Source organism: Trichogramma pretiosum, unplaced genomic scaffold (genome assembly GCF_000599845.2).
Source record: "Trichogramma pretiosum strain Unisexual culture from Peru unplaced genomic scaffold, Tpre_2.0 scaffold102, whole genome shotgun sequence".
Classification (NCBI taxonomy): Eukaryota; Metazoa; Arthropoda; class Insecta; order Hymenoptera; family Trichogrammatidae; genus Trichogramma; species Trichogramma pretiosum.
The window spans coordinates 141,325-205,215 of NW_019640799.1; the positions used below are offsets into that span (position 1 = coordinate 141,325).

Here is a 63,891-nt window from a genome sequence, read left to right on the forward strand (position 1 = left end):
GTGTATATGCGCCGAGGCGAGCGCCGCCGATATATTCGCAGCAGCAGCAGCGGCGAGCAACAGGCCAACTCGCGGAGTCAGTCAGTCAGGGCAGAGCACACGCCTCGATCGCGCATTACAACAATACACACGATACACTGCAGCGCAGGATACTGTACTGCGCTGGTGCTGCGTGCATAAATAATAATAAAAATACATACGTACACAAGAACTTGTGTCAAAGTGCACGTACGCGTGTGTGCACACAAAAGTTGTAGATAAAAAACACACAGTGACTCTCGGGGAGAGTCTCTTGTCGAGTGCAGCGACTCTCGAGATCGCGAGCTTTGCTGCAGAGAAAGAGAGAGAGAGACGTTTTCGTCGCTGCAGTCTCTCTCAGCCAGAGTCTCGAGTCAAGTCAGTCCGCGGGCGGCGATCGGCGAGATCGAGATCGGCAAACTTTTGCTGCGCGAGACTCGTGCAACTACGATTCCAATCGTAATCAAAATTCAAAATAATCATCATCGAGCCGATATAAAATCGGAGTGAGTGACCATTATAATTTGCACAGTGGGTGTCCCCCCCGCGCATCGCATCGGTGTGTGTGTGTGTGTGTGTCCGTGTGTGATCAGTGTATACGTGTGTAATCGTGTGTTGTTCGCGTCAGCTGTTGCGCCACAGCTCGCGGATATTCGTGCGACTATAATATACTCGAGCACGTTCGGTATTATTTTATTTATTTTTTGGCCGATAATGTGAGACGAGCTGACAGCCACGAGCTTGGAGCAGCCGATTCCCATAGACAGAGAGAGAGTCAGCGAGGCCATCGTACACTCTCGTGAGTACCAGCTCCAGTTTATACGGAGATACAATATCGTCATGGCTCCTTTTTCTTGACCCGCGTGTACTATACGTGTGGCGTGAATTTTGATTCACCTGTGCGTGTGGGCCACCGACCTTTCCCGTGTAATACAGTCTCCTATGGCGCCTCCTTTATAAAATAAAAATATACGAGATTCGTGACTCTCCGAGAGTTGGTAGCAGCAGCACCACCACTAAGACGATCGTCGTCGGCAGCGGCGGCGAAATACCGAACGCCGAGCGCGATCGCGAACCATCATCGTCGTGCGCGCACGTACACGGATTTTTCGCTAATACACACGATATATAGTCGCCGAGTTTTATTGTCGTGCATATGTACTGCAGCTCGCGCAGCTCACGCTCATATAATCGCGTAAACACACGTTGATACTTCGTATAATGCTGCGTATGTGTTTTACGTAAATAATACGAGTGCATATTACATACACATATACGCGACGTCGCGCAGTGCTGCTGCTGCTGCTGCGTCGAGCGCTGCATAGAGTGCATACCTTTGCAGCCCACACCACAACGTTCGCACGCACACACACACACTCGCGGCACACAGCAGCAGCCGAGCCGAGTATATGCTGCTGCAAGCCTGTACAAGTCATAAACACACTCGCGCGCGCACACACACATACACACACGCAGCATACATACGTATGCACGAAACGCGAATCTCTCGTTCTCTCTGCATGTCCGTGTGTTCGTCGGTGTGCGCGCATACTACTCTACCTTCGGCCGCTACTTCGATAAACGTCTACGCACACACACATACACGATATACATTTACGCTCGCACACATACGTATACGGGCGATATTCGCACTTGTATATTATACCTATGCAGCATCGGCCATAAGAAAGAGAGAGAGAGAGAAACATAATATTGCGTTCGCGAGGTTGCTCGCGCTCTTGGTGGAGTCGACGACTCCTCGATCTCCTCTCTCTTACTCTTTCTCTCGCGCTTTCTGCTGCTGCCCCCTTCTATATACTGCTCTCTCTCTCTTTCTCTCTCTCTCTCTCTCTCTCTCTCTCTCTCTCTCTCTCTCTCTCCATATACTAGCAATGCACACACATACACACACGCGCAAAGTCCATATACATCCTCGGATTTCTTCTTTTCTTCGCCGCTGCTGCTGCTTCTCCGTTTCTTGACGTCTCTTCGCAGAGCAGGCTTCAACTATTCTTTCGCAGATTTTTATACACGTTATTATGAGAGGACGTTTACTATTTGGCAAATGTGCTTTGATAGCCATGATAGCCACCCCCTGCAACCATTGATAGATCTAAACTTGAAGTTGATTCATTGAATCGATCCTTTTAAAAATGCCTTTAGCCTTGCCGATCTTTCTCTCGCAGACCTGCATCCTGATCCTTTTTCCGCACGCGCACTTGTCCCATAAGGAGCAAAGAATTTAAAAAAAAAACATCATTATCATAATAATAATAATTTATATAGCCGAAGCGAAACATAATGTAAAGTATAATTCTTGTTATTCTGTTTTGCACGCGTACGCCGTACGCATAGGTATTCAACGACAGCAGCAGCAGCAGTCAAAAGAAGTTGCTCTAGCTACAGCAGCAGAAGAAGCAGGCAAGCAAGGCAAGGCAAGGCACAAGGCAAGAGAGGAGAACGAAAAAGAAAAGAGAGGAGAGACGATTTCGCGGAAGCGACGAAAAGAAACAGCGCAGCGGCAGTGGCTGAGAACGGAGAACGAGCCCGAGCTGCCGAGCCGAGAGAGAGAGAGAGAAGATCGGCTGGAAGAGAGAACGAGAGAGAGAGAAGCGTGTTGCTGTACGGCGGTCCGCGGGAGGTGAGACGGAGAGCGCAGAAAGAAGACAGAGAGAGCGAGAGGAGAGAAAATAAAGAAGCAGGCGCAGGCAAGAAGAGAGAAGTAAAAAAGAATAAAAAAGAGGAACGGAGAGAAGCCAGAGAGGAGCGAGCGAGAGCTTCGAGAGGAGGAGGGAGAAAAACAGATAGAACGGATGTACTGTTTTCTGATGAATGAAACGAACTCCGCTGGCTGCTAGCTACGAGAGCTGTGTACTGTACTGTGCCGTAGCCCCTCCGATGATACCACCACCACCGCCACCGTCGTCGTCGTCGCCACAGCCACTACTACTACTACTACCACACCGCTGTAGCTCACACATGTATTAGCAGTAGCATATAGCAGCAGCGCCGATCGCCGCCGCCGCCGCAGCTTCGAGTGTGTGTAAGGTGCCAACAACGACGCGCATCTCCTCCTCTCTCTACTACTATAAGCCGGCGATACTATACTCCTCTATACCGCGCCAATGTTCACAGTCGCAGGTGCGTCCGGCTCCGAGTAACGTCGACCTGCTGTGGTGTGTTGTCGTCGCGCGTCGCCCACCCCCCCTTCGCTCAGAAACAACAACAACAACAACAACAACAACAACAACAGCACTTGGATATACGTCGAAACAACAACAACAACAACTACAAGTGCCAGATAATATAGATATATAAAATTGCAGCTGTTGTTGTCGTGCATACATAGTGTTGTTTTTTTTGTGAGAGTGGAGTGTGTTGTGTGCCGTGCTTAGATAATTCTCGTGTGTGTTTATAATATATATAAAGTGTCGCTCAGTGCTCAAACGTAAAGAAAAAATATGGCCCTGAACCAGGAGAGCGGCGGCGTCGGTGGCGTGGTCAAGGACGAGGGCTCGGGCAAGGCCCTCGTGCACGTCGACCGCAACAGCGAGTCCGATCTGCAGGCGCTGTTCGACACCGTCCTCAAGCCCAACTCGAACCAGCCGCTCACCGTCCCCCTGCGCATGCGCAAACTGCCCGACTCCTTCTTCAATCCGCCCTCGACGGGCAGCAAGTCGCCCTCGATATCGCACTCGCGCGAGAACTCGGCCGACTCGGCCTTCGGCGTGGTCAATGCCGCCGCAGCCGTGGCCGCCGCAGCCGCAGCCGCTGCGGCTCAACAGAATAACGGTGGAGGCGGTGGTCCGGGCTCCACGGGGCCCAACAGTCCCGCCAACGGACCGGCCCAGATACCGGCGGGCCTCGTCGTGGCCCATCCGCGGGCCCACAGCTCGCCGGCCTCGCTGCAGCAGACCTACGCCTCGGCTCAGCAGCAGGCCCAGCACGCGGCGCCCCAGCCCCAGTCGGTGCGACACGTGCACCACCAGAAGCAGCGCAGCTACGACGTGATCAGCACCGGCGTCGACGACTTGGGCCCGCTGCCCCACGGCTGGGAGCAGGCGAGGACGCCCGAGGGACAGATCTACTTTCTCAAGTGAGTATATTATATGATATTAGTCATCGTCCCGGACTTGTATTTTGCAACCTCGGCGCTTTTATTTTATCGTCTCTCGCAGCTATAGCTATCTATCTCTCGGTAGCGTCAATAACCGCATCGGCGCATTTTCCTCCGATACGAATGAAATACATATAAGCAATTAATTAATACAATATATACATATCTATCGATATTATTGCGAACGAGTAGAGGGACATTGGCTCATTATTAATTGTGTCATCACGCGCTCGTCACACGTTCGCGCTTCTTTGTATACACAGCAGCCTATCCACTCGTTAGTCGTCGCGTCTAATACTCGTGTGAAACGAATTGAAAAAAAAGCAATAACACACACACAGTTAAAATTTGGATCTCTCTCTCTCTCTCTCTTTACTTATTGGTCTTCAACGAGGCGAAACGCGCGTTCGATCGTTTTTTTTTTAAAGATGAACGACGATGATCACGACGATGATCGGAGCGATAGCCGTGATTCGCGAATATACACGAATCAATATCAATGAGAGCCGTGGCTATATCAAAAAAGGAAAAAAAAAATCAGCAGCAGCGCAGTCGCGTAATTTTATCGCGCGTATAATAATGATAATAACGGCAATGTGTGCACACGAGGCTGCTTTTTTTCCTTTTTGGCGGAGCAGCAGCAGTAGCAGAATCGAAGCGAAGTAGCGATGACAATCATGCACGTAATTGGGCACAATACGCGGACGCGAAATTAGGAACAATAACAAGTACTTGAGGTTGTTTTGGCAGTTGTGTATACATTGAGACGGAGTACGTAAGAATGATCAACAACAATGAGGTATCGATATGAAAAGATCGGTAAAGAAAAGAAAAAAAGGAGAGAAAGATATTAAACGCAGTAAATACGCTTTGATATTTAGTCGGATCGCTCGATCTTGACTCTTCGATGACAACTCTTGTTTATAATATAGCTGCCGAGACTGCGACGAGAGTCAAGTAGCCTTACAGCCCGTATATTCCGTTACAGGAACATCCCTCATTCTCGTCCTCGGTTATCCGACTCCTCCCTCTGTTACGTTTTTTTTTTCTTCTCCTCCCCCGGGTTTTCTCACCTTGGCTACGTACGGGGTGTCATATCGGAGCAGCTTCGCTCATACAATACAAATACTACACTCAAAACTCTGCGAGTGCACTTGTTGCATCGCTCAGGTGTGTGCGTGTTTATATCGTACAGTCATCAAAGTCACGTATTATACATCATCTACCTGTCGCGATCATCGTCGCCGTCGTGCGCATGCGTTCAACTGTACGTGTGGTCCTCCTCCTCCTCCCGGCGCGTCGAGCCACTCCAACTTTGTGTGTACAATATCAACCTGCCCGTACGAAGCTGTATCGTAATAGGTAAATATAACAGGCGCGAAAGTCGCCGTCGTTTCTCCGTCGTTGTATGGTAGCAGAGCGAGTTGGTAGCTGCGGGCTGGTAGCGCGTCGCTGCACCTGATTTCGCGCACGCGCATTACTATGCACTACAATATACACGGGTGTATAGGGAGAGAACGAGAGAACTGCGAAGAGCTCGTCAGGTGAGACGAAGATGGAGAGAGAGAGAGAACACCATTACCCGTTTAGTTTGCCTCTCGTATGTGTGTGTATTCGTGCGTATATACCTACATGCGTGAGAGTTAACTCATCGTCCGTGTGTGTGTCGGTATTCCCACGTGTCACCTGTCGTGGGAAACTCCCGCGCCGCCGTAGCAGCGCAGACCTGCCGCTACATAGTATATACCTATACCTATATATATGTTTATGCGAGGCAACCCCGGCCTCACAGGTCTCTCTCTTTCTCCTCTCTCGCCTTTGCTCGTGTTACCTGTTGCTTGCCTGCTTGGGGCCGTCGCTGCTGCTGTCGTGGCTTAACCTCTGCATTATTCGCACGATTATCTGATGCCTCCCTCGTCGTCGTCGTCGCGGCTCGTATACTCCCCCCGTGAATATACTACTACTACTGTATATACTTTCGCACGGCCATATAGACGCCGCCTATATACTATAGCCCTTCGTGCTTCTCTACACCTTTTCTTATTTTGCGCTATATATCCCTCCCACGCACTCGTGTGGATGTGCTCCCCAATGCGCTGCTCTCTTATGTATAGAGACTTCTTCTTTTTTTTTTATTTTCATTTTTTTTCTGTCTTTTTTTCAATCTCGTTCTCTGTATTACGTATATCGCGCGTGTACTCACTTTATACTCGCGGGACTCGCTTATTTAACAGAGGATCCTCCTCGTCCCATGTAACAGGTACACATGTGAACTTTTGCGCTATGGACTCTCGCGACCTTTTCCAGCTTCGTAGCATACGGCGCACGAGTGTTATATTATAATGTAAGTGGCTGATATAATTTCGCTGTTTTCTTTACTATACGACAAAAGAATCGGTATACGAGTTATAAGCCAGCAGCGGTACTCACTCATCTCTGCCTCGTACCTGTATACAAATTGCTATCTAAAGACACACACACATGCCTGTGTCGTTCGACTGCGCATAGCGCCTAGATGCAAAAGTCTCCGACTCTCCTAAAAAGGTTGAGAAATAAATCACGTTATACATATAATAGAGGCGCGAGTGCAAAAGCTGCAGTGTGTGTGTATGCGCGGGGCTCGTTACACACGAGGCTGTACTTTACGTACATGTAAATGTACACACACACACACACACACACACACACACACACACACACAAACATAATCACATGTGCAGAGGGTCGACTCTCGTTCTTGTAATATACGTATATACTTACTGTCTCTCTCTTACACGGAGAGAAGAAATATAGTAATAATTTCTTTAAATTTTGGAAAAATTACTATAGGTCTTAATAAAAGTGTGACATCTTTGACGTTCGGGTGAAAAGTTGCTATAAAATGTATAAAAATTATAAGAAATAAAATAAAAATTGAGAGAAATATAGTAAAAATTACAAAGGATTTTAGTAAAATTTTCCCTAACCTCAAAGATGTCACACTTTTATTAAGACCTATAGCAATTTTTACTATAAATTTTTCTCCGTGTACTCCTTCGAATCATCGCGGTGGTAATCGCTTTAATTTCGAAATAGGCTTCTTCTTCTTCTTCGTCTACGTCGATCGACTGCTGCCACCATGCAGTGTAGTATACAGCGTCGAGTTGCATGCCATTATATATCCACATTTATATAGCAGCAATTGCGCATAATGGTTTGCATGTGTGTGTATGTGTGTGTTGTCTAGGTATTGCTATATAAGTCGGTGTTCCAGCCTCTCTCGCTCTCGGGTCGTGTCTCATTGTCTCCGCAGAGATAGACGCGAGAGGTGCGAGCAACAACAGCGCACAGATCGCGAGAGAAAGAGAGAGAGAGAGACATGGTAGACAATGTCACAGACATCGACTTTTATCATTTGTATCCCTCGGCGCTCTTTGTCAGCCGTAACAAAATTTAAATAAAATACTTTTAGTTTTATTCCCTGTTTCGCATTCGATGTCACGAGGATGCGCACTCTACCGTCGAGATATATCGGTAAAGGGCTGCCAAAATCGGCAATAATTAGACCCAAAAAAACTCAGGTACACGATAAAAGCGTAAACACAAAAGACTATTCGACCAGTGAAACATATAGCTCTCGATTTTCATTTAAAACGTGTGGTGGACCCCCTGCGTACCTATACATACTTACACCTACGCGCGTTGACGCTCGAAAAAACTGCAGTGCACCACGCGCGAGTATCGTTTACAATTCCTTATCCAAGTTACGTGTCTGTGTGTACATGCGTGCAGTTGCGTGCATTCGATATAGTTCTATACAGCTCGGCTATATCTATCTAACCCCACCCCTCTTTTAAACGCATATCAAGCGAAAACTGCACCCATGCGTGTATTATAATATATATACGTAGCAGCAGCAGCGAGTCCGCGTAACAGTGAAATTTTCCTTATATATCGAGCGAGAGGAAGAAATTTGATACGAGAGCTCGAGCGACACGGACAATTGCCGATCATATAATACAAATGAGACACACGCATGGCTTGCGCTAAAGTCGACGATCGTAGAAAGAGACAGCGCGGCTTTATATTATAATCGTCGCGCGATCGGTTGCGCGAAAGCGAACGCATTTATATATAGCGTTCGTGTTATCGCGAGATATTAGCGCCCACGCACGCACGTTCACCACCGCCACCACCACCACCATCTTTTATAGCTGCAGCTGGATGGAGGCCGCGACCCGGCAGCCTCTCTATTATATTATACCTAAACTGCACGAATGGTGATGTTGGTGGTGGTGGCGGCGAGGCCAATCTGCATAATAAGCCGCATAGTTTCTCTCTCTCTTTCACTCTCGCATGCGGTACCTACAATGTACCTACAATACACGATCGCCTCGAGTCGTACACGTACATACGCGTGATTCTAAAATCCGCTCGAGTACGTTATTATTTCTAGCTGCTTTTGGCTGAAGTACCAGCGTTAGGCAAAAAGGGTACTACTATGCTACTGTATAAGAAGCGATCGCGGGCGTCGTGTGACTGCACTAGCTGCTGCTGCAGTCTTCGGTCGTCTAAGAAATTATAATGAGCTAGCTGCTAGCTGCTAGCTGCTTAGTGCGCGACGTGTATGTACAGCAAAAATCTAAACACACACACGTATAGAGAGGCCTATAGGCGCAAGAAGGGAATTACGTAAGGTTTTAGTTGCCTCTCTCTCTCTGTTATAGTGTCGACGCTCTCCGATATATATATAATGGCTTATATACACAGAGAGTTCAGCGGCGCGAGTCGAGCTCTTTGCTGCTGTGGTGGTGTTTTGTGCACTATAATAAGTACATACATACAAGAATACGTCGCGCTCGAGCTGCAGCAGAGCGACGGCCTTCTATAATGTGTCGTGTAACGTACACACGCAAACGTATATATATACAAAAATTACGACTCGATCGCATCCCCGCAGCTCCGAGCGCACGACGAGTACTTAGTTGCTCCTTTCCAATGTGCAGCTAGCGTATTTGTTTGTTTATATCGTCGTAGTATTTCGTAAATTGTAGGAATAGTACTAATCCGCGAGAGAGATGTGTTCGAACCTCTTCGCGAGTCGTTGCGTTTCGTTGGCGCGGCCTTCGTGCGATTTGTTGTTATTGTTGTTGTTACTGTAGGTCTCGATTGAGCTCCGAAAATTATAACTTTGAAAAATAATAAAATAATAAATGATTTTGTTGACCAATTTTTTCAACAATTACGTACATATGAAAATAATGCAACTCCGATATCTGATTGACGGCTATATCGGAGCGACCAATCATTATGAAAGTCACATCATCTCCAAAATACAGCACGCAGAAATTAGCACGCGCAAGACAGTTTCAAAAAAGACATGAATCGAATCACCGGTCCCACGAATGACACATGATTTCGTCGATATATAGAGCATGTTTGGCGCGCAGTACCGTAAAACGTATAGGTATACAACACTCGATGTGAGTCGTCTCTATGAGAACGTGAATGGGCCAATTTTCCCGCGCAATGCAGTCTTTTTGACACACACACACGTGCACAAAAGGCAATGAAATTCTCGACGAGGGCCTGTGATGGGCCAGTATGGTATGCTCTGCGCAACTTCATTGATGCCGTGATGCAAGAAGTCGAAACATCGACGCTTCCCATTCTTGCATCCAATAATTTGCTTCAGTGTCACTTATCGAATGTTCTGATTCAAAAGATAAATTGAAAGAAGTCTCTCGAGCGAGAGAAGTTTCAATCGAAGTTCGGCATTAATGAAGCTCCTTTTCTTTTTTAGTTAATCCGAAGTAAATTTCAATTGATTAATCAGAGCTTAAAAACTCTCTCTCTCTCTCTCTCACTCATTTAGCTGGCGCTTTATTCGTCATACAAATTGCATTCATCATCTTTTTAGAGGGAAAAAACTGAAAACGATGATTTGGACCATAATCCCTGAATGTATAGAGCGTATGACTCACGCGTCAAGATCCGAGAATCCCGACATCGAGATAAAAAAAAACTTCAAAAAGAAAGAAAAAAATAAGGAAGCAAAGAAAGGGCCCCCTTGTGCGGCGCTTCCCACATACAGCCCCCACGTTACGATACACACTGTGTATATGGTATATAGCTGTGAAAAATCTGCGCGCAATGAATGAAAGAGCAAGAGAGACCCCGAAAAAAAGGCCATCCGCGAACTTCTATGGAAATCCGGTCTCTACCGGGGCCTCGTGACACAGACACACATACACACCCCGTGTTAAACTAGTGTCTCATGTAATCTCGCAAAAAAGAAACTTTGCCACACGAACTTTATTTTGTTTTCTAACGCCGTGATGTGTTTACCTTCTTCTCTCCTTTTTTTCGCTCCATTCAACGACATCCCTCTCTGGAGCTGCTGCTGCCACGTATATTATATGTACTAGTCAAACTTCTCTCTCGAATAATACTTTTCAAGGTCTTTAGGAATATAGTATGTATGTGTCTGTGTACAGTCTCTGCGTAAATTGCCTTTGAATCTCGCACACATCCCATACAGAAGTTCGTCTACTTTTCTTTACACGGATTTTTCTGTCTTATGCCTGCGACTTGGCGCCTCGCGCGAGAGATCACTCATCTTTTTCATATACACCGCCAAATCATGAGAACCGACCATTAGTACATCGAACCTGCCTACGAATTAATTACTTTTTACCGAACGATCATTTCGGGTACGTATCAATTGCGATCGCGGGACTGATTTATAGTTATTTCACACCCGTCGTTAATATAACTTCTCTCGGTGCGACTGGACTCGCTTAAAATTGGAGCCAGTTCGATCGTAATAAGTAACCAAATAAGTATATATCTCCGGAACTCACGGATTAAATAGCGGATTAATAAAGAGATGAGCTATACGAAAAGTAATGATACGTGACAAATGAAATACAAGGCGAGTGAAGCAGGTATATGTAAATACTTTTTACTCATTACGTCCACGCGCTTCGCTAGCTTCGTTTTTATTTTTTTATTTTTATTTTTATCTATATAGCTTATTTACTGCATCGTCACGTATACTCAGGACGCGTCAGAGTCGTCGAGTTTTGCTACATATATCTATAATATATTTATCATTATCGGTGCGAGCGCACGCGAAACATCCTTGAGTGTCTCGAGAGAGAAACGAAAAGTAGAATGTATCATATTTATGTAATACGTGTATAAGAACCGAGTAAAAGAAGAAAAAAAATCAACTCGAGTGATACAATTTTCGTGTATAGTATACGAGGATACACAGCGACGTGCACCTGCGTGCGTGCGTCGATAAAAAAAAATAAATAAATAATAACGAAAAAAAAGAAGGTTTTTCCGACCGCGTCGTCGTGCGCAATTTCGCGTCGTAATTATGCGCGCAGGTTGCAGGTAGCAGCGGTGTGCCTAATCGACGATTTCGTGTTGCGTCGATCCCGCGCTTATATTATATAGCTGCGGATTATTATATCTATAGTGCTGGTGCTGCTGCCGGTCCATATTGCGATTGATTATTATATTATTATGCATGTAAAAAAGGCAGCGATTCGAGCCTGCAGCACTATACTGCAGCGATTTATAATAATAACGGATGTGCCGGTCAATGAATATAGAAAAGCAGCTTTATACACTGGGCAATGGAAATTGTCCGAGTTAATAGAAGCGTGTTGTTGTTGTTCTTTTTTCTCTTTTATGTATGAATATCGTAACGTAACGTCGGCGATTCACTATATAGCATACATTCGCGCTATACACAAGTACCACCGCGCGCACACCTGTATATAAATTCTGTTTGTTCGCTCGATTCAGGAAAACAATATTCTTTTTTCCGCAGATAAGGACTCGCGCACGTGTGCGTGTATGATCGTTAGCTCGATTCAACACCTATAACGATATAATACGTAACGCGAGGAGGAGATGCTCGCTCGTATATACACAATCGAAAGTTTATTTTCCAACAATAGCATTTATGGAAGAGAACGAACGAAGTGTGGCGCGGCTTTTTCGTGGCAAATGCAGCAGCAGTAATTCCAATGATAAATATTTGCAAAAAGGAAGACGGTGCGAATGGAAAATTTCTTACGATTACGCTGCAATTTAATTCGATGTATACGTCGACATCATATCGAGCAATGTATAACATAAGAAGGTGGCACGTCGAGATCGGCGAATCGGCCGATCCGCGCAGTAAGCAAACAATTTGACATCTAATACACACGCGGCGTCGTCGTCGTGTATATTTACTTATATCCGCCGCTTGCGCGTGAACTCGATATATGTACTTGAGTTTTTATCAATGGGAAATATCAATGTACGTACACGACATCGAGCAAAAGTATGTTTGAAGGTGCAAATTTATAAATGCTTGGCTCCAGCTGTATGATATGCATCGAAACGAAAAAATATTCACGATTTCGCCGTATTTATACGATGTTATGACTTATCTAATAAGCCACATCATCGAGGGCGTATTATATCTCTCGCGAAATCGGCGGCACATAATATAGTAGCAGTCAGGCAGGCAGCAGTGACGAACTTCCGCGCCTCGTCACAAGCAGTCACAAGCTGCAGTTATATACATGTATATAATGCGTTGGCGCACATGAACACATTCAACACTGCGCATCGCTAATAAATAAAGTGCAGCAGTTCTCTCTCTCTCACTCGCGTACATACAGTACTTATATATACCGATCTACTTTGCGAGTCGCTTGGGCGCGCGCGCACACGAGCCGTACACATAAAGCGGAAGCGGGAAGGAAGTCGATTGCCGCTGCTGGCTACTACTACTAGCTCGTCATCGGCCTGCCCGACTGCCTGCAAATGCCCCGCGGGGGCAACACAACGCACGAGCAGCAGCGAGAAAGGCTCTTACGTATAGGACGTATGTATACGCACGAGCTGCAGTTTCGCGTGATTATAGCGATTAGTGCGCGCGACTGTCGCTCACTCTCGAGGCTCGGGTATGTGTATGCTGCAAAACTGTATATATATAAGCTACTATACGAGAAGTGCAGTGACGCGATCTGTACCGAGTCGATTTTTTTTTATCGGCTTGCGGAATTCGATCGCGCACGGCAGCAGCAGCAGCAGCAGCAGCAGCAACGGGAGCGATTGTCTCCACAGTTCGAGCTCTTGTTTCTTCTTCTTCATCGTTCTCTGCTCTGACGCACAAGAAGCCTCCTTGCGCATCGCCAAAGGCTACGTATACGTGACTGCCGACTTGTCAAAGAAAACTTTGAAACGAGGCAGCACAATCAAGAATTTTAATCGTCCCCGGTGCACAGAGTGTACGTCACTGACTGTCTCTCTCTGTTGCCGTGCAGCATATGTGCGCTGCTTGCATCATCACACAGTATGTGACAGCGAATAGCGCAGTCAATTTGCTGCAAAAGCTCGGTGCAAAAGAATAACAAAAAAAAAGCGAGACAACAACGACAACAGCAGAGACAATCGGCAGCATATCATCTGCACACACACATAGAACTCAGGGGACAGCATGAGCTAAACCGATCGCTCGCCTGATAATACGGGAGGTCTCTTTTTTTCTCATTCTCTCTGTCTCTGGAAATAATATTACATAGGTCGCACCGCTGCGCAAAAGCACACGCACCAGCATTATATAGTTTCTTATCTTTCGGCTCGCGTACATGTGAATAGGTGTATATTATGTATGTATGCATAGGCGCGTTATTAGTGCTAACGCTAATACGCGATAAATTACGTTTCGCGCGTGAGAAGTAGAGGGGAGTCGAGCTTACAAACGCACAACTGTACACATCGATGTATACGGTGTACCTATATTATTGGCAAAACAATGCGTGTGTGCACAATATATGTATGCGAGCCCACGGCGGGTCTGCTGCTGCCGCGTGTGGATCAAACGCTACGTGCGTGCAGGTCAGTCTCTCGATCTGCACTCGGGGCAGCGCGTATATAATTTCGCAACGCACTCAGTAACTCGTGTGTGTAGCGTACGGGCTGCGCTTTTTTGAAAATTCTGCACCCGATAAACCGTACTGTAAATCACTGATAAAAAAAAATAAGCTGCGCTATAGACCGCTAGGCCACGCAGATTGCCCAAGATCCTGTCTCGGCAACTAAATTAACAAACGTGCAATTCCATAATAATATATATAAATACATTATCTCGTTGAATACTACTACTACTATATACGTATTATATGGGTCTTGCCTTAACAGCAACAACTACACACCATACGTACAAGTTGTAGATTGTGTTACTTATATGTATGCCGAATGTTTAATTGCTGCAATTGTATACACACATACGCGCGATACAACGCTATACACACGAGGCTCGAAAAAAAACCGGATCGAATCGGCTCTTTCTCTCTACTCGCGGCCCAAAGTTATAATTTTTTGATAATCGCGTTCACACGACCGACGAGAGAGAGACGAATAGGTTGGGTATACAAGAGAGGAGAGGAGAGGGGAGATCACACAGAGCTGTATAGGCAACTCGAGACTGGTTATTGCGTATATATTGGCGCGCGGATCACCGTTACTATATACCGCGATGAGTCGCGACGACGACGACGACGAGGATGACGAGGAGAGATGTCGATGCTAAACCCGCAGCAGCATCCATTCCCTCTTGGTAATATATAAGCAATCGACTGCGCGTGGAACGCGTAAAGAAAATAAGAGAGAGAGCCCACTCGAGCTCCGGCTTTTGTATGTGTACTCTACACGGTATATATAATACATAATGTAAGTACGCATGAAAAATCGAGCTTCGCGCGCGCGCACACATACACACGGAGGCAATCGGGCATTTTACACATATAATATATAGTATAACGCAAGTGAGGCACGCAACACACACTCAACAGCCAGTATCAAGCCTTTGCTTTTGCGCCTCGCGAGACTCGCTGCTCGATGTGCAGCAGCAGCACTACACGCGGCGCTGGTGGTGCAGCTCGCGGTGAAAGTTGCATCGCAGCAGCAGCTCTTATATTACACGACACAACACACACACACACACACTCACACACCGACGGCGATACTTGGCATATATAACGCGCCGAACCGAACGAACGAACTATTATCCGCGAGACTTTATGTTACGTCTCTACTCTGTGTGTGTGGGTAACGCGTCTATCCCTTTTTATACTCTGGAACGCACACAGACACAGACAGACCTGTACGCACTGTTGTGCTCCTGTGGGGGGACTTGCACGTACGCGTAATTTCGCTCCGTTCTCGAAATGTAAAGCTCGTGCGTCCGATCGATTCGGCTGCAATCGGCAGCGGAGTTTGCACCATGACTCGGCGAAAAATTAAGTACAGTGTATATGCAAAATACGGAGCCTACAAGAGTTGTGTCGCGATGGCGTAATCGAATCGCGGTGCCGATAGTGCGAGATACACTACGATCTGAACTCCAGATCTTTAAGGACGTCTGCGTTTGTAATGCACCGAATACACACACACATACTCGAGCTGTATAAGCCAGAATGTGTCGCGTATACGTTGCATCGATTGTCTTTATAACATAAACACATAACTGAGAGATCCTTGCGCAGCAGCAGCGTCTGAACTAGGCTAACGAGGCTCTCGCTTATTTGCTCCGGCCTTTTTGCCGATCGAGAGCCGAGAGCTCCGGTAACCTCTTACTTCATCGCTCGTAAATGTATGGTATTAGGTACCTGTGTACATGTGGGAATCATCAATTTATAGTTTTTGCGTGTATACGTACCAAGATGTTTTTAACTCGCTCGCTCAGGGGATCGATCGTACCGCGCTGTTGTCACAAGAACCTTTCGCGAGAGCAGCAGCGTTACATACGCACTATACGTACTACACGACGAGTATACGCAAAACTATATTCTTGAATAAAGAGAGAGAGAGAGAGAGAGACGTGGCACGTGATTCAAGCCGAGATCGCTCCGTTCGTTCGCGTTGCGGTCGCGCGGACTGCTGCCTTTCGCGGAACTTTCGCTATAAGTACCCTCAGGGTCGACCGGTCAACAAGCTACTGCTGCTGCTGCTGCTGCACCGACACCGGACGGCTATATAATATTAAGCGCGATTAGCCCGTGGACACTACTACTACTGCTGCTGCTACTTGCGAAACGTCCTCGACCGACCGCAGAGCAATTCGGCCACGGCGTCGATTGCACCTCGCAGTCGTCGTCGTAAGTACCGCGATATAATCACGGTCAAGCGATTCTCTTTCTTGGAGAATATTTTATATGGTCTCGAGACGATCGTCGAGAACAAAAGCGATCGTTCTCGCGGGCCCGAGTGTGGTCCGAATTTGGGGACAAAAGTGACTGATTAAACACAAACATATAGTATTCCAAAATTTGTCTCGTCCCGTAACAATCAGATTTATCGTAATCAATAGGGGCCGTGGAGCTTTTTGATCCCATCAACAGATGGAGCATTGTAAATCCGCAAGTAGCAAAACAATTTCCGTATATATATTTTTCAAATATTTCGTTTCACATTCACTGTTCAGACCACTTCTTTTCCTCTCTGTATAGCTATTTCGCTATTTTTCGCGCTGATGTCCACGTGCCCCAATCTCTGTTATATATCCCGACATCGCACGCCGCCGCGCACAATTGCTAATTACTGTTGCGAGCCACATGCGCTGACACGACCTGTATTCAATCGAATCTTTAATGTTATGAGTTTTCGATCGCGACCTCGATGTTCGAGAAGATAGCCATATCCAACAGAAGCAGCCAAAATGTAATCCGTTGCGTCAGAGACGAGCCGTCACCCATTTCGATTTACTTTCGCAGAACGCGTGAATAATCGAAGCCACCCCCCGTGGCCGACGACGAAGCGAAAAAAGCCAAAAAACATTTTCTCGGAGAAGAGTCACGCTCGATTTCGTTCAGGTGCGCGAATTTTGCAGGATTCGTGCCTCTCCACGACGATGACACGCCGATAAGCTTATTATGAATCGTGTATAGAATATAGACCATTGTCACATTGACCGAATTCGATAAATCTATCTAGCAACTGCGTCCCAATAAAATGTAAGTCGATGATGCGGCTTTGGGCCGCGCTTATCACTCGCGGATCTACGGTAGCCGTAGCGCCTAGCCGCGAATCGAATCGCCTTATTTTTTTTTTTTTTTGTGTATATTATAATCGGCGAGTCGATGGCTCAATTTAGAATCCAAACGCGGCCTCGATCCGGTGGAAAAAGATCTTCACGCCTCATTGGTTCATGACTCGCGCGCGCGCGAGCTAGACAATTTATTATATAGACTTCGGCGATCGCGATAGGCTCGATCTATTTAGTGCAAAAGATTGTGTGTTATTTCGAGTACGGCAATGAGGAAAAAAAAAGTTCTCTCCGATCCGCTGCTAGAGCGGATCTGACACATGATATTAATGATATTTGTTGTGGACAATACGTTGCAAGCAACGAAAAGCGCAAGGGGCATCTGTTATTGTTTTCAATATGGGAAAAGCAGGAACGACGACGTCGTCGAGGTGGCGGTCAGCTGTGTGCGTTACGTGCCCGCAGAAGCAAAATACATAATATAATCACACAAACAGTAAAAAAAAAAGAGAAGAAGAAGAAGATGAGATAGCCTTTAAAAGCATATGTACGAGTTTCTGTATATAAACGTATAATAATATTATTTACCCGCTCGAGCAGAGGAGCTCTTATATTATCTTTCGCGCAACGAAAACACCAACAACAGCAGTGTACATATACTGCATCGTGGCGCGTCGCGCAAAAATACTACAATAACGTACATCGTCGTGTCATATGTACTTGCAGAGTACTCGTACGTAACCGAAAGTCAAGGAGACATCCTCTCTGATTTTTTTCGACGATAATGAGAAACAACACAACAAAAAGGCGAATCGTCGGATGTCACATTTGAGAAGCTTTCTTTGTTGAGTTCTGTAATGATACACGATGTACTGGGATTATAACGAGGCGTATTAATCGAGTCAGGAAATCATCAGGTGCCGTCGAGTTAAAAAAGTCTCATGTGACAATCTAAAAGCTCGAGTATAAAAGCTCGCTCTACAGTCCCCCTATACAGCGAGTCACGCTCCGCTATTGGGAAAACTCGATCACTGGGTAAAACTATTGGGCCATGTTAGTAAAATATACACACACACATGATGTAGGCGAGCGCAATTTTAATTTAATCCAAAAGTTCTAGGTCAAGTTGCGCCAACGCACAACGAACGACTATACGAAGACGTTTTCGCGGGAGATGACTCGCTTTACCGATCGCGCGTTATTTTTAGAGCTATACGCCGCCGCTCTCGTGTGCGTGTGTGTGTGTGCGTGATAGCCTCGGATTTTATGTGAAAAAGTTTTATATATAGAATTCGCGATGTTTTCCGCGTTGTGTACTGCTGCTGCTGCTGCTCTTCCTCCTCTTTCCAAATCTGGTCATCTTGCATACATACAACTATACATTTACTCCATCGTTCTGTGTACAATGTTCACGCGCGCACTCGGTGGAGCTGCGATCGATCCACCGATCGCTCGAGAAATCAATTTAATAAAGTTCCAAGACGAAAAAATTGCGCATTAAATAATCGTTTTCTCATTGACGATAATTGATGGCGACGCGGTTCAACGCGCCGCGACCGACCGATCGATCGATTCGAGTCATCGATTCCGCCGCCGATCGTTTGGGCGTGTTTTCTGCAGCTCCTTGCGAGCGCTCGAGTGCAGCAGTAATAACGTCCCCTTGGCCTGTTTGCGCCCGGCTCCGAATCGAGTGCACATGCACATAAACACAACACACGAAACTTGGCTTATTATTAAACGAGGATTTTATTGAAAAAAGTGGTGTGTGTGCTACATGTTTACTTGCATCGGATCTAATCGCGTGCCGCCGCTGTATTATACTGTACACGAGAAGGAAACGTATATACGTACACTGCAAGCGGTCGGTGCTAGAATATACGTGTGTGTATAAGCAGGCTCGAGATATTGCGAAAAGCTCATTACGTGCTTCACGCTAATTACTTCTTCTCTGGTTCTTTTATTTTCTGCCTCTTTCTCGCGACATTTCGCCATATTTTTTTTTCTTTCTCTCTCGGCTCGCTTCTCTTTCTTACTTAATAACCGTGACTGCGGGATTCGATACGCGACGGGCAGCACGGCGCAGCGCAAATGTACATGTATATACGCGATTATCTATACGTACTCCGCAGCAGCTCGTACGTGTATTGTGTGACCTATAGTTGTACGTATATAATGCGAGCACAGGCTAGCAGCGCGCGATATCGCGCCGACCGACCGACCGACCGAGCGACAGTCGAGCAACGACGACGACACACGTGCAAAAATGCTCCGTTTGCTCTTCTTTCCATTATTATTACGATGATACATCGTGCGCCGTGTTGCGTCTTTTCTCTCTCTCTCTCTCTGTCTCTCTTTATTCCTCGCGCTGATGATTTTCGACCGGTCATTATCTTTCTTATGCAATTTACAAAAAATAACGACAAAACGCAATGACGATTTTCGGAGTTTGACACCGAGCGGTAGATGTGTCTCGCTGATCGTACAATAATACCAATATATACTTAACGAGATGTCGCGTTTGAGATATAAAATGATAAAAGGAACCTTGGATATGGATTCATACATTTTACTGCATCTCGTGTATACCTACTTAAAGTCAGCCCGACATTGACGATCCAGCTCCTTTGCCCTACGTCATGTCGAAATGCGAACAGACCTAATCGTTAAATGTCCATTTCCTTCGAGAAGTATATACGCGACGATATCTCTCTGTACCGCACGAATTCGTGCTGCGCTCGTGTCCCTATAAGCCGCGGGCGGGCGCATATGAGGCATTTCATGCGAAGTGTCCTAGCGCTTCGCCGCGCGGCCCAATTAAGCGAAATCACTCAGTTTCTAACTCACGTAAAAAGTATCAAAATATACTCAGAAAAAATAACTAACTAATGATTTCGATAGGAAATTTCCTCAGCTTTCCGATGGTGTGGTCAGATTTTCCGAAATTTTCCATTTTCCCCGGAAAAATTTGACATAAAGTTTAAAACGCAAATATCTCAAAAAGCCCATTTTTAAGATTTTTTTAAATAGTCCCAATCGAAAGCTGAGGAAATTTCCTAACTGTATGCAAGTTTTCAGAGTGTGCAATTGATTATTACTTAGTGAAACACAGCTGTGAACATCGGGCGCTCGGCCGCGCGGCGGTATGACGCCAGCCGCCGCGCCGTCAGCCATCGCGCGGCACCCACTGCCCTATTCTTGTGTATGACACGACTCTAATTTCTCTTTAAAAATTAAACAAATACATGATTTCGATGTATTTTTTTCTCAGCATTTCAATGGTGCGGTCAAATTTTCCAAAAATTTTCATTTTCTCCGGAAAAACTTGACATAAACTTTCTAACTCAAAATATTCAGTCGTTTTTGAGATAGTCAGTTTTATAGAGTTCTCGACGATTTTCCCGGTGAAAATGGAAAATTTCGGGAAATTTGACCTCGCCATTGGAAAGCTGAGACAATTTTCCATCGGAATAGAGTGATAGTTATTTTTCAAGGGGCACTTAGGTACTTTTCCAGCGAGTTGAAAATTAAACGATTTTTGGAATTAACGAAAATTTTTGGAAAATTTGACCGCAGCATTGAAATGCTGAGAAAAAAATACATCGAAATCATGTATTTGTTTAATTTTTAAAGAGAAATTAGAGTCGTGTCATACACAAGAATAGGGCAGTGGGTGCCGCGCGATGGCTGACGGCGCGGCGGCTGGCGTCATACCGCCGCGCGGCCGAGCGCCCGATGTTCACAGCTGTGTTTCACTAAGTAATAATCAATTGCACACTCTGAAAACTTGCATACAGTTAGGAAATTTCCTCAGCTTTCGATTGGGACTATTTAAAAAAATCTTAAAAATGGGCTTTTTGAGATATTTGCGTTTTAAACTTTATGTCAAATTTTTCCGGGGAAAATGGAAAATTTCGGAAAATCTGACCACACCATCGGAAAGCTGAGGAAATTTCCTATCGAAATCATTAGTTAGTTATTTTTTCTGAGTATATTTTGATACTTTTTACGTGAGTTAGAAACTGAGTGATTTCGCTTAATTGGGCCGCGCGGCGAAGCGCTAGGACACTTCGCATGAAATGCCTCATATACGCGATAAGGCATGCAACGTCGCGTATCGTGTAAGAAACTTACTTAAAAAGACGAACCCACGAACCGTGGAGTATACATAAGTTAATATTCATTATACAATTGTCTCTCTCTTATACTCTCGCTTCTATACGTTCATAATTCGCTCGTTTGTGATAATATACGCTCTCTCTCTCGGGCGTGAGTCACGCATAATAATCACGCACCCTCTTGCTGCCGCTGTTTAGCTGCTGCAGCGTGAGAACTCGAGCCGCTGCGCATATATATCTATCTATTATACGCGAGCGCCGTAACGAGCGAATCTTGCCGGCTTTGGCTTGCTCAGCGCTTCGTATCGTATCCTCTCTTCGTGCGCTTATAATTCGATAAAAAGCTTCTTGTGCTTTGCGAGATCTTTGAAGTTCAAGAAAACTTGTACGAGTCTATTATCGAAAAAACACCCTGTGCTTTGGTTGAATTGGATCATAGTACTATGTGGACACTCTCGGTGCACATAGACAAGCCAGGCCAGACCCTGTGTGTGCTTTATAGTGTACAGTATACAGCAGCCGCAGAGAGAGCCGCCGCATAATATGCGCGCGGCGTGTCTATTTACGAGCGTTGTCCGGCGCCGCGATGTCCGGTGTAAAAATACACACGATCGTCAGGCAGCAGCAGCACTGCTTGCTGCGAGACGAGTTAAATCGCGAATACACTGCGTCGAGCATCGAGCTTCGAACTGCTCGAGGGGCGCCACGGGCTTACATACTCGCTCGGCGAACTCGATATAGGCTCTCTTTGCTGCAATCGCGACGTCGCCCCGTTGTAGTAAGCGCGACGATGATTTTTGGACTCGCGCCAACTGAACGGCACTCGATGCTCACGCAGCAGCAGCTGCGCAGGGCTCGATCGCTCCATTCCGATCGTCGCGGCGCGTGTAGCACGTATCGCTCGCACGACGAGCTTTTTCTTCAGCTGTGGCGCGTGTACAGCTTTTACTAGTGCGGTTTCTTCTTCTTTTTTTTCTCTCGAAGTCGCAGTTCGTTTCGAGATGTGCAACCAGCCCGAGAGCGAGCTATACACGGACTTTTTTTCATGAATGAAAGTCGAGAGCGACTACTACATATACATGCGGCTCTATATGTATATATAACGATCTTGTATATCGTGCGCGCCGCCGCCGATTTCGAGCTGACTAATCAGCGCGCGTGTACGTGTATGAGTGTATACACTCGGTGATTCCGCGAAAGCTGCGAGGCTTTTACATCGCGACTGTACGGCGTATACACACACAATATTATATGAAATGCGCGTTATATTTGCGCACGCGAGTCTATACTGAATTTTTTTTATCGCGCAGCACCTCGTTATAAATAAAAATATATATTGCTCGTAATATATATAATATGTATTAAGCTAGCGTAAATATGTATTAAGCTCGCTTCGACACTTCTATACAACGATTTTTCCTCGCCGGCAACAGCTATGATGATGATCGTCGTTGCGCAGAAAACTTTTAAATCCACGAGCGCAGCTCGCGAATTATAGATTACAAGATACTTACAGAATATGACCCGAAAATAAACGATGCGCGCCGCCACCCCGATGGCAGCAACAAAAAGTGTCTTTTTCTTCGGGAAAATGTCGCATCGTTTCTGTGCATCGACTTGGTCGCCGATCGATCTCCTTAACCACTTTCAACTTGCAGCATCGTCTATATAATGGCAAATCTCGCTATTTTCGTTCGGCTTCGACATTCGCTCTTTTTTTCATATTTTTCCTTTTCTTTACTTCTCGTCGTCGTCGTCGTCTACGCGTAGAACTATTGTCGTTGTCTCTCGCGCCTGTCTTGTATACTCTCAGTCGCAGCCTCCGCGCCTGAAACAAAAACGAATAAAAAAACGAATTAAAAACCTTGGGTTACGTTTCCGACGATACGACGACGACGACGCTGCTATTGGAGGGGAACAATGAGAGTTACATGCGAGTTGTATTATATATATAACCCACAACATGCATAAGAAAGGAAGAGGGAGTCAATTTCTGCATTCCAGTTGCGGCGGCGACCGACTCTATATATATATATATACCGCACGCTCGACTTTCATTCATATTAATTGTTCGCCTCGCTTTTATGACTCTCTGCCGCTCGCGCGGTGGCGTGCACACACATACATGTACGAAAGCCAGCTCTCTTGTAATAATAACATATACGCGAGTCGAACAAATATAAAATTTTTCGCTCGCTGCACATTTTACAATATTATATTACGTATAAAAAACTCGAATGAGCTCGAAGATTCAATCGGTGTATACGGACGCCGATCGCTGCCGATTTTCTATAATAGACGAACAAACGATCGCGTTCGACAATTGCTTATTTTTTTTTAAGTCGGTCGACTTCTGCGTCAAAAACGACCGCCAAATTCGCGATGTACGCGAGATATCGATCTCCACGCTCTTTTTCGAGAGATCCTCATTGATGGAATTTATGTGATTCACTGAATTTAGATCGATGTGTGTACCTACCGTTTGAGCGCTCGCGCGTGCAAGTGTACACATAGCAACGAATCGTGTGTGATTCATTCATAAAATTGTTATTCACGATCGCGAGAATTTTTGAGCAAATATACACACACATGTGTATTATATATTTGTGCAAATTGGATCGAAGTCAATCGCATGTGTGGTAAATCGAAACGGTAATATAAAGCCGCTCGTGCTGTGCCGCTTACTTATATAGATTATCAAATATTCAATAACGCACGATGATAAAATAAAAATTATATTTCGAGTCGATTATATCGTACGAACGAAAGGAAAAGAGTTTTTTTATCGTTTCGTAATAACATACAGCTGGTGTTGCGCCTCCGCCTTCGCATGCGTGTATTTGTCTTCGAGATGCACATCGGATCGACGAAATTAAAAAAGAAGTCCATGTTTGGAATTATCGCGGCGAAATTTTTTTTTTTATTACCCGAGAAAGAGAAAGAGATAAAGTTAGATCGTTATATTGTATGCGTGCAAACGGTGTATTATAAGATGCCGATTAAAACTCCGAAGCCGAATGATCACGATCGGTATGTGCATTTCTTATCCACCGCGAGAAAAATTTGCACACAATTCCCTCTGTACAGTGAAGTGTATAATATACAACGAAAGCAACAAAAAAAGTAAAGTAGAAGAGGCCAGCTTTAATTTTACAAATTCGTTTAACGATGCGCGTTCTATATATAAACTATATATATGCTCGAGGCTAATCGCGCGCACAATTGTATAACGCGAATATTCATTATCTCTCGGTTCGATTCGATTTCGAGTATAGTCCTCCTCGCATCGATTATCGAAATAATAAATCTGACATATACCTCTAGACCGGCGCTCGCGGATCGTATTTTATATACACGTTTCGATCATCATCGTGATCATCGTCGTCGTCGGGCGCGTGCGCGAGGAAAGTTTCCGGATCTAAATTTAGATTTGCGGAATATCAAGTTGATATACGGCATATATATAAACAGCGCAAGCACAAATCGGCGTTACAGCGCGCGCGCACAGCGTGTGTATACGTATAATGCTATTTATGACCATGTATAGCCAGCAGCACAGCGAGCAACGATCCGTGCATCCATACACCGCTGAAGAAGATTATCGCGAAAAACGTTTCGTTAAACTTATCAATTGATTTATGCATAAGCGAAACCGTTCCGTAATTTTGAATTAACATTCGTCGAAAGAAAAAAATGGCGTACGGCGGTTTAACGATCATCGCCGACAACAGGTGGACCGTGCGTGTGTGTTAGTCGTCGATTCACACCGTCGTCGTCGGCGCGGTTGCCTTTCATGATCGGTATAGGCGTAATAACAAAAAAAAAAAAAAAAAAAGACACGAAAGATGAAGCGATATCGGCTATTACGATTTTGGACAGGAAAAACTGTAAAAGGCACACAGCATAATATGGCACACACTGACTTCGCGCTTGACGTCATTTCTTCGCAGCGTCGTCGTCGACTTGTCCCACCTTGCGATTGGCGGCACGTGAACGCATATAATACAACGGCAGCGACTTCCTCGCCTCGTGAAACACGATTGCTAAAATAGGCTCGATCGGTCGCGACGCAGCCGCCACCGCCTCGCGTGTGCTATATAACAATATACATATTACATACGAGACGATGTTTCGAGTTGGGTGAGAGAACCGATTTTTGAGACATAGATACTATACTTTCGAAGGAATTAGTTATAAAGTCGGTAACGCGAGATAAGGGCGTATGCAAGTTTCTTGCCACGCGTGCACAGTGTGCGAATTCCCAGGCGCGGTCGGCGGCACCATAGCAGCAGCAGCGCATACACATACGTGCCCCGATAGCTATTTATAATCACAATCAAATGCGTGCACGTATATACGCATAATACAAACGCACGTATTATATATAGACACGGATATTACTTACGCGGGTTGGCTCGTGCGCGACACGATTGTGTCTTGAATTGTGTCTTTCTCTCTCTGTATGTATGTAGCCCTTTATATCAATGCCATGACGAATCACTTGCGAGCGATCGTCGAGACACGCGAGACGAGCCTCTATGTGTTATAATCGTTGCTATTTTCTTTAGTATATAAAAAATGTGTGACTGGATATTTTGGAATACGATTTGTATATCGTAAAGAGATTTACTGTATAATGAGAGGTGGCGCGTTCGATCGCGAGCTTTTTAACTTGATCGACAGATGGAGCATTGTAAACTTGCAAGAGGCAAAAAAACTTTTGATTAGTATATAACGAACAATGGTCACCTCACAATATAACGTTGATGTATAAATTGCATGCTCGCTTATGAGCCTTTCGATTCCATCGGCAGATGGAGTATTGTAAACTCGCAAGTGGTCAACAAATTTCCGATCACTATATATATTTCCCTTAAATCCTAATATCATTGAGTATGTATCCTCTGCCCGTTCGTTTCATAATATAATGATGGACCTGAAAATGAAGACATTTTATACGGCCTCTGATTGGTCGACTGACTTTTGACTCGAATCGGAATCGAATAAAATGACATCCGCAGTCAAAATATCAACTATTTCAAAGGGCGACTGAAATTCTGAAGCTCGTTCGAAATTTCTAAATAAGACGTTCTATGAATATAAAATTTTCTCCCACACCAATAACCGTGTTGCGTCTCTCTTCTTTTGCAGTCACGTGACGAGAACCACGACCTGGGAGGATCCGCGCAAGACCGCCGCGGCGGCCAACGTGGCGGCTGTCGCTGCGGCGGCCGTCGAGTCGGCCGGCAAGGCCGCCAATCAAGCAGCGGCTGCAGCAGCAGCGGCAGCGGCAGCAGCGGCCGTCTCGAACAACGCCCTCGGACCCCTGCCCCACGGCTGGGAGCAGGCCAGGACGCCCGAGGGCGAGATCTACTTCATCAATCATCAGGAGCGCACCACCTCGTGGTTCGACCCGAGGATACGTAAGTTCATCATCTTCATTTATTATGTAAGGTCACTGTCCTTATTTTCGTTCAATAATTAGTATTAATGATAACGACTTCATACAGAAAAAAATTATCATATCAAGTTTTGATCTTATGTAAAATATTAATTCAAAATTCATTGAAAATAAGGACAGTGACCTGAGTCATTATTTGTTAAATTTTTCAAAGATTAATTTGGTGATTTTTTCTCTTCCTCGCAGCGTCGCACCTTCAGCGCGCGCCGACCTCTGGCGCCATGTTGCCGCAGACCTGGCAGATCCAGCAGCAGCAGCAGCAGCAGGTGCCCAGCGCCGCCAGCGTCCAGAACAACCAGACGGTGCAGGCCTGCCAGCAGAAGATGCGCCTGCACTCGCTGCAGATGGAGCGCGAGCGACTCAAGCAGAGACAGCAGGAAATCATGCGACAGGTGAGTTCGGTAAATTGATCATATCTCGTATACGATTGACAATTGGCGTATTTATTTTTGCTCGTGATTTTTGTAAAATTGCAGCAAGAGCGAATGCTGCTGCAGAGCACGACGGACGCCGCGATGGATCCGTTCCTGTCGGGCATCAACGAGCAGCACGCCCGACAGGAGAGCGCCGACAGCGGTCTGGGTCTGGGATCGGCTTACTCCCTGCCCCACACGCCCGAAGACTTTTTGGCCAACATCGATGATAACATGGACGTCACGAGCGGTTAGTTTCCTATATCTTTGTCGGATTAAAGATCGCTTGAACTCCAGATCATTTATTTGCTCCAAAAAATTAATGAGTACTCATGAAGCTTCACGAGTCCAATCTGTTCCAATTGCTTGAGGATGCTTCGTTATTACGTATCAATTATCAGTAGACCTTACAAATTTTTGGAGCAAATCTACGACTTTGAGCTCAGGTGGTCTTCTCGAAGGAATTATATCACTATATCTAATCGTTTGACTTTCTCGTCTCGCAGAAGGAACCCCCATGGAGACGCCCGACGGCATGTCGCTAGGTGACAACATCGACAACACCGACGATCTCGTGCCGTCCCTCCAGGTACGTAACCCGATCGATGCGTGATCCGTCCCTCGCGCTCGTCGATCACGCCGCCGCATCGCCAAAAGTTACACCCATTCTATAGCCCGAATAACAGTTCTTTTCCTTTTGATTTTCCGCATCGACTTTAGCTCGGCGAGGATTTCAGCAGCGACATCCTCGAGGACGTGCAGTCTCTGATAAATCCAGTCGGCAACACCACCAAACCAGAGAACATACTTACGTGGCTCTAGTGCGTCGTCTCGTCCTCCACATCGGCGCGTCGACGTTCGACGAGATGCCACTAGCTGCTGCTGGTGTACGGCCTTACGTTTATTTATTTATATCAAAATTGACGACTCTATGATCGGGGAAGTCAATGAAAACAGAAGAAAAAAAACTCCCTACGGGACAAAGAAGTGCATAGGATTTCGACGAATTTTTAAACCCCGCAAAGTCCGTCAAATTGTGTTTGATACTTTCGACGTATGTTGTGTGCGTAAATGGATCATGTGTGTAAATATATCTCTCTTTCTTTCTCTATCTCCTTCGATTGCCGTTTGCCAGAGATAGATGGATATCGCGGGCGGCAGCACTTTTACGCGGAGAACGAAAAAAAATTTTTTTTGATTATCAGCAATCAATCATTGTTGTCTAGGACTTGTGTAGATTTAATTTTAAAAGGATAATAGGTCAAAGTAGTTAAGAATTGAAATGAATATATATATTATGAGTGACGTTCCTGTCCATCCACGGTGTTAACATTCATCTTGCGTTGAATTTATAATATCTCTTAACATTTCTGGTGCCATGATCTATTGAATTGATCGTAAGAATTTTATCGTAACGTTTAACGAATCAATCCTTATTATTTTTTTTTTCATTTTATAATTATTTGAAATCATTTCAAATATGTAACGCACAACAAATTAATTTTTATTTTTTATCCACTGATTACGAAGACGATGAAATTCGTCGGTCTTTTTTTATTAAATTTAAATGGTTTTTATTTTTGACAAAAGGACAGAAGCGTTGAGACACAAAGCATTTTTAGCAATAAAACGATGTTTAATTATAAACATTTTAATTAAGCAAATTTTGTACAGAATTTAATATTTACGAGAAAAAAAACAATTGCGATAACGAAGGTGCTAAGGAAATTTTGAATTATATTTGTTAATAAACAGTGCCTTGCAATCGATTTTACAATCCCCAGCGATAGGGTTATATCGCTTTTTTAAGGTAAAGAATACCGTCCATATCAATTTGTTAATATGATCAATCATCAATTGTTGAAAAAGCATATAATCATGTTTTAGACGAACTTTTTTTAATATTTGAATTGTCAGTATGAACGCAATAAAAAAAGGTGTATAAATATATATGTAGGCATGTATGCATATATTTTTTATCCGAGAAAAAAGTCTATAATTGTTATGGATTTTCAGTCTTTGAAATTTAATACATATATTGAAAAATGAAAGAGGAAACATTGTCAACATTTTTTAGCATATAAGATTTTCTTAAGTCTTACCTAATGTAATGCATTAATCGCATGAAAATACGACAAAAAAATTATTCAAAAGCAATTATCGAAAGTTTTAAATATCATCTTACTTTTTAGAGTTAAGAATTTTTTTTCTTTCAATTTAATTCATACGAAGAAAAACTGTATTAATTTGGCGTATGGACTGTTCGTTTTCCTTCATGTATTATTGTCGATAAATTTAATATTACACCTATACATGTAATTAAGTTTATGTGGCAGCTTAGTACGTATTTTATACGATCTCGAGAGAAATCTGAGCTAGTAACAAGGTTGCTTTTCTAAATATGTTTTGTACATTACGAAAAACTTGTTACGATTATGATATTTTACCAGTTTTATCGAAAATTCATTAATTATCCAGTCATTTCTCTCAGATCTTGAACATATATTTATAAATATACGAGTGTTGGAATTAACTACAGTCTAAGGTATTGTAACGAAATATACATAAATACATATATATCAAGCAGTCGTTTGTTAAGGGTATAAAAAGTTATATTTTTTGAGCGAGTGAGCGATCTCTCGACTTTTCCATCGTCTTTGGAAAAGCCGCAGAGTCGGCCGATTGATGGTATCGTCAAAACAACTCACAGTTTTTACTGCAGTCAAGCTTTTTTCAAGCATTTGTACGTCGAATGACTTGTTTAAAGAAGCGTAAAAAAAATAATGTTGTCATTTAATGGGGCAGTTGCTTTTTGTATTGTGCATAAGTGTTAAAAAGAGACTTGATATTTAAAATCGTTATCTTATGATTTCTTTGCAATAAGTAACGAAGCGAATGTGGGTTGATGCCCTACGTTCGTCTTCTGTAAATTATCGATCGATGCGAATGATCGTGCAAAAGTTATTGATATGACTCAATTTTGCGTTCATTAAATCTCTTTTATAGCAAGTCGAAAAAATTATGTTATGTACATAAAAAATCTCAGCGTTGCTAAGTAACTTAAATATTGTTTTATAAATATGTGCCAGAATTAATGAAAGTGAAGTATCGAACATCCTTGTGCTATTTTTGATTGGTGATTTATGTATGAATACATATGAAATAGTAGCGATTCTTTTCATTCACGCAAATCGATATTTTCAGGGGTTCATATTTTTTACGATTTCAGAATACGTATGATTTCTACATTTTTCTCTTTTAGTCTTTAATGATATTTCTTAGTTGTAATATCTATTTTGCTTGAAACTGAAATGAACATTCAGGTTTTGCCGAGGAGAGTTTGTATTTTCTTTTTTTTTTTCGTCTGTTCAGCTGCAAATTGATCAGTTTGTGTAATGAATTCGTCATGATTTTATGTTGTCGTGAATTCTTACCAAACGTTTTTAGTTCTTTTTTTCTCCAATGAATGCAAACACAGCGTTAAATGAACTTTTTTAAAAGCTTTCGTGATCGCGTGCAACAGAGAGGTGCCTTTACGAAAAATTCGAATGCCTTAATTGTTTATCGCCACATGAGTGTACCGATGCGATATTTTTTTTTATTTTTTTACATCAGTATTTAAATATTATTCTCATTGGCGATGTTTGACGTTTACACATTTTTATATAGGTAACAAGTGCCTTAGAATTAAAATAAATATAACAGTAAATATAATGTTTACTTACTCAGTGAAATTGTGTAATTTTGTGCTACCTTTTTTAATAACTACATCCTTGTAATTAACCTTACCACAAAAATTTCCCTAAAGTCTGCTCGAAATCTTGAAATACATTCAGATTCAGAGTGAAAATAACATGTTTGTTTTTATGAATTATATTTGAAAATATTTTTTATGATATTACAAATCACTTTGTGAATACTGCTCTGTTATAAGGGTAAGGGTTTGAGTAATTTTTTATTAAAGTCAAGATGGAAATGGGCATTTTCAAAAGATATTACTGTACAAAGTCGAATCACTATTTTTTAAAGATAATCTCATAAGACATTAGCTAAAAATTCAATAAAAATCTAAGCTTTTATTTTGCATTTAAACTTCTAAATAATTTCGTATTTTCACATATTTTTGAATCAGGCGCCGTTGCGTCACAAGTCCAAATTATATCATCCACGCTTACGCCGTTACCGTTAACTTACCATTTCTTACCATACTCTACTTTACCATTGCTACCATCTGATGTCTAATGTGTTACTCTTTTATCGGTAATATTTAAACTAATTATAAATAAACAACGATACTGTATAACGATACCAGATGAGACAAGCTATTCAAACATAAAAATTATTGATAAAAATTTTTACAAAAAAACCGACATGAAAGGCATTTTGCTGAAAAAGTGTCCCCGATCACAAATCCGTTAATCCCCAGTAAACAAACCTAGCCGGGAATTCTCATTTGACGACACTTGTCTACTGCACCCACATATTATATAAAAATAAAATCACAAACATTAATATAAATAATTAAAATCAAAACTTGCAGATCGACATGGGCATTCGCAATGTTTTATTTGGATAGTTTATCTTATGTCAATTAGGTACGGATCTTCAATAATAATTTATGATAAACAAATTGAGCAAATTATTTTTGTATGCCTTAGCGTAACCTTTGTAATCATTCGCGCGTCGCAATCGATAATGGTGTTACATTGTCACGGGTTGCGTTTTTAAATAAATCCTATGAAAACGAGATGCATTTGTTTTTTTGGATAGTATAGGAAGTCAAAAATTTTAATTACAAACGTGTAGAATAACTACATTGACCGACCATGATCCATAGTAGAAGTGTGCGATAACTCGAAAAAACTCGACGAGTTTCCTTTTAAATACTCGATTAAAAAAAAGAAAAAACTCATTGGAGGATCTATGCCCGAGTTATGTATAAAAGCAGTCTAGTTGTAGTGCCTCTGTATTATTTCTACTTTCTCTTATGTTTTTCCTACCGACCGCCTGAATCAAAATTCATGGAATTCGATAAAAATTGAAATCGTCAGTCTAGCGAAGTAGGGGACAACATTCTATATGCTTAGCCATCTGCTACTGACATTACGGCCGAAATCTAGCGTAGTCAACGGCCTTCGCTACGCTAGATTTACGCTTTCTAAATTCTAATCGTTACCGAATTCAACGACTCTGACTGTACATAGCTACTTTTATCTCTTGTAGCTTCACCTACGAGTTTTTAATTCTCTATACAGATCGTAGTGCGTGTAAAAGATCAGTACACGTTACGACACCGCAGCGTAAACATCTAATAGATATATAGCAAGTGATTCTCGTGTAAAAAAAATTTTTAAAAATACATTAGTAATTGTGAATTGTGTTTAAGTGAGTTGAACGATGGATACTATTATAATCGAAGACTGCACTAGCAGAGAAGAATCCACTGCGAGTTTCGATGGACAAGAAGCTGCAGTTAAGACAGAAAGACTTTTGAAGAGTTTACAAGAAAATACCAAGTGGGAGATCGTGGACGAGCGACGCAAATATATCCGTCAAGTTGATCAATTATTCAAACAATTTTACAGTCGACGACTCTTACTTCCAAGTTTCCAAGACGTTTTAAGTTTCGAAAACTTCGAGCGTCTTGCCATGGATTACATCAACTTTTTTGAAGACAAAGAGTACATCAAAAAACTCGAAGTGTTCATTGACTTCTTGTGCATCACCGAATATAAAGACGAGCCCAAGCTCGATGCAGACGGGAAGCCATCGTCGCGTCGCACCACACCGGTGCATCATGCGGCTAAACAAGATTGTCACACTAATACGATGTATCAACTATTTGAGATATACAACCGTAACGACGTCAATTACACCGACGAATCTGGACTGTCACATTTCCATGTCGCCTGCATGTATGGCGATTGGTACGCCATTGAGAAATTCCTCGAGCTCGGCCAAGATCCTAATTGCCTCTGGCCAGAAACAGGAGATTCGCCACTACACTTGTATCTGATTGGTAAGAACAAATTCGTGCAAAACACGGAAATGGCCGAAGTACTGATGAGAAGTAGTTCTGATCTTAATTTGGCTAACAAGGATGGATTGACACCTCTGCACTTGATAAGCAAGAAATACATTTCCGATGTGTCAAGGAATCCACCAATTCCTGACGTAGCGAAGTTGTTATTCGAGATCGCCGAGGAAAAACAACAGCCAATACATATCGATGCCCGTGACAAGTTCGGTAATACGCCATTGCATTTGGCAGTGCTCCACTACAACGATTATGTTGTTAAAATGCTATTGACAAGAGGCGCCGATCCGAACGCGGCCAACGACGAGGGATCGACACCTCTGCACCTATTTTACAAGAGAGACAATTTCAAGTTTAATGTCAAGGAGGCACTGGAGCTATTTTTCGATGTCTGCGACGAATTAAATCATTTGATACAGGTCGATGCAAAGGACAAATTGGGCCGGACACCACTGCAGCTGGCTGTGGCGAATCTCTGGCCAGATTGCATTGATATTCTTTTCGAACATGGCGCTGATCTGTCTAGTTTCGTTTTTCCAAATGATTACTTCGCCGAAAGATATAAATCGATTAAATCGGATATTTCGTCCAATGACAGATTGAAACTGGCGTCCGGCGCGTTGGCCGCCGTCGAAAGAATTGTGAAAAGAGGATATCAAGTGAAGCGAAGTGACGCCATGACGATCATGAAATGTTTCGCCGAGTACGAATTGTTTGAGAAGTCGTCAGATCTTGAAAAATGTTGGTACGACGACGAGAAGTTCATAACAAGAGCAAAAAAGATGTGGATTTATCCAGGACTGCCAGCATTCATGACAAACCTTTTTGCTGAAATGGATGAGGATGAAATGGATGAGGAAGATAAGGATGATAAGGTTGATAAGGATGACAGAAGTTCGATGCTGCGTCTCGACGAAGTTATTCGACTGCGACCCGAAGATGCGGCAAAACGACTTACATATAAGGACTACTGGAATTTGGCTAGCTCGATTGATATGATAGACTCTTCGTACAGGTTCGAAAAAGAACATGAGTTACTCAGTGCATTGCATCTGTGCGAAAAACTGTCGAGAGGATTTTTCCGGAGCTGGGCCCTGGATCCTTTCATGAAGCTGATACACGACCGACTGCCGATTCTCTGCTGTGAGATGATCACCAAGGGATTAAAGAACGAGGATTTATATAATATTTGCTTGGCTGCTGCATGAAAAAGCTCGTAATGTCGATATAAGCTTTTTTGCAGTATTTTTTTATATTGGTTGTAATTAAATGTTGCTTTGTTTACATGTAATGCAAATAAATAAATTGAAAAGAATGAGTTTCGATTTTTTTATTGACAAGCACACGATCTTTGAAGTATGACATATAATATATGGGTAAGATTCAGAATTTCTTCAGTACTTATACGACAACTCTAAAGGCTGTAGAGGCGTAACTTTTCTTTCATCGCGGACTCAACGTCACAGCATTGACTAACTCGAATAAATATTAAATTTATGAAAAACGTGTTAATTTGATTGAATAATTTTGAAGTCGGTACGTTTTTACGTAAAACACATTCATCTGAAGGTATATTTAAAATACTTGATGCAAGGTACATATTATGTTTTTATACGGTTGAAATGTTCACTATTACAACTGCAAGCGGTAAGAAGTATCATTTCTTCTTTATCGACGCATGGCTTATACGTACTTACCACGCGCAAGCGATATCTTCGGAGTCTAATGCTTTTATTTTACTTTACTAGAGAGCGCTTTAACATCCTCTCCGCGTTTGAAATTTGTTTTAATTGTTCATGCCACTTTTTTCAATTCAATCATTACAAAACGAAAAAAACTAATAGATCTTGTGGACTTTAGTAATACAAATTGACCAGACATTTTGAATCGAAAAATGTTTTAATAATTAATATTCATGTGTTATTTAATAATAAAATTGTTATTTTAGTGTTTCCTAAACTCGAAGACTCAATCATTTTTGTTTATATTGGTTGGATTGAAAAAATATCAAGTTAAATCGAAATGGACTAAATATCATATTTTACTATGATGTAAAGTTTTTCATTTTTCATGATCAGAATTGAGGGTTGCGTTGATCATTAATACGGTCAATTCATCGAGCGTTGTTAACGTAAATTAAGTGGAGCTATCGTATATCTCGCACTCATGCAAGATATACCAGACAGAATCGAAGTCAACCCAGTGTACAATTTTGTTATAGCGAGCATTTAGTTATAGGGAGCATGCCTCTGCGTGAGAAAAAAATATAGTATATTCTTCCCCGATAGCAGGGAAGGAAAACGAGAAGAAGTAAACGAAATACGTGCAGTACGACAATTGATTTCCACTTATTCCTAGAACTTTACATTTTCTCTTGTAATTTTCAGAGTTCGGGAAACGCCATCTAGTAGCATCTTAGATACCATTTGATGCTTTGCTAAAAAAAATTACTGACGTCTTGGGGCAGATTTATAAAACGAGTATTTAGCATCTATCTATGGCTTGAATTTATATTTATCAAAAATTTTTTAAGTTTTTCGATCGGATTATTCGAAAAAAGTGTTAGATTGAAAGTGAAATATCTCTATAATTCGAAAAATTTCGAAAAAACATTGGTCAATGCTTATTCTTATACTAAAAAAAATGTTACTGGCATCAAATCCAGCGCCTAAATGGTTATAATCACTTTTCGTGATAGAACGAAATCAATTGGTGTTATGTTCATAATTACTGTTTATCCTTCCAATTATTTAATTATTCGAGAAAAGAATAGATGCTCTTTGAACTATTCATTCGTTCGCGATTCCTCACTGTTAGTGAAGAAAAACAGACACGATGAGATATGCTTAAGAAATATTTGTGATTTTCATGATGGTGCTATATGTTTTTATTTTAAACGAATATTTATCAAATCATTTTTTATGCATTTCACAGGATATATTGGATAAATAGAAGAAGTTAAAATAAGAACAAGGGAAAAAGTGTCGATGCTAAGACAAGGAAGCGTTCGCTTCGAGTTCGGCCAATCGTGGAAATTAGCTCATCGAAACCCGGGCGAGCAGCAAAAAAAAAGTTTCATCGGACGAGAAATTCATTATCGATCCGAGGGCTGGTATACGTTGAAATATACGTTGAAGCACACACACACACACATACGCACGTATGATGTTTATAAGGGCAAAATACAGCGTATGTGCCGCGCGTATGGGGCGTTGGTCCGGGGAATAAAGAAGCTTATACACTTTCCGTCGTCGATCGGACATCCCTCTGCGCGCGCGCCGCCGCGTTCGAGAACTGGAAAAAAAAGAGAAAGAAAGAAAGAATGAAAGAAAGAAAGAATCGAGCGAGCGAGAGAGAGAGAGATGCCAATGCGGCATCAAGACTGATTTGTGTGATTTGGCGGCGGCAGGCGCGAAGGGGTGCTGCTGCTGCTGCTGCGCCCTGCCCCCACGCGCATTTTCTTCCAAAAACGAGTTCTGCGTGTATATATGTAACGCACGCGAGACAGAAAAAGAAAATGCGAGGGTGCGTAACGCAGCTCACACGATCTGGCCTGTCTCTATGTCTATGTGTAAGTGTGTGTGTAGGAGGCTAGAGCTCGGTTGGCTCAATGTATTTGCGCCCCCTTTTTTTCTCGATATGTATAAAATATGCGTGTGCCGTGACTGTATCTACTTTTTTTATACATATAATAATGCTTGAGTATAAGAAATCGACGACGAATCCCGTGACTGGAATTGGCCATTCGGATCTGGGAAGGATTACGTATATGAGGAAGCAAAGTCGAGAGGTAACTTTTGAATTAATCATTCATCGCGTTTAAGTGAATTTAAATTTTGTGCGAGAGAAGTGCGCGTCTGCGAAGTGGAAATGTTTGCGATTACCTACTCGTGAAAAACCCAAAAAAGCTTTATCTAAATCGTAGAAACCATTAAGAATTAAATAAAAGTCGCATGTATTTGCAAAAATAATTGCTACCATAGCGATTCGAATCAGGAGCCACAAACTGGCTTGATAACGACTAAAACCAAATTATTGGTTCAAATACAATTTTGTTACTACAAATAAATAATTAATGTGACTTTGTCACTTGCAGATTTCCAAATAAAGGAACTCGCCACCTAGTTGCGGAGGCTTGAAGGTATTATCGTATTTCACGTGGTTGAAGAAATTGTTATAGATCGAAAAAAAATTAGACACATCTTACTCGCAGAAATAGAGTTCTAAAAATTAAAAAAAAAGATACTGCTGTCAGTGTAATTTATCGCCATGTACAAGTCTTGAAAAATAAACGTTCATGCTTACAAAGACTAAGTGATATGACATTTATTACCGATGACTATTCAGACGTTTCGTTTTACTGTGCGATGGAGTTGTCAAAAAAACATAATCATCGAAAAAAAGACTGAATGCGAAAAGCTCACTAAAAAATAGAGTATTTATAATCGAATTAATAAATCATCGCGTAATCAAAGCCTCGAAATTTTCGGTCACTCGTATACACTTGCCGCTTCTCTTCAATTGCCGACTCTATAATATATGCCGAAAAGAGAGCTCGTATACAGTCGCGTGCCTCTCTCGTTTGCGCACATAAGAGAAAAATCTCGGAGTGGATAGGTACTTAATATTCGCCGGATAGGGAAATAACTTCGGCGGGTATACTTATATATCGAGGCACGAGAACGGCACGCGAGTTACGTACGCGCACTTGTTCGCCTTATACGTATAACGCGACGACCCCTCGAGATCTGCATACGCCGCGCGGGGCCCCTCATTTTTCACGAGAAAAAAAACACGATGACCATTATTATACACATGTATAAAAAGCCGGAAGCTTATTGCTCACTTTACATATCGTCGCTTAAAAAAGTGGTCGCGTGCCGTTCTCCCGTCTTGAGCAATTTGATGGTACGTACGTACCTTATTTTTTGTCGCGTGCACGGCCCCCGGCACACCTCCCCGTGTATTCGTGTACGCACACATAATATACATCACTTATGCAGGGAAATATTTCGATTAAAAAACTCGTCGACGCAAAAAAAAAACGCGTTCGTCCCTAATATATCGCATCTCCGGTGTTTATACGTAAAAAAGTAGCGTAGCGCTCCCCTCGCGCACTTGCACAAGGGGTTGTTCTCTCCTTCTCTCATCCGGGCCCGGATCATAAGTATCACGGTAAAAAAAGGAAGCTAAAAAACGAGATCGGCAGCACTCCCCTTTGCGGTCGATTATACATTATATATTATATTATTATGCGGCGCTTCGAGCGACAGGTTTTTTAGTCCACAAGCAACAGGTTGAGTCGCGTGCGTGGCTTATGATCGAAGGCGTAAACTCCACCACTGCCATTGTGAGTTTTTTTTGCTTCAGCTTCGTCGATAGCGCGGTATATATATAGTAAGCAAATAACGCAGGCGAGCATCGACGAGGCGGAAAGGGGCGGCGCCCACCGCGCACAGTTGCTTTTTTAGCGATGGCGCTTCGGCTCTTATTCGCATGCTGTGTGTGTTTTAAAAAAAGGGGTATACCACCGCGCACGAGGCATGATGACGCGCGAAAGGCGTACGCAGAGATCGCGTTTTGAGGCATCCGTCAAGACTAATTGATTTTCGTGTGGCCACGAGCGCTAAGTGATCTTCGCGTTTGTTTATCTTTGCGCGTTTCCAACGCGACTCTTTGACTTTGATACAATGAGACGGGCGCGTGTCTGCGTGTGTGTTTTGAATATTTTTCTGGCAAAAAACTCGCCAAGACCCGCTTTTTTCTTCCAAAAAGCTCGCGTTTCTCGATAGAAAGAAAAGAAAAAGTTCTTTCTTTCCGCGCATGTGTTGCTTACTTAATGAACGCCCGAGCTTTTTTAAGCCAAAGCAAAACAGCTGCCGATATTGCTTTATTTTTAGACGCGGAATCGCTTATCGTTGTACTGCGTGTGGCTAAAGTGAATAATCGCTCGCACAGCGCCAAGAGATGTGGAAATCTTCCTGGTCAACATCAATAATGGGTCACTGCATAATAAACGATTATTTAAAATTTTATAAATTATTTAATTGTTGCAAACCATTCGAATCAGTTTTTAACCAATTTACATACGATGATACAACTTCAAGTCGGCACCATTAGATGGCGAGTACTTTAGTTCTGTAAAATTGCAAGTGGCAAAGACTAACTAATTGTATAAGTCAAAACGCGATTTCGTGCCATCCAGCATGAAAATTTTCATTTCAAATAGACTTCTAAAAGAGCTTGATGAGTATTTAACAAACCTCACGGCAGTCATTCTCCACCGCTTCATAGTAAGAGAAATGAACATGTGTGTAGAGAAAAAAAATCACGAATTATAATGGGACAAAGACATTGTTCGCCGTAAAACACGCGTCAACCACAAAATATAATATAGTAGTACAGGAGACAAAACGATCCTCTAGCGAATAGATATTACGCAGTTCTTTGCGAAGCGAGTAATGAAATTATCATATAAAGTCTCGGGGCTTAAAAAAAAAGTCCAAACTCACTCGAGAGTCCATCATCGTACATCGAAGCGTGTATTGCAGTACATATCGCGCGGGGACAATGAACGATGAGAGTCGACAAAAAAAGAAGAAGATTAATTTTTTTTCGTGTCGCGATGCGTTATTTCCTTCGGATTTCAAACGTATTAGTACATGATATTGCGTGTCGTTTTGTATTATTCCTTTTTGACGAATACACACATTTCTGTCCAATGTAGTACGACACAAAAATGATCTCCGTGTGTTAATATCGGCGCGCGTGTACGAGTGTTGTCGAAAACGGAAAAGGCGACTCGTCATCGCAATCAATACGTCTTAATGGCCCTCGTAAAAGGTGGCTGGTTCTTTAAAACTCTCGGTTGCCGCCGCTGCGGTCGGGTATATTATACACAGACACTCGTGTTTCGTTTCGCACCCTCGCCCCCCCTGTCAAAAGAGCTTCGAGAGGATAAAACGAAAAACTATATGATGTAGCGCAGGTACGGATGATTCGATGAAAATCTAACTTACTTTTTTTTTGGTGTTCGCAGATCGATACATCATCATCGCCGTCGTCGCGACGACGTTATACACGGGTGACACGAAAATTCGAGCATTATCATCGATTACATGTAGGCCCCGACAAAAAAATTCGCCTCGCGTGCGCGCGCGAGGATGACGCAGCCGAGGATCGATCCGCTGTATCTCGAGTAGTTTCTTCTCGAGAGCCTCCCCACGCGCCGTCTATACGTATTATTTTTTTTTTTGCGCCTTATTGCTCTCCCCTCGAGTGCATAATATTAGCTTTCTCTCTCTCCGTTGCTTTTCTCTCCTCTCGCACTCGGGGTCTCATTAGGCGCACGAGCGCTGAAAATTTATATACGTATGTGTGTGCGTGGAAGGGACGGCGCGGCGCGTGCTGTGCTCGGCTCGGAGGGATGGTGCGCAGCGGCTATCCATTGTCGCGTTACGACACATTAAAATATTATTGGGCGCACACGTTTATACATACATACATGCTGCTCGCAGGGCGCATAGGGTGCAACATCGGTGGTAGCTGTAGCACATTTTGCGCTCCTTCCTTCGTCCCTCATATATACATTTTCGTTTTCTTACTTACCGTTATTTCAGCGGCTACTGCTGCTGCTGCTGCGTATTGTCAATACACCACCCGTCCGATATATCGTTGTAAAAGAGAGAGAGAGAGAAAATAATAAAATAAAATAAATCGCCGTGTTCGTTATTAATCCAGCAGCAGCAGCTACACTATGACCCATGTGGTCAGTGCAGCGCCTATAACAGTTAGGCAAAAAGCAGCTCTTCGACGCTATGATGGCTTTTAACACGCGGATAAAATGAAATTTATATTTTTTTTTCTTTCCTCTTATATACGCGAACTTTGGATATATATTTACCCATGCCGTGTGTATAACGACCCTGTGTACACGGACATGGACGATCGGAGAGAGCGTGTACAGATAGTAATGAAAAAAATTGACGTCGTCGTCGCGATCGATCGATGCAATTTCATGGATACATATAGGAGCGCACGTAGCTATAGTACATAATATATTATCGCATCCGATGGACGCGACCAAATTTTGTGCTGGTCGAGCGCAACGAAAATCCAAAAATATTCAAAAAGAAGCTGCTGCTGTTGCTGAACTCGAGCTGGCCATTATTATATACAAAGTGGAGATCCCGCGGGCTGGCTGTAATGTTTTTCTGGCGCATTTAATCGAGAGAGTTCGCCTCCCCCCCCTCCGTTCGGCGATGCTCTCGAAAAAAAAGATCATTAACATTCAGTCGAGCTCACCGAAAAACCATCAATCCCCAAGAGTATATAAGCGCACGCAATAAAAGAGGAGATCGAGGTTCCGTGCGTTATATGCGAAACGCGTGCGCGCCTGGGTGTATGCTCGAATTTTATGCATCTAATAACGCACGAGCTGGCGCACATCTGCCCTCGGTGACACGCGCGCGCGCAATGGCCCCGTCGTCTACGTGTGTATATAAGTGTGTGCGCTTTTTATGTATCACTGTTAAAAATGTTAAGATAAAAATTAATGCAATGGCGAAGGATGCTTTTTTTTATTTCACGCGGATGAATTCGAATTCTCGTAAAAGCATTTAAATTATTGATATTTGAATTAAAATTTAGAAAAATTTCTAATTAACGTAAATTTTTTTAAATCGCTCCTTGACTTATACATTTATTTTCATTTTAGCACTTGCAGATTTACAGATAGGCGATTCGACATCTAGTGGTGAAGGTTGGTATTAAATATCATTGAATTTTCATACATTTTTTTGTACAATCAACGCTAAAATAAAGTCGGCATTATTTTAAGAATTAAAACTAAGTTTTTCATCAAAGTGTTTAAATATTCGTATTTTTGTGAAATTCGTGTAAATAAAATAAATCTTTACTTAATTTTCAACGAAGCTTCAGTGTTGGTCGCTTTAATTTTGATATTTGATTTTTACATGAAATTCTGCTTTAAATTCATTTTGTTAATGATTGTTTACTATAAAATATTTTTCTAATTGTGTTACGATTATTATGTGGTACTTTACTCTCGCGTCGATAAGCGAGTCAGATTTAATACAAGCCACAGCCGCGCAGCAGCGATGCAGAGAAATTAAAAGTTGTCCAATGAAAAATTCGATGTTAAAGTTGATCGCGCGCATCCGGTAATCTAACTCGACGCCGCATCTCGAGTGTACCTATTTCTTACGAGATCGCCCAATTCTTTTCGTCGACTATATAGATATTGTTGTGTATCGTCGTACACGCGACACGAGTCCTCTTCGAGGATATCTTCTTTCTGCGTTTAAGACGGACCGCCTTATATGCACCGCCACCGCAGCAGCACCTTGAAACAGCCGACAACTACGAGTTGTCCTCGTCGGAGTGGTATTTTTTCTTTTCTTTTTTAATGGCTGTACCAGCTCGATTCTCGGAAAACAACTCGAACCCCGTAGCTATATTTCTGCTTCGGGATCGTTTTTTACTGCCCGTGTCGCGCGCGCGAGGGCGATCGATAGTTTTGATTTTTTTTTCTTTGACTGACAGTGGGTAAGTACTTCCTCGTTTGAGTATTCCTTATTTGCGAAGTTTGAATTCACACATAAGGGTGTGCTAGCATACGATTTCTTTAGTTTAACTCGACTCCAATCCGATGCGTCGAGCTCGAGTTTACAAGTGTTTTTTCAGTACTCACGCTCTTTTTTAAATATTTAAACTAGTTCCATAGCGCTGAAGTATGCATTTTTGCCTCCTCAATGAATGCATAATTTGAACTTTTTTACTTCAAATTATTATGGGCAGCTTATCGATAACAAAGTCGAAAATCTTATTTTTGAAATTCATTTATTTGAATTTAACTGATAGAGAAACTATCTTAAAATGATATTTACAGCTAGTTAATACTTGAAATATTGTAGTAAAACTGTCAAAAATCAATAAACTTACTTAATATAATTTTAAATGCGCCCATGCTAATAAGCACACACGACTTTTTGCGCCCGCTCCTGTTGCAGTGAGTCTGATGCCATGTAAATACAACCACTTTCGTTGTTATTTTAATACAAAATGAAAACAGGTGTTAAAAACTCGCATAAAATAATTCAGCAAAGAATCCAAAAAACTACACATAAAAACATGACTTTTTCAGATTCTTTTTTAAGATACCACTTTAAATCCACGGTAATACACACGCGGTAATAGGTACATACATCCGCGATAATACACACACGGTAATAGGTGCAAACTCACGGCATTGCACACACTCGAATTTATTTTATGAATTAACATTTCACACTAATTTTTTATAAAAAATAGTATATTAGTATATGATTTTACACACCCCTTTGTCCTAAAATAGCAATATCCCGTTTAGGCGCAGTGGCTGGGAAATGTTACTTTCGGGTCGTCTGTTATGTAAACGTATGAGCATCATTATTCATTTAAAAGAATAAGAAACTAGACAATCAAATTAATTATTTCAAATCACTCAAATTAAAAAGTTTAATCATAGTTTAATTTTTAATTTACTAAATAAGCAATACACTAGAAACTACGTCTATCCAAAAAGCTTTTCGCGAGCTGTTTAAAAAATGCCTGCGAATTTCATTAATTTCATTACTTACAAATGAATTGGACACGACTCGACGAAGAGTCTTCTATTTCGAGTGCGCTCTGCACGTAGCAGGGCGTGTCCATCTTTTTACCGCTGACGCGTCGCGTTTTGACAAATTTTTGATGTGTAACGTCTTATGGCTCGTTGGGTAGGCTAGTGAATCCGTGAAAAACGAGCGAGCGAGCGAGCGCGATAATCGTAGGTTTTAAGTCTCAGTAGCGTCTGTTTGCTTCTCGCGCTGTGATTGGTCTACGCTAGGCAGTGGCGAGTGACTGCTTGCGCGCTTCTGCTGCGACACGCACAGCACAGGCGAGCAGTACTCGGCAGTCAGCACTCATGTCTATGAAACGTACAATGTAGCGTTGTGTATCTCTGTATCTGCGTCTCTGTCTCTCGCTCGGGCGTTGCGTTTTCATGCGTGTGGATCGGTCAAATAATAACTCGAGTTGTTTTATTGTATAGCTTCGCGCACATGTCTACAATCGTAAATCATAAATCGTAGTGTTCTGGTGGGCTAATTGTTATAGAAATTGACGTATAAATATAACTACAAATTTGTTGGTGAAAGATGGCAATATGACGAGGCCGCGGAGCGGCCTCGGCAACCCCAACCAAACTTTAAGCTCAAAATTATCAAAACTAAATCAAAAATTTGAATTAAACTTGAATTCGTTTTGAAACGGAACTAATGTAAGTAGAGGCCGCGCAAGCGGCCTCGGCACTCATTAAACGAAATCACAATTAATCGGAAAGTATTGACTACAGAATAAATCGAAAAATCAGTTTTATTAAAAATTGATTAAAATTACATAGAAAACAAAATCAGCTGTATAAGAACAGCCGTAAGATGTGTAACGTCTTTATAAACATTAAAAATAGAATTTAACATTAAACAATTCAAGTAATTCTATCTAAAATTCGAGTAATTAAATCAAAACAAAATTCGAGTAATTCGATTTAAAAAATTCAAGTAAATCAATTTACAATAGAAAAAAAAGAAGCGCTGCAAGATGTGTAACTAAATTAGGTAAAGTAGGTAAAAAATTAAAAAAATAAACAAATAAAATAAACCAAATAAAACGAAAAAGTATTTGACGTTGCACTTCTGGTGATTTTTATATAATATGCTTGGACACCGTAAGTGCAACGTCAAATACTTTTTCGTTTTATTTGGTTTATTTTATTTGTTTATTTTTTTAATTTTTTACCTACTTTACCTAATTTAGTTACACATCTTGCAGCGCTTCTTTTTTTTCTATTGTAAATTGATTTACTTGAATTTTTTAAATCGAATTACTCGAATTTTGTTTTGATTTAATTACTCGAATTTTAGATAGAATTACTTGAATTGTTTAATGTTAAATTCTATTTTTAATGTTTATAAAGACGTTACACATCTTACGGCTGTTTTTTTATTTATCTTCGCTTGTCATAGTCTCTGGACGTAAGAGCCGAGCGACGACGTTTCCAAGAGACGCCATCCATTCCGAGTCGAGACCGGAACTAAACGATGAGTAATTTTTGCTCTTTGACAAATGCTCTCGCTCTCTACGGATGAGTCTCGCATACACATAGATGCGCATTACATAAAAGAAGACGTTATAAACTCGATGCAATTATTGTCTTTCATCAGCTGTCATTATCTCGTCATAACTCTTTTTTTTTCGTACAAGATAAAACCGAGTAATCGAGAAGCCATTTTATTGTACATAGGCGCCATATCACACGACTGCATACAGCGTATCAGGTGCACAACGGCGTTTCCGACCCCTTAAAAAACTAAACCACCAATTCCAGCCCCCTGTCTCTGATACAGGTTCCAAAAAAAGCGTGAATATCATAAAAAAAAAAATTGGCCCAACATAGCAACCTGTTCGCTCTCTCGGGCCAGCCCTAATGAAAAAAAAGTGTCGAGTCGTCGTCGGGTCGGGTCGCCCTTCTCTCGGTTAAAAAAGTGTGCCGCGTGCCGATACACACACACGCGTAATAATATACAAATCACGAGGCAGGTAAAAAAGCGCCCCTGCGCAGATACCGAGTCAATATCTCATCTCAATTACCCGCATTTCTGTGTGCGAGTACGGATATGTTTTGCACTCGTGATGGCGACAACGACGATCACACCCTTATCCGGCCTAAAAAACGCAGGTTAAAAAAGCCTATCGACCTGGTCGACATATTATTATACACATAACTTGGGTAGAGGAAGAAGAAAAAGGAAAAAAAAGCATCGGCATCATCGTCGCTGCTGTCGTACACGGAGCCTCCCCTATAAGCCGGTAGGTAGCTAGAGCCCTCGAGTTCGCTGCCTGCAGTGAATAATGCAGCAGAAGCAGTAAAAAAAAACAACACCCCTCTAAACTGCCCAAAACGTCAAACCACCGTCGTCCGCGTGTGCAGTAGACACGAGGGTTCGATGGATAGAGAGAGAGAGAGAGAGGAAAAAAAGGTACGTGTCGTACAAAAAAAAAGTCCATACATACCTGATACCGAGGCTGGACACAAGCGCGCATTGAAATTCCGTCTCTCTGTACCTTGTATGTATAATGCGCTGCTGCTGTTTGTCAGCGCGACTCTCCCTACGGTAAAAAGGGAGGAGGTTGTGTGGCGAGGCGACAACGACTGCAAAAAAAAATAGAAGGAAGAAAGAATAGCAGTTATATTGGGCAGGAAAACGGAAATCAGGACACGCGTATATATTATATAAGTGTGTATCGTGTGTCTCTCTCTCACTCTCCTCGAGGCCTAAGAGAGAAAAAAAACTAAAGGTACGTGGAACGGACGCAAAATACAGTTCGTATTTATTATTTCGACAAAATATGTAGATGTATCAGTAAAATTTACGGGGCCCGGCGCGATCCCGTGGCATAAGAAAAGTGGCCCGGAATTAACGTGCACGCGCGTATACCAGCACAGGTATTATACATACTGTATAACGTGTTTTATTATTCCAACATGTTGCATATATCGAGGGGTGGCGCGTGCGGCCTCGCGAGCCGTTCGACGCTCCGCCTCTGTGTATAAAGTACTGCACAAAAAATCCGATTACACCCCGTGCTACGTTTACGTTAGAGCCTCGATGCGGTTCGACTTTTTACGGATATAATATGTAATATATTTCCTATATGTATGACGATGATCGTGTTTTTTATGCTGCCGCATGAAAACACCATAAGCCGATGTGTCGTCGCGCGCCTCGTTCGTTCGATTGAGTCGTTTTTTAAAGAGCACACAACAAAGTGGCTTATACAGCCCGCAAATGTCGACGAGGCTTTTTATAGCTTAAACAACTGCTACTAACCTTTGGAAGAGGGTGCGCGATAACGACCCAAAAGCGGGATCGTTATCTCATTTCACGCATGATTTCAAACCCGCAATGCGAACGAGGAGAGAGAGACTTTATTACGTTACTTTTTTCTCTTTTTCTCTCTAGTGTGGGGTAATTCTCTTTTTCTCTCTCTCTCTCTCGGCAGATCTCGAATCTGTCTCTATAAGCTCTGCGTAGCACTGTTGGGATATTTTAATTGGGGATTACAATATGTGGTTCGCTTATTATATTCATTCCTTTTACTCGTGTGTAAGCCGAGCCGCGATCATCTATACATTCGTACTGCAGTAAATATACGCACTTCTTTCATGTGCAAATTTACGCATTGTAGCATATAATTTGCGTGTTTAAGCGTAATTATATCTTGTATACGTGCTTGAGGTAAGATGATTTATATTTTTGGCTTTTAGCGCGAGTGAAGCGGTACAAGTGGCAGGTATATATATCCCGTAAAGCAGCTACTGCTTGGCTCTTGATGAGTTTTTACCGAGACCAGCCGGTCAACGATGGCAGAATTGATGATTCCATCAGGAAAATTTAATCAATCATGGAGCTTTCGTATACTGTATTAATATAATATCGAGTTTTTTGATGTGTAACGTCTTATGGCTCGTTAGGTAGGCTAGTGAATCCGTGAAAAACGAGCGAGCGAGCGAGCGCGATAATCGTAGGTTTTTAGTCTCAGTAGCGTCTGTTTGCTTCTCGCGCTATGATTGGTCTACGCTAGGCAGTGTCGAGTGACTGCTTGCGCGCTTCTGCTGTGACACGCACAGCACAGGTGAGCAGTACTCGGCAGTCAGCACTCATGTCTATGAAACGTACAATGTAGCGTTGTGTATCTCTGTACCTGCGTCTCTGTCTCTCGCTCGGGCGTTGCGTTTTCATGCGTGTGGATCGGTCAAATAATAACTCGAGTTGTTTTATTGTATAGCTTCGCGCACATGTCTACAATCGTAAATCATAAATCGTAGTGTTCTGGTGGGCTAATTGTTATAGAAATTGACGTATAAATATAACTACAAATTTGTTGGTGAAGGATGGTAATATGTCGAGGCCGCGGAGCGGCCTCGGCAACCCCAACCAAACCTTAAGTTCAAAATTATTAAAACTAAATCGAAAATTTGAATTAAACTTGAATTCGTTTTGAAACGGAACTTAATGTAAGTAGAGGCCGCGCAAGCGGCCTCGACACTCAATAAACGAAATCACAATTAATCGGAAGGTATTGACTACGGAATAAATCGAAAAATCAGTTTTATTAAAATTGATTAAAATTACAATAGAAAACAAAATCAGCTGTATAAGAACAGCTGTAAGATGTGTAACGTCTTTATGAATATTAAAAATAGAATTTAACATTAAACAATTCAAGTAATTCTATCTAAAATTCGAGTAATTAAATCAAAACAAAATGCGAGTAATTCGATTTAAAAAATTCAAGTAAATCAATTTACAATAGAAAAAAAAAGCGCTGCAAGATGTGTAACTAAAGTCACATTTAAAGGTAAAAAATAAAAAAAATAAACAAATAAAATAAACCAAATAAAACGAAAAAGTACTTGACGTTGCACTTCTGGTGATTTTTGTTTAATATGCTCGGACACCAGAAGTGCAACGTCAAGTATTTTTAACTATTATCCTCGAAGTGTTAACAACTCAATCAATGAAGTTCTCGCCGTTTATGAAATATACATGTCTCAAGGGGAAGTACAGTTAAATGAAACGCGAGAATTAGTTATTGTGCATTGTGCATTATCTACAGCATCATCAGACTAGGCTGTTTGCAACCAAGAGAGCTCTGGATCCGCTTGCGTTGCAATCTGCATTGGTTCTGAAGAATCACTGTTTTCTATTGTATCTATCATCTTGGGGGTTTCTTTTCCAAAAGACACTGAACATTCAATTTTATCCGATTTTTCTAGATCAGTTTCAGACTTCGTTTCTGAGTTCATAGACTCTTCGGTAATTGATCTTTTGGCGTGCTTTCATCATCTATTGTAGGAACAATTTTTGAATCATTTTTTAGACCATTTTCTTCTTCGTTGACTCGTGGTAAGGATGCAGCATTATAAGCTATGCAATTTGGTCAAAAAAAGAATTTTGGAGGAGAAATTCGCTCAGCCGAATTTTCATTTGATCCAGAGGAACAACCGACGTCCCATCTCGAACTTCTTTTCGGTGTTACAGCGGTACTCGGTTGATTGAAAATTTGTACACCAAGTTTATATTTTGTTTCGCTTGGACTAAGCTTTTCGTCGTCTTTTGCAGTGAAGAACAAACGATGTTAACGCATCATCTACTAAAGTACTCTAATATAATGGAATGATCTAACTAGCCAAGACCGCATGTTATCGTTCTGTTGCATGCAAAGTTTGTTTTTTTTTTTCAACAAAATAAAAGATAAATAAATGAATTATTTTATTTACTGTAAAAAATATTCATACCCTTAGTTGTCCGGTCAATAATTTTGTAATTTGAATTGTAAATTACGAAAATGGTATCATCTGGTCATGGTACCACCTAAAGTAAATTATAAAAGTTTTCGAAAGTAGTAGAGGCATCGGCTGATCGTCCCTTTAAAATCTTACAAACATCGTTGGATTAATGTAGTGATTTTCAAACGTTTTAAAATATACTGTTTTATCATGATCGTTATAAAAAAAGACTATACAATTCATTGAATAATGTTGCAATATTATTATTAGAATTATATAATAATTTAGATATTGTCAGATGTTCTAGTGGCAACCATAGTTGTAAAATGCTGTGCGACTGAATGTTAAATAAAAAAATATTTGTTTCAGCCTTATGAAATTAATAATAGTAGCTTCAATGAGTATCACAATAAATCTATATTTCAATGAGTTTTTTGTGCATGAGTTATCGCAGTTAGAGTAAAACATCAAAAATTAGCAATATCGAATGTATACGAAAATAGTTATTGATGTAACAAGTGCCCAAAAGGCGTTTTTGGTCACGAGTGTGCGGAAAAAACACCCACTCGTGCCGGCATAGCCGGCACTAGTGTCTCATAAATAACTATTATGTAACAAGTGCCCAAAAGGCGTTTTTGGGCACGAGTGTGTGTTTTTTCGGCACACTGTGCGCAAAAAGCTGGGCACGTGTTGCATACAAAATTTTATGCAATAGTAGGCGTAAAATACGTTCATTTAAATGAGGCATTTTACCACACACCAGTGTCGAAACGAGGCATTTTACGGCACACAAGTGTCCAAAAACGCTTTTTGTACACTAAAAAATGTGCGAAAAAAGAAATTTTTCGTCATACTATTGCATAAAAAAATTACCCATAAATAACCCACATAATATATATTGCAAAATTTACTCAAGAATATTGATGCAAAACTCAAAATTGCATAAAAATGCATTTTTAGCATAATAGGTTACACGGATGTTGTTAAAAAAGTATACAGCACTCCGTCAACACCTTAAGAATGCTATGTAAAATTTTCAGATCGATTAGTTTATCCTTGCAGGAGTTATCGCAGTTAATTAGAGTAAAACATCGAAAATTAGCAATATCGAATGTGTACGACTTTGCTGCGCTCAGCATCAATAATTTAGATATTGTCAGATGTTGATAATTCATTCCGATTCTAGTAGGATTACCAAATTCATCAAACAAGTATAATACATTTTTTTATATAAACTAACTGCTTGGGTTTTAGATCCATATAAGGTTTTTACTCATTCATTTTTCTTTCTTAATCAATTTACAAATAATGTAGATTTTAAGTACTTGGACACAAGATATCTCTTTTCTTTTAATTCTGATAGATTTTTTTCTCTTTTAATTCTTTACTTAAATTTTTAATAAAAAATTAGTAGTAACTAAAAAAATTCGACATGCGTTTTTTCAGACCAAGCGCCAGCGCCCAACGGGCTAATCTGCCCGCGGGTCCTTAGCTGTTTGCACGCTCTTCAATGCGACGTGGTCGGTCACGACGTGATTTTTTCACTCGTACTTCTCCGACTATAACCTCGAAACTCTCTGTACAGAAATGACTGCTGTGCGAATCACAAACGTGTAGCTCTGTTGCGTACTCCAACTGATCTCCCACGAGGGGGATACCGTCGCGGCCCGGGTGTACCGTCTGGGCACGGTTCAGTCCCCCAAATTTCAAATTATATGGCGTCAGTGCCTGATTGAACCCAGCAAACAAACTAAAAAAAAACTAAACTAAATCTAGCAATAAATAAAAAAAACAAGAGAGATAGCCAAACAAAACAAAAACAACAAAAAAACGCGCTAAAGAGACAAAAGTGAATTTTATTATGAATATGAAGTCAATGAAGGTTATTTAGAGAAGTATTAAACATGCTTATTAAAATTTAAAATTTATTTGTTTTATTTTTGAAAATTTAATATAACTATATATTTATACATTAGTTACATAAAAATGATTTGAAAGTAGATATGAGCCCAGAGACTTTGGACCAGTTGTATTTCAAAATTTTTATTTTCATTTATAATTGGTAAAATTTCTCGTCTATCTTATAATGCAAGTCGAACGAATCTGGTTCTGTGTTCCATGGTTCCATTCTGGTTCGTGCCCTCGACACTTTCGCCTAGTTTTTCTAATTCATCAACGTTTATTTTCTCGAACAGACGAAATAGTTCCTCGTAACCCAAATTTTTTGCAACTTTTAGGCAAATGTGGTGTGGAAGATTCAACGAGCAATAATCAGTCATGAAAAGATCGGCTGCCAGCAATTCCAAATCGAACGCCAGCCTTATAGCAATGTTTGAGAGGTGTCTCCTTACAGTGAATCTCGCGAATGTACTTCCACACGTTAAATTATCCATTTGTGGGACACGCCAATTTTTAATGTTCTTCAATATCGAGTAACCCTCGCTGTAATTCGTTGTACTAAGTTTATGTAGAGAGACGTCTTCGGTTATCTTGATGTCATTTATTTTCGGAAGTACAAGAGCATTATTTAGAAGATATGCGCCATGTTCACGTATAATATCACCTCCATTAAAATTAACATAGTTGCGCCAGTATTCTGGAACTGTTGGTTTTAACTGCTTGCATCGTTTTATCATGTAATCTTTAACTTCTGGTTTCATATAAAAACCATAGAGCTTGTGAATAGCTAGTTGATCAGCCATTTGTACAAAGATATCGACAACTTGATTCTTATTACCCGCTGAATGATATTTCCTACCGGAATCTTTCACCAGCACCCGGTCGAGATCGTTTCCATGAATCCTTGTCCAGCATTCGACCATTCTGAGTTTCGTGTGGAAATCCATTTTGTATCCAGCCGACTGCAACAATTGCATCACCTCGATAACGTCCAACGACAAAGCGTAAGTCGTCAATTCGAGCGACGAGAAATTGTGAATGAACATTCGCTTCTCGTTCAGACTCCTCAGTGACGCGCCGTGATCCAAAAGCGACTTGGTGAGGGCGACATCGAAACGCATCACCGCCGACTGCAACGGAGTGTCTCCGTGACGATTTCGGGCTTCGATATCGGCTCCGCTGTCGATGAGCATTTTAACGATGTAATCGACTGGTTTTCTCGTATCGCAGTAGTAAAATCTTTCGATGCATTCACACAGACACGGCAATGCGAGGGCGTGAAGAGGCGTCGATCCTTCGTGGTCCGACTGATTCGGATTGGCTCTGTGTTCCAGTAATAATTCCGCGATTTCTACGTTCTTGTACTGGGCCGCAATGAACAGAGGCGAACATGTGTACGTGTCAAGATTGACGTTCACGCCTTGGCTCAAAAATTTCCTCACGACTCTTACATCGTCCACCATGCAGGCTGCGTGAAAATACGTGTAACCGTGAGCGTCGCAGTAGTTTTTTCGTGGATAATTTCGAAATAAATCTTGCCGTGAATGGTTCAGAAAGAAATTTTTAATGAGGGATCTATTGACTCGCTTTATCACCCTTTCGGATTTGGATCTTTCAGCTAAATAATGCACAGCAGACTTTCCATCTTCGAATCTAAACTCGTGTCTATCAAAATTACCCTTCTCGAGAGCTGTAATTATTTTTAAATGTCTTTCGTCCAGAGCATATTGAAATAAAAATGCTTTATCTTCGGCCCTGGGAAAAATGCCGTCGTCATTTACTAATTTATCTAAAACTTTGCTCGTCGACCCATCCCCCCAAGCATCATTTTCGTATAAATAACAAAATTCTTCACGTCTAAATTTCACTGAATATATCATTTTTAAGTAACATTTTACTCCATTTTCACAAAATTTGTTAGTAAATACTCTAGTCAACATATTGAATTTCGTGGCACAAAATTTTGAGTCTTGTACTAAACTGAGAACCAAACATGTGGTCGAAATCACTTCCGCACTAATCCTTGAAATTATCGCTTTCAAAGCCTCAATAATGTAATTACAAGTGCCAATGTCCAAACGGCTAAGTTGAGGATAACAATTTTAAGGTATTGCGTTGGGAAAAAAACTTGTTGGTTTCACTGGGATTTAACAGGAATTAATTTTCACAAGTAACTGGTGCTGTTGCTATTGCTGCTGTGCACTCGGACTGCGAGCTAGATTTATCACGAAAAAACAATTGGCCATGTGTTTTACTCTCACCGTCCTTCACTCACGTCCACGCGCGCGCACGCTCACTGAAAAAACCAAATAAAAATCCCTCTAGCGGCCAATGTGTCGTTATTTTTTGAACACTACACGAAGAAAAATGTATAGTCAAAATTGCTCTAGGTCTTAATAAAAGTGTGACATCTTTGGGGTTAGGAAAAAATTTACTAAAAACCTTTGTAATTTTTACTATAATTCCCTCAATTTTTATTTTATTTCTTATAATTTTTATACATTTTATAGCAACTTTTCACCCGAACGATCATATGTCACTTTTATTGAGACCTATAGTAATTTTTCCAAATTTTAAAGAAATTATTACTATATTTCTTCTCTCCGTGTAATATAGGCTTGAATTAATTGTTAGATTAATGGCAAATTTATGTATTTTTCTGTTTGAGTTTTTGTTGCTGAAATTTGATAAAACTCTATCACAGATACGTGGTGTTTTTTTTTTTTTTTTAATTTTAATTTTATTTTATTGTGTTTTAATTTTTTTCTGAGTTGTTCTTTTTTTCTCTCTTTGTTTAAATACTAAAATTTGAATCATTGATTAAATTTTCATGTCATCGTTGGGTGGCACAAATAACTTTGATCTCGATAAGGTGGCATGGTAGTGAATACACAAATTGAGATATTAAGGAGGTTCGATAGTAAACTTCATGTCTTTAGAAACGCCTGAAACTTTTTTATTTCAATCTTTGATAAGAACTGAATGCACTGTTAAAATCATAGATTGATCTACAATCTAGTTTTCGAGAAAAAAAAAATCAAAAACGACGTCTTATACATGGGTCTTATGGGGAAAGTTACAACAATGTCACAAAAAAAGCATTATGCAAACGAATTAGACTTAAGAAATGAAAAAAAAACTATTTTTTAGAAAGCCAAGAAGGTATTGATCATTTTGAAAAAAAACGACTCGTTTTACAACACCGAATGCTCAATAAACAAGTCTAAAAACGTGAGATTCTGAGCCACGCGAGCCGAAATGTCGCGTTTTTACACGTTCATCGCTGTATTTCAGCAAGTAAAAATAAAATGTACTCTATGAAAAATATGTATTTCGATGGGAAATTTCCTCAGCTTTCGATTGAGACTACTTTAAAAAATCTTAAAAATGCTCTTTTTGAGATATTTAATGTTAAAAGTTTATTTTTACAATTTTCCGTGGAAAATGGAAAATTTTTGAAAATCTGACTTTATCATCGGAAAGCTGAGGAAATTTCCAATCGAAATCATAAGTCACATATTTTTTTTAAGTGCGTTTAGGGGGTTTTTCAGCGAGATAGAAGTTAAGCAGTTTCGCCTATAAGTGCCGTGCGGCCGCTACATGCTGTTTTGCTAATAATATTTTGTTCCCATGAGTTGGTATCACTACTTCGTGCCCGTGTATAAGCATAGGCGACCCCCTCGCCCCGCCTGCCCCTTGAAAGTGCTATCGAACCTCCTTAAACGATCATGTGTTTATCAATAAGAAAATCTGAACTCATTGTTTCACATTTATTTATTAAAAATAAAAATAAACATTAATAAAATTATACAATTAGCTGTCTAAGGACAACCATCATTCAAAATCGAGTTAAATTTAAGAAAATTCAAAAATGAAAATTCAACCGAAGAAAAGGACTCTGAAGTTTCACTTCTGGTGGTTAGATTGTCTAGAATGCTTTGTATACGAATTAGTGAGCCGCGCTCGAGCACCTGCAAAAAATTGGCATTCTCCCTTGGGGCACGCTGGTCTATCTCTCTGAAGGTGTCGCGATGCAGTCGCGCAGCTACCTCGCTTCGCGTGGGATTTGCGGGAATATGACAATAGGTAGATTTATTTTCTACGCCTTATATGCCTATAAGTTAATTTGACCGTTTGTAGGGTAAAGAATGCGACATCTGAATGAGCTAACTGCATAAAACGTCAAGAGACATGATAACAAGCAATTATGTTTATTCAGGCGCTACGCGATAGAAAACATTTTTTTAAAAAACCGGGTTCAACCCTGACCACAGTGAAAATTGCAGCACAAAGTCATATATATATGATATACATCGCGGCGATCCGCGTGAGAGCGAAAAACTGGACTCACTCACATTTATGATATATTTTTATATTTAACACAACTGTGCCGCCGCTTTATATATATTTTGCCAAAAGAAAGGTCCGAATTTCCGGGGGGGTTGACGACGGCCGAAAAATTTTTCCCTTTTACAGCACGACCAGATATATAACTGGTTGTATATATACGCGCGGCACGACGTGGGATTTATCGAAATAAAATATATCGACACACGCACATTTTCGCGTTACATAACGATCCCCAACGACGGGGGTGACGACCAAGACTACTGACCATTGGCCACACAACTTTTTCTCTCAAATTGAGAATCGACACGTGATACGACGAGCGGTTATGTGAGTAAGCTCTATTTTTAGGCCGATTGACAAAACTATGTGACTGTATCAACTCTCAAGCAAAAATTCATTAATTTTGATTTATGCTTGTGTGGATATTTGCTGCACATTTCATATTGCATTTCGTATATTACTTCACTTAATTTTATGTAGCTTCTTACCAAAACCATCTTCATGCAGTTGTATCATTCAAAGACTTTCTTTTTTCCTCGCAGCTATATTTAAAAAAAAAGTCTCACTCCACAGTCCTCTGTGTTTGTTTGAACACATGTTTACAAGGATTTATAAGCGTAGAGAATGGTTATTTATACAAGCCCCATTGTGCAATACACACATAAGAAAATCGGCCGATTCAGCAGCGTAAAATTTATCCTCTTCGATGTAAAAGAGAGAGAAGTCAACAAATATATACGAAAATCGGGAATAGCAGTAGTATTGATCGAACCGTGTTTTATGTGTGTCCATAGCCGAAAAAAAGGCGCAGGAGGCCGTAGGCAAGCGCGCGCGCGCCTCAATATAATAACAGTAATACGTAGGCGTGAAATGCTCGAAAGATTTAATATCCGTGGCGAAATCCTCATACATACAGATCGAAGCGGCGTTTGTGTACACACATACCTGTGTTTTCGAGATTTTTAAATTTGTTGACGCAGCTCTAAGGCATATGCAGCAGCAGCATTTGAGGTAGTAGCAGAAGCTCGGAGTAGACTTTTAGAAAAAAAAAAATAACAAGCTGACAGGACCCACGCGCCGCTTTCATATTATACGATACAATATAATAAGTCGTAAACAATCCGATCGGTCCATTGACTCATACAAATAGACACTAGAGATATATATAAATTGCAATTTTCAGGCTGCAGATATAATTCCAGTTATACCCCATCCGTTACGAATTTTCGAAAAACGACCACGATCCCGGTGTCGCTTACTGCGCTCGTAAATTCGCAGCCAGCCGATCAAATAGCCGCTTGCGCTCGTCAGCACCCACACGATCCGGATAAAAGTTCGATATAATACAAAAACTCATCCGTGTGTAAATGCGTGTGCGTAGGCAGAGAGGAGCTGCGCGTGCCACCGCCACCGCCGCCGCCGATGCGAATGAAAAATGCGCAAAGTGAAAAGTAGCCTATATGAAACGCGTGTGCGCGTCGAGTTATGGGGTTTCGAAAATTCTGCAATCTCTGTTTCTAAAATCCAAACTGTACTGCTTTCGAGGCGCTCATAAATCTCGGCCATTGTCCAGCGCCGCGATCCGCTCTCTTTAGCTGCCCGCATATTAACCTTTGGGGTAGCTGTAGCTGCTGCTGCAACTGCTGCAACGAGTTTTCATTGTTTAGTGTCGCGTAGAGATTGTGACCCTCTCTTTTTCTCTCTCTCTCCCCCACCACCGTAGTGGAAGCCATAATATAACGATCCTTCGGGGCAATTTACACCGCTGTGTGACCTCCTGGCTTTTCCTATTTATCAGGTTACAGACAGAAAAAAAAGAGAGGAGAAAAAAAAGAGAGAGAAAAAAGCCGGCTGTAAAGAGTGGACAAACAGAGAAAAATCGAGCGTTTCGAGCGGCGGCGATTTGTCGAGTGTATCGAGAGAAAGAGAGAGAGAATATTGGTTTTTCTCTTTCTCTCTAACTCCGCCATTGGAAAAAAGGGGACAGTGCCTAGGATTTCTGCTGGACACAACCGACCATCGCAGTTGAGCGACCATCGCAGATGTTTTTTCTCCCTTTCTCGAAAGGCCAACGCGAGCCAGAATCGCTGAGGAATTGGCAAAACATATTCGACGTCGAGTGTGTTGTGTGTTGTGACTTATCGCTCGTAAAAGGGGACACGCGAGGTAGCTGTATACGGTATAAAATGTCCAAAATCCCGAGAGCATCTAACGAGCCCAACGTATATTTTTCCAATTGTTATTTTTATCGAGAGAAAGAGCTGGTTGGTCCGAGAGAGAGAGAGAGAGAGAGAGAGCAGCAAAAATAATTTTTCAATTTTACGTTCGCGTCGAATAGATGCGTATAATACACGCGGGCATTACTGCGTGAAATAAAAACGATCGTCGTCGTCATCATCGTGGTCGAGACAAATTCTGATGGCTCGATTGCAAGGCACGTCAGTGTAGCTATAAATTTCTCGTTTTTGCTCGGAAATCCATCAAAATGAAAAATGTTTTTTAGTATACAATTTAGTTTTCGAGCTTTTTTATTTCCTCGACACGTAATTGTCCCTGATTTACCGATTAATATACTGAAGATGAAATAATTTCTCGCTTTTCTTAGCCACAATGCGCGAGCGGCATTGAACTATATAGATTTGTTTCCGTTATTTTGAAAAACCGGTCAATCGATATTATCGACGAAAAAAATTTCAAGCACGACTAGTCGTACAGTAAATACGAAAGCGAGATCGACGTTAGATCGACGGATACCATCAGCGAAGGTTTATAAGCATTGTGTCGTTGTATGCTCTCCTTCGAGTGCCTCGCATGCTTTTAGGAGCTATACGAGGCGTCAATTGACAGGCTATAGCCATAATGAGCGTCGCTGCGGTGGCGCAGTGGTGTTACAAGTGCCTCTACAAGCGCACGCTATGATTCGTAGGTGTGGCTTTTCTCAAAAACGAAGCGAAGCGTTTTTGTTGTGGGCAGTTATACGAGGTGTCGCGCGCGAGCGATTCAGCTCGGATTGCTCGGGATTTTTATTATGCATTATGCGAGAAAAATACTTGTACAAATCGATGTTTTTCGTTTATATATGGACTGCACGCACGTGAATTCGAGTGCTGCTGCCTGCTTCGATCGTCAAAGCCTTTATATGTACTTTCGAAAGTTGTGGGCGGCCGCAAGAAAAAATCGACACGCGCGCGTTTATAGTTGCGATCGACAAAAAAAAGAGTAAGTTTTCTACCTCTGCCTGTGTATAATGCGAAAAATGCTCTATTTACGATCGAAGTGCGCGAATCAAATGCTATAGCTTAACAAAGACTCATTGGCGCGAAAAACTCGATCGCTGATAAAAATCGCTACATCATTATCATCGTCCTATGCACACTTAAATATTATAGCCGAGTAAGTCGCCGAATTTGCAAACGCAGCCGTGAAAGCAGCTTACAATAATACGCGAGCTGACCCCTCTTTACATGTCTATCCGCGCGCGCGCCGACACGATTGATCTCGAGCTTCATATAAGTACCGAGCGAGAGGACGCATTTACATGCCCATTGCGTTCATTATACGGACTGTTTTTATTATGAGCTCCTGTGTGTGCTTATATTTACGTATGCTACCGAGTACGTAAGTGTGTAAGTGTAGTGGCCACGCGACTAAGACTCCGACTTTACGGAGTAGCAGCTCCAATCGCCATACGCAGATCCCCAAAATCTCTACTTATATACCCGTATGCCATATATACATACATATTTTCTCCCCGTCATTCGTAGCGTAACAACTCGTGTGGCGCATGCATATATTTATCCAGACGACTCTCGGCTGTGGTCCCTTATACTTATTACCATAGGCGGCTACTGTCCGTATATATTTATACGTATACAGCGAGAGGAGGTCGGCGCGAGTCCGAAACTCCAGTAGCTCTCCCCCTTAATTGTCGACAGCTATAGGTATTTTAAATATGTATGATGTATTTGGAGCGCCTAGGCGCGTGCCACACGTCTTCGTGGTAACTTAAAGCACATATGCATATTGTAAGAGATTAGCCTGTATAGGGAATTGCGTGCTTCGGCGACTCGGGAGCGGCACACGCGAGTGACACGCTTCGCGCCTATAGCTTATATGATTTATAATCGAGCTTTTTAAAACATCTCTTTCTTTCTTTCTCTCTCTTACACTTGCAATGACTGATGAAAATATGTATACTTCAAGCCCTCACTATGTTCGATTGCTTCTAATGGAACTTCGTTTACTAATTTCGCTACGTCAGGCGCGCCTCATACCGGCCGCATCGTTTACTAATCATATTCGTCGTCATCATCGTTATTGTAATCACGAGACCAATCGATGTCTATATGGTTGTACTTATATACTATTTGTACAGCGAACTGAGAGCAAAAAATCATCGACACGTACTCGATCATCCGTGGACGTGTACACACCTCCTGCAATCGTATTGGAATGAAATTTTTTTTTTTTTCAGAAAAAAGTAAGAAGAGAATCTGCGCGCTTTAGTACGAGGTCGGATCGAAGCGCGACCAAGCGTATAGACGCGCGCGAGTTGGATGCCTCTAAATACGTAATTCGAAGGAAATCAATGGCTCATTTACTCCCCGTTACTGACTGTATGAAAACAGCTGCGTGATTCTTTTTCATTTTTTCTACTTTTTTCCTCAAATTCGTTATGCCACATTAAGTTCAGCAAATCTCCTAAAATACCATCGTTTGCAACCGATAAGGCGAAAATTACCTAAATGCACCCTGCAATGCTTTGATGTGCTCTCGAGCTTGTATATAACTCTTTCTTTCTTTGTTTTCTAATAATTCGTGTAGAATCGCACAAAAAAATACATCTTTCGAGAGGCTGTCGTGCTGAGCTACAAGACTGCAACGAAAGGAATATAAAGAAGCATATAGCAAGCGCACGAGTCCCGATGTGCAGTCTTTTTCTTGCGATGTACGCACTGTAGACGCATTTTCGGTGGCAATTGTCCTAACAAGATATATTTCACGCGCGTCGGCCATGAATCATACGCTCCTCTCCGTATACAGCGGCAGTAAACTGGCCGTATATATACATACAATAATAGTAAAAAGTAGCCAAAAGCGAGCCACTACTTAGCCTCGCAGTCGTCGACTGCAGCAGCGAAGATACACAGAATAGGAAAAAAAAGTGTATATAATAATACGCGCGCGCGAGGTGAAATAAAGAGACACGAGATCGGGGCAGCAGCATCGTCGTCGCCGTTGTTAACTTACTGTGAGCGACACAAAAAGCCATACACACACTCACACACACACACACACACACACACACACACACACACACACACACACACACGAGATATACGAAAGAAAGCCAAGTACCGCTGCGAGCCTCGACGACTTTTCTCTCGTCTACTCTCTTTTTCTCTCTGTCTGTGCGTATAGCTGTCTCTCGGTCCCTTATGTACGCCGCGAGTGCACAAGCGGCCGCTTCACGTTAGCAGTATATTTATCAAGGGGCTAGCGCATGTGCGCTCGGAGAAAGGCCACCCTCGGATCAGAAAAGCGCGTAAAAAGCCGAGGAGGGTAGTGGTAGTAGTAGCTAGGCTTGGCGCAAAAAAAAAGAGGAAAGACAGAAAAGACGAATGAGATCTCGGGAGAGTGTATATATGTAGCTAGATGCAAGACGCAAGACGCGCGCGCACAACAACAAGAAGACGAAGACGCGCCGATGGGGAGGGGGGCAAGAAACGACATCTCCTTTTCCTAATTCTTTTTTCCTACTTTCTTCCTCGTAGCTTCCGTAAACGCGACGACGGCGCTGGACACGCGCGCGCGCGCGTACATCTCTTCCTTCTCTCTCTTTTTTTCTTGCTTCGTTCTTTTTCTCGCACATAAAGAGCCGCGAATAAGCAAGAAGAAGAAGAAAAAAATATCAATTTCGAAAGTTTCGTACATACAAGCTATAGCGCAGTATATATTATTATGTATAAGGGAAGGCAGCAGCGAGCGAGCCAGTGACTATTGCTACTTAAGGTCGCGGCTTTGTCCTCGGCACATGTTTCTATATACAATTTTTGGCGACGCACAAAGCGCGCACGAGAGAGAGAGAGAGAGATGCCCAAAAATTGTCCTCGGCTGCATTAGCCACCGCAGCGGGTACGATTATACGTACGTGTACGTATCGAGAGAGAGAGAGAGAAAGGAAGAAACATCATTTATCTCGTCTCGAGAGCATAATGCAGCGTTTGTATATATCCATTGTGCGATGCTGCTGCGCCAATGTACGAAAGCTGCAATCGCATGACATTGCGCAGCGCGCCAAAATTATTAGCGAGTGGTTGAGAGCTGATAGGGGCTAATGAAACCCGATAACGACCCGAAGGGAGGTGCGATGATCGCGACGCATCGAATAAAATTGCTTCTTTCCCAATCGCTTTGTTTTTCTATTTTTTCCTTTCTTCTTTCTTTTCGTCGACTTTCGCGTAAATGACTACTCGCGTTTGTTACACGCGCTACGTAATTTAATGGCTATACGACGCGTCTTGTACCATAGGCCATCGATGCCTATTGGCCATTATTATTGACTGCGTACGGGCTTATATCGCGCGCGCGCGTCACCACCTGCATTGCGTTATTATACTACGGTCGAGCTCGAGCACAAGCAGCTCTCCTGTCCGGATTCAATGGACTCTTAAATTTCCTTTTCTTCCTTCATACCTCGTGTCCAGAGGCTCTTTTATGAATTTTATTATACATTTTTTTGTGTATAATGCAGGCCACGATAATAATGTACGGATATATGTTCCGGGCAATACGCATAGAAATTTTCCGATATTATATTTTTACGCGATCGTTTGATTTTCAAGCTATATATATGACGTGTGACGAGCAGCAGCTTTGTGCGACGAATGCAGCATTGCTAATTTTACGCTCGATACGAAATTCACTTAACCGCAATCCGGATAATTTTTAAATGGTTAGCTTCTTTTGTGTACGCCTGTTTTTAAAATTACGACGTTCTTAAATTATCATCTCCATTATGAACGAGCTGAGCTAAATCGTGAAAAGAAAGCATGTACAATTTGCATCAGAATTGAAATTCTTCCGCTCAGGTGTGTCTCATGCGGAAAAGATGAAAAAGAAATTTGGCGAAGATCGGGCAGAAAAATTTGACATGTTTACGAATGTGGTGTGTGCGGGTGGGAGCAAAATTTTGCAAATGGATCGACGCAGCGGCGATCCGAAATCTTACGTAATCTTACGTACGGTACATAATAGCGCCGGTATAATGCCCAGGCATAATAACGATAAAAGTTGTCGTCGACGCGCGGAGATGTTATCAATTCGGATAACGTCTAGATACGCGTGTGCACGCATCTCTCTGCGATGGTGGGTCAAGTCAATCGCAGAAATGGCAGAGTATCTCTGGAAGCAGCTTCGTCCGAGCAAAAATATAAAGCACAGGCGGAATATCTAGCCGGAGCACCCCTACAAACGCATATACACAGCTCGAGGGTGAGAGAGAGAGACGATGATCGTCGCTATCGCAAACGACAGCAGAGAAAGCGAAATAAGCCCAGAGTCCACCTCCCTCCACCCCCCTGTGTCGACCAAGGGAAAGAAAAAAAAAATGAATAGTTGCAGGGGTGGTGGCGGCCGCAGTGAAGGCACCGACACATACGTACACAATTTTTTTGCCGAGGCAGCCATCTTTTTGTGCCGATATAGGCACATTATATAAATGCGAGTAACAGTGCAGCAGCAGAACACGTATGAGCGAATAGCCGATCCCCGAGGGGGGCACGAGTATTTTTACGATGTACCTCGAGCCCGACAGTATACCATTAGACGCGATGGGCTTGTGCGTATTTTTTCTGTGTATACGGCGACCAATGGCGATAAAGAATAAGCCTCGGCTCGCTCTATCTCTATCGCAGCTATTTTTTCTATTTTTCTTGGCTAGCGAAGCTAAATTTCTCATTCGCGCGAGAGACTCAATGTGCAATAATCCACCCGATTCACAGAGATTCGCAAAACGATAGTTTACGTTTTTTTTATAAAAAAAAGTGA

The 63,891-nt window shown here is 41.8% G+C and overlaps 2 protein-coding genes across 2 annotated transcripts; one reads left to right on the plus strand and one right to left on the minus strand.

Moving 5' to 3' along the window:
* Positions 1 to 2,741: 2,741 nt before the first annotated feature.
* LOC106653545 (transcriptional coactivator YAP1-A) lies at positions 2,742 to 32,113 on the plus strand. Its single transcript, XM_014373031.2, has 6 exons — positions 2,742 to 4,114; positions 26,441 to 26,712; positions 26,937 to 27,142; positions 27,227 to 27,413; positions 27,670 to 27,752; positions 27,884 to 32,113. Exons 1-6 carry the CDS (start codon positions 3,480 to 3,482, stop codon positions 27,983 to 27,985), a joined length of 1,485 nt encoding a protein of 494 aa, XP_014228517.1. The 5' UTR covers positions 2,742 to 3,479; the 3' UTR covers positions 27,986 to 32,113.
* A 19,561-nt stretch (positions 32,114 to 51,674) lies between these two features.
* LOC106653323 (serine/threonine-protein kinase TNNI3K-like) lies at positions 51,675 to 53,372 on the minus strand. The gene has a single exon (XM_014372725.1). It carries the CDS (start codon positions 53,370 to 53,372, stop codon positions 51,675 to 51,677), a length of 1,698 nt encoding a protein of 565 aa, XP_014228211.1.
* Between the last annotated feature and the right edge of the window lie 10,519 nt (positions 53,373 to 63,891).

What these genes read in the sequence shown, in the direction of transcription:
- LOC106653545 (XM_014373031.2), top strand. Translation starts at nt 3,480, where the DNA reads ATGGCCCTGAACCAGGAGAGCGGCGGCGTCGGTGGCGTGGTCAAGGAC. An exon ending in GGACAGATCTACTTTCTCAA is followed by an intron (nt 4,115 to 26,440) that starts GTGAGTATATTA and finishes CTTCTTTTGCAG; the next exon opens with TCACGTGACGAGAACCACGA. An exon ending in AGCAGGAAATCATGCGACAG is followed by an intron (nt 27,143 to 27,226) that starts GTGAGTTCGGTA and finishes GTAAAATTGCAG; the next exon opens with CAAGAGCGAATGCTGCTGCA.
- LOC106653323 (XM_014372725.1), bottom strand. Translation starts at nt 53,372, where the DNA reads ATGATATATTCAGTGAAATTTAGACGTGAAGAATTTTGTTATTTATAC.